Source organism: Homalodisca vitripennis, chromosome 5 (genome assembly GCF_021130785.1).
Source record: "Homalodisca vitripennis isolate AUS2020 chromosome 5, UT_GWSS_2.1, whole genome shotgun sequence".
Classification (NCBI taxonomy): Eukaryota; Metazoa; Arthropoda; class Insecta; order Hemiptera; family Cicadellidae; genus Homalodisca; species Homalodisca vitripennis.
Window position 1 is genome coordinate 13,759,507 of NC_060211.1, and position 72,089 is coordinate 13,831,595.

At 34.0% G+C, this 72,089-nt stretch overlaps 2 protein-coding genes across 2 annotated transcripts; both read left to right on the top strand.

Annotated features, from left to right (window-relative positions):
- The first annotated feature begins 871 nt into the window (after nucleotides 1–871).
- Nucleotides 872–22,650, top strand: LOC124363358 (follistatin-related protein 5-like). Its single transcript, XM_046818608.1, has 12 exons — nucleotides 872–970; nucleotides 3,441–3,820; nucleotides 4,575–4,774; nucleotides 5,463–5,603; nucleotides 6,658–6,790; nucleotides 8,600–8,884; nucleotides 10,702–10,799; nucleotides 11,519–11,714; nucleotides 12,809–12,930; nucleotides 14,014–14,151; nucleotides 19,510–19,725; nucleotides 22,588–22,650. The coding sequence occupies exons 2-12, from the start codon at nucleotides 3,673–3,675 to the stop codon at nucleotides 22,648–22,650; spliced, it is 1,740 nt and encodes a 579-aa protein (XP_046674564.1). The 5' UTR covers nucleotides 872–970; nucleotides 3,441–3,672.
- A 791-nt stretch (nucleotides 22,651–23,441) lies between these two features.
- Nucleotides 23,442–56,550, top strand: LOC124363359. Its single transcript, XM_046818609.1, has 4 exons — nucleotides 23,442–23,457; nucleotides 23,770–23,949; nucleotides 55,100–55,259; nucleotides 55,493–56,550. Exons 1-4 carry the CDS (start codon nucleotides 23,442–23,444, stop codon nucleotides 56,274–56,276), a joined length of 1,140 nt encoding a protein of 379 aa, XP_046674565.1. The 3' UTR covers nucleotides 56,277–56,550.
- Nucleotides 56,551–72,089: the final 15,539 nt, after the last annotated feature.

Sequence of the window (72,089 nt, forward strand, 5' to 3'; positions counted from 1 at the left end):
TATATATTTCAAGTACTTGGCTTGTAAGTACAATACACCATTAAATTTATAGTGCGAAATATATATTCTTCCACGTATTCTTGTATTTAATTTCTGCCTATTACTACAAAGTTTCATTTGAACGCTTACAGTTCAATATGTGTCTTTATATCATATAAAGACTAGTACCGGTTTTATCTGATGCCTTATTAACTCGTTTGTGTGGTAAAAAGTGCAATTACGATTAATGGATGCGAAAAATTTTTGACGTATTACACCCATGCATGTGACATGCGTAGTGTGCGTGCATGACCACAGGGCCGATTCAAAAACTCCGAATCCCAAGAGGTTGAAACATATTAGGCTCATTTTGGTAAAAGGAAGAATCTGTTGACGTTGGGGTCAAAAGGTCAAGGGCAGTAAAGTTACAGTCAGGGAAAGTTACTAATAGGGAGGAAAGTTTCAATCAGTTTTGTACAGTCTTTTTTCACTTTCTGTAGGGCCCTTCGATGCTGCGTTGAAATTTAATGACCTGTGTAAGTTTTTTTTAAATATATTGAGCTATCCATTGTTAATATTATTGGTTTTTATTTACTTCCACAATCTTCTTTATCAAATTTCTAGTATGAATTTTTATTATAAAATATTTTTGTATGCTTAGCTTGTATTTGCCATTGTAGCAATTCATCAATACGATGATCTACTTTATTATTAGTTATAATAATTTCCCTTACGATTATATTTTTACATACTTAAGCCAAAAATACTAATCGAGGCAGTCATATCAATCTTACAAAATATTCTAATATTTAAACCTAAAAGTATGTACATACTTTTTAAAAAGTAATACATATTAGAAAGAATATTGACTATTTTGGTATTTTTCAGAGGTCGAGACACAGGAAAGACCTGTCTTCGCCCCCACTTCCTCTAGTGACAACAGTAGCACCCGAGGATTACGTAGATAGCGTGGAATCCCTCACAGAGCAGAGTAAGTGTTTCTTGACTTTTCAAATTAATTTAATCAAGTCGTAGTAGATTTCTCCATACCTTACTTAATGGAAGTTTTAATGCTTATCAGGTTATATTAAAAGCGTTTCTATATGAATTGTAAATTTTAAATTAACAAAACTAACTATACAAATTTACTTCCTAGGAATAAAAAACACATCTTGTGAAATCTACATATGTGAAAACTATATGATGGAGGAGCACAAAAATAGACATAATGATGTTTTACTTCCAAACAAGTTGTTTTATTCATGCACCAATATTTATATCAATTCAATAGTTTCGAAATACATTTTGTGCATGAAATCAATGTTTTTTCGTTAGAAAGTTTGAGACGTACGACTAAAACAATTTTCTTCGTGTTCATTCAAATATGTCTGCTCAGCTTCATACAGCAATGTTCTCAAATTATTTGATATAATCAGAAATACTTTTAGTTTTACCTATGGATCATTTCTGTTATACGTACACCAGTATTTATAATACTCTCACCAATATGAAAATGTATATTTGTATTCTAAAGTAAATATATCGGCAATAGAAGCAGAAACTTCTGTACTTCAAATTTATTATTTGGGGTGATATAAGTGAGGTCACAACATATGTGCATAAAAACTATTTTTTCTGAAGAGTGTATGGATAATTAGCGAACCACACGTTCAATTGTGATCCTTTTAATGTACTATAAAATAAGTTGCATTTTATGTCTTGGTGATAGATGTATAACGCAAAAGATCCATTTTTAAAATAACTATGGATTGTTCAAAAATAGCATAGTAGTTTGTTTTTCTGCATTTATCCACCTAATGTGAATATATATTTGCCACATTATGTATGTTCTGTTACAAACCGTCTTCTTTCTTACATACTATTTTGAGAGTTGTAACCCTTTTCTTGTAATATACATAGTTTGCTTATTTAAACGCATATGTGACAGATACGGTCAAATACAAAATAATTGAATCGGAAACAGTAAGCGCTCTGTGGTGTAATGGTAGCAATTTACCCGTCAAGTGAGAGATCCGGGTTCGACTCCCGACGGAGCAAGTACTTTTTGTGGTTCAATGTTTAATGAAATTAAATAAGGCTATTGCCATTTATACAATTTCATGTAAATAAAAGTCGTCTGACAGGTATTTGGTCTTCCGATCATATGCAAGTTTCTAATTTATTAATCTATATTCCACTGATTTTATTTACATAACAATGTGTAATTTAGTTTTTTTATGTTTAATTCATGTATTAATTTTAATGCAAGTTTCTAATTTATTAATCTATATTCCACTGATTGATTGTATTTACATAACAATGTGTAATTTAGTTTTTTTATGTTTAATTCATGTATTAATTTTAATTTGAAAAACGTAATATATATATATATATATATGTTTTATATATATATATATATATACTGTGTACTGGTATACTATAACCAGTATTGTATGTTACAGACCCCTGTCTAGTACAGTACTGTGGGAAAGGGAGAGAATGCCACGTAGTGAATGGAGTCGCACAGTGCATGTGCCATAGACGCTGCGGGAAACACCAGAAGGCTGTCTGCAGCTCAGACGGCCGACTGTAAGATGAAAATTATAACCAGTATTGTATGTTACAGACCCGTGTCTAGTACAGTACTGTGGGAAAGGGAAAGGGAGAGAGTGCCACGTAGTGAATGGAGTCGCACAGTGCATGTGTCAGAGACGCTGCGAGAAACACCAGAAGGCGGTCTGCGGCTCAGACGGCGGACTGTACGATGTATATTATAACCAGTATTGTATGTTACAGACCCGTGTCTAGAACAGTACTGTAGGAACGGGAGAGAGTGCCACGTAGTGAATGGAGTCGCACAGCGCATGTGCCAGAGACGCTGCAGGAAACACCAGAAGGCGGTCTGCGGCTCAGACGGCCGACTGTGTACGATGGTATACTATAACCAGTATTGTATGTTATAGACCCGTGTCTAGTACAGTACTGTGGGAAAGGGAGAGAATGCTACGTGGTGAATGGAGTCGCACAGTGCATGTGCCATAGACGCTGCGGGAAACACCAGAAGGCTGTCTGCAGCTCAGACGGCGGACTGTTTACGATGGTATACTATAACCATTATTGTATGTTACAGACCCCTGTCTAGTACAGTACTGTGGGAAAGGGAGAGAATGCTACGTGGTTAATGGAGTCGCACAGTGCATATACCATAGACGCTGCGGGAAACACCAGAAGGCGGTCTGCAGCTCAGACGGCGGACTGTGTACGATGGTATACTATAACCAGTATTGTATGTTACAGACCCCTGTCTAGTACAGTACTGTGGGAAAGGGAGAGAATGCTACGTAGTGAATGGAGTCGCACAGTGCATGTGCCATAGACGCTGCAGGAAACACCAGAAGGCGGTCTGCGGCTCAGACGGCGGACTGTACGATGTATACTATAACCAGTATTGTATGTTACAGACCCCTGTCTAGTACAGTACTGTGGGAAAGGGAGAGAATGCCACGTAGTGAATGGAGTCGCACAGTGCATGTGCCAGAGACGCTGCAGGAAACACCAGAAGGCGGTCTGCGGCTCAGACGGCCGACTGTACGATGTATACTATAACCAGTATTGTATGTTACAGACCCCTGTCTAGTACAGTACTGTGGGAAAGGGAGAGAATGCCACGTAGTGAATGGAGTCGCACAGTGCATGTGCCAGAGACGCTGCAGGAAACACCAGAAGGCGGTCTGCGGCTCAGACGGCCGACTGTACGACAACCACTGTGAGCTGCACAGAACTGCGTGTCTAACTAACACGCAAATTGTTGTAGATCATTCCTTCTCTTGTATATCGCAAGGTGAGATTGATACTTTATCTAGACTAAATATTGGAACTAAAAATTTGATTATGTTCGCTAAAGCTATATTGAAAATAAATTGCCACGGATGTCTGTTGACAATCTCTCATTAAAGAGACTTAATTCTCCTTAAGAACAACCGCTAATTTTTGAGTTTGAATTGGATTTCGTGCATTTGATACTTAATTTTAAAATATTGTTTAACAATTTACGTTTGTTTTGATAAAAGAAATATACTGCTCTCTGAATCTTTTTAAAGTACATCTTGTAAAAAATAATGTAGTAATCCAAACATTGAAAAGTTTTGTTCATATCTCAGACATAAGTTAAATTTTGAAATTTTTGCTATTAAAGCATTTATTTACAACATTAAAATAATTATAATGGTAAATTCTTTGTTATAAATTGTATTAATACAGGATGTCGTTGTAATTTCATTGTCTATACATGGAATAGGTTTTGACAGCAATAAAAAGTGTCCTTTCTTCTGGGTTGATTCAGTTACTGTTATTCAGTTTGAGTGTTGCCAGTTCCAATGTAATGCCTCACGACCAAACCGATGTTTTCTCTTCTGATCGACTGCAGCATATGCTAACCTTTTTTAGATGTTAGAAGACAAAGCTAATTATCAGTGAAACATTTTTACACTCTGTTTTAGAAATACTCAATACAAGTTTATAATATAAATCAGAATATATAATTATGTAACATTCCGTGTACTAAGTTAATTTTAAATATTTTCGTTTTATTTCAGATGGAAGCCCTGTCAAGAAACCAGAAAACGTCTCACTGGCAGATGTGGAGGTTGTATCTACAAGTACTGCCTCTCCTACCAGTGGTACCAACAACACTTTCCCAGATATCCCAGAGGGAAACCCTGAGGAGAACGAGGCTGACGCAGACCTCTATTATGACAAGGAAGAATGCTCCTTACAAGAATACGAGATACTAAAAGTTAGTGTTCCAATTTTTGAAACCAAAATAATTCAAACTACCTACTACCTACATGTAGACTCAATCCATATATTACTTGAAGCTTCTTTCAGCAAAGTTAAGCATTTAGCTTCCTTTCATAAGTAGAAGTTTTTGAGGATTAACCATTGGGTTAATATATTACAATTCATTTCGTGACATTTCGCTTAGTACAAAATTAATAAATAAAATAAAACTTTATATCTTCAACTTTGTGTCTTTGTTTTCGTTTTTATTTTGTCCCAATAAAACGTGGTGGGAGATTTTATTGTACTTTTTCCCAAAATTACTTTGATAAATGGAATTCATATTACACACATTAAGGCAGTGAAAGTGTATGTCTTCTTTGATTAAAAACATTATATTATCTTGATCACAAAAACTGTTAATAAATATGTTATTATAAACGTGTCTTTTACCATTGTACGAGTCTCATTGTATGCATCAATCTGTACGGGTAAAAAACTAAAAAATATAATATAAAGTGAAAATTAGATTTGTTATTGTTTACTCTAATAAATAAGTCGTTAAGAGGGTCAAATACTGTATTGTCTTCCTGTATATAACAGTTAAATAATGGTAATTAATTAATAATTATTATTTTAACCACTTTTGAGATAATTAAATTGAGTTTGCTTATGTATATTAACATTAAGTGAACTGTTAACAGGACAATTTACTTCTATACAATCACGCTAGACTGATGGGACAGGACCCGAGAGCGTCGGGGAAAGAGTACCTGGTGGCCACAATGTACCGAATGTACGACCTTAATAACAACGGAATCGTGGACGGAGATGAGCTGGACCAGGTATGAGCTAGTTACGTGTTACAGCTCAACGTTGTAATGTTGTGTCTTGTTATTGAATTGGCTATTGAAATGATCACAGCTATACAACGCGCAGGTGATTATTATCTCAAACTAACAATATCAGGAAAACACGTGCTCCTAGCCAAAACATAATGGGGTGTCATAAAAACACAATTAACTATATTCTGAAACTAAAAATATATTTAAAAGCTGTAACCCAAGCTGAAATATAATGTTGTTACATTAAATCACAGTTTTATATTATCTCAAACAAAGATTTATTGGAAAAGATGTGCCCCAAGTCGAAATATAATGGGTGTGTCATAAAACCACAGTTGATTATAATCTCAAACTACAATAATGCCTGGAAAGGAAGTATGTTGAATGAAAGTTCTAAAGGGAATACGTCAAAACATTTAGTTCCTGAATAAATATGAAACTTGCCATGATTTGTGGTAATATTATCACAGTGTGAGTAATATATAATTAATTTGCAATCAATTTAAAATTTATGTTTCAGCTTTTGATATGCTTACCATATTGTTTGTAAGCTTGGTTGTTAGTTAGTATTAGTATAATTAGTATAGTATTATTGTATATTTCTTAAATATTTATAAGTATTACATAAATTAAACTATTTGTACTTACCAACTTTCACGCTCATTTAAGATTTAAATTAACACAAAATGAAAAGGACTTTATATATATATATATATGAAAAGGACTTTATATATATATATATATATATATATAAGTCCTTTTCATTTTGTTTAATTTAAATCTTAAATGATCATTTAGAACATAGTTTTCTTTTTTTAGATCATGATTTTTTTCATTACCGTTGTATTTTGCATAAAATATGTGGAATTTAACTTATTGTACTAAAAATACAGAGATATTTATTATTTTTACAGTTGTGTTAAATTAGGAAGACTTTTAAAAGAAGTCCAACTATTAAAAAGAACAGATTTTACTATTGTGAAATGTGACAATTTGTTCATAAATAATTTGTACAGTAAAATAATACCATATATTATATAACGAGTTTTTACAGGTGGCGGACCAAGAGCACCTCAGTCAGTTATCCCAAATCTGCAATCTGAGGGATATGATCACATATGATGACGCCGACAAGGACGGGCAGTTGGCCCGTAATGAATTTTACGCCGCCTTCAGCAAACTTTACAGTCAGTATAGCAAGTTCATTTGTGTAGTAACCTTTAACATCATACTCATTTTAACTTATTAACGCTCATTTAATGGTAACAGTTTAAAAGAGCCTTTAGTAACTCCTCTAATAAATTTAAAAGTAAAAGATTACAAATTCACTGGTCGAGACCAGTATAATTATGTAGATCATATTTAACGCAAAGAATGCTGTATATGTATTGCAAGTAATATTCCCTACATTACTTTAATAAAAAAAGTATTATTCCACAATATTATTGTATTAAATAAATTGATATGCATAAAAAATTCATTTTTATTCTTAAGTTCGTGTAACATACCACTACCAAATTGAAACCAGTTTCAACTAATATAATAGAACACATATCATTATTATTAAATAGGGAAAACCGATTAAAATACTAACTATTAAACGTATGGTTAGGCATAAATGTATATTACTTAACAAATAGAAAAAATCAGACGTAGTTTCTAATCTGCCAAATCTGGTGAGTTATTAGGAGGGCCCTATATGAAAACTTACTGCTAGTAATATTGTTATAAATAAATAAAAATACGACATAATTTTTTTTATTATGAAGTATAAATATATGAATTTTGTTAAAACATAAAAAATATTAAAATGTTACAAAATGTTGCCTCAACGGTTGGAAAGATTTGTGATATTTTTGTAGAATAGAATAGACTGTCTTTATTGATCTCAAGTACATATACTTACATCAAATCTGGTCAACGATACTAAAGATAAAAAACAACGGTACATTCATAACTTCACAAGCAAAAAAGACAAGAAAATAATATTTTACAACAATATAATATAACAATGTAATATAATACAAAATGTTTCTTGGAAAACAAGCCAATCTTAAAAATATATAAACATATATAAAGAATAAAATACTTACACAAAGTCTACATCAGCAATATTTGAGTCATAAAATTCACGCAGCCATAGAACGGATTTGCAATCTACCAGCCATGAATTATTTTCTTTAATATTATAATGCTAACATGCTGAGCACTCCGTGGCAAACAGTTTTATACTTAAAACCTCATTTAATACCCTTTTAGTAAACATTTATACCAGTTTAAATACAATCACGATTTAAAATGTATTATCATGAAATATGCTCAAGTTATTTTTATATTTAATTTCATTAATTTTAAAGTCATATTAAGTAGAAAATATTTAATAAGAAGTAAAAAATATGTTTTGGCAAAATCTAGATTTAGGTAGGAAGGTAAACGCTATATGGTACAATTTCAATAACTTAAAAAAGCAGATTATATAAATAAGGTTATTTTAATTCCCAAATATTTTTATTTTGTCTATAGTTTAAAAGGTTCAGAACACGATCCAATCTGTTGTTCAATGCATTTAACAACAAAAATCACTGTATTCGTTCCAATTTGTGATATTTGTTTAACTCATATTTATTTCCACAAGGAAAGTATTCAAGAAAAACAACAAAACCATTGTTTTACATTCCTTCTATTCATATTGATTTATTTATTATTGGAATTTCGTATGCATTAGGTAGCTCTATATAAGTTTTGCTTTTTTGTTCATTATTCAACAATAATGTTCTTGTTTAAAGTTTATAAAACTAGTAACCAAGAAATAATAAATTGCGAATTTTTCTTACAAATTATCACATGAATAAAAACGCATAATGTGAAAAGATAGAATCTCTACATCGAATACAGTGCTTTAGTAATATAAAAGACACTGTAATGACAGAACGTAGTTTTAGATTTCTATTGCAACCCCTACCCTACCAATACGTCAGTCTAACTGGAACTTGTAGGTTTATCAGTAGTGTCCCTGGATAAGGCGCTGGAAGTGAACCACCTGAGTGCACGGGTGGGGGACAACGTGGAGATAAAGTGCGATGTGAGCGGGACGCCCCCGCCCCCCATCGTCTGGAGGCGGAACACCGCTGACCTGTCTTCCTTGGGGGAGGACGAGGTGCGGGTGTTCACAGACGGCTCCCTCTACCTGACCAGGATACAGCTCGTACACGCCGGTAACTACACTTGCCATGCGCAGAGGAACCGTGACGTCACGCAGACACACGTCTTAACGGTGCACAGTAAGTATGCATGTTTTTGGATATGGATGGGCCAGGGGATCTGAGCGCGCGGGAAAGGCTCTACTAGCCATTCACGAAACATTGACCTTCACCTACGCGCTGTCTCTGTGTGCTACTGTAAGACGCACAAGACGACTGCATAAATCAGTAAATATTCCAGTATTTGCTTCCTGGGTCATGAGAATACCAAAGGAAGGACTCTAAGAGAAAGCTCAAGTTTCTTGGAAAAGACGATTTCCTCCACTGTTCGTCTATCAGGCCCGCGCACGCAGATCCCTTAGCCCATCTGCAGTAACATCATATATGGTTTTACAAAAGGTGACCAGTGTCTTAAGAAAGTGGAAGTTCTTGTCACTAAAATATGTAAGAAATGTTAACCAAACATATTACTCGGTATTTGAATAGTGGATAATGTATTTATCGGAATGTATATAGTTTATATACTGTACTTGCTTATAATTTGAGGACAATACTTTACAACCACTTTAGAACCATTAGTTATTACTTTATGCAAAGAAATATCTGCATATTGTACTGTTGTGAGCTTGTATACGTTAAAGTACCCTTTATTTTGTTATCAAACTAATGTGTACTCAAGCAATAACACCACTCAATTAATTTAAATATTATTCTATTATCACTTGCCGGGTTAGCGTGCTACCACTACATCACAGAGCACGCACTTTTTACGATTCTATTATTTACCCGTCTCTGTCACATACGTATTAAAATAAACAAACAAACATGTGATTGGAAGACAAAGTACCTTGAAACGACTTTTGACATTCATTGAATATGTATAAATGGAAATAGCCTGTTTTTTTATCAATATAGCTTAAATCACAAAAAGTATTTGCTCTGCCATGATTCGAATTCGTATCTTTCACTTACCGGGCGAGCTACAACTACACTAAAGAACCTAGAATCCTTCAATACATTAAGATAAAAATAAATTCGTATATCTAAAATTTTGGTTGAATGATAATAATTTAATTTTTACAATTTCGACTTGCATTGAATTTCATAACATGATTAGCACGCTCTATTATTATGCTCTTGATTACATGTTATTCATGAGAGGACAGGTTTGTTGCAACGTGAAATGAAAATATATCGCTCGGTGTAATTATTACCACCGGTTATTCAGAGGAATGATTAGGACAACAAAACAGCCAGTGGATGGTTGCTTTATAGCTTTGATTCAATGTTGATGGATTGGAAAACTATACAGAAAATTCACGCTTTATTACCACATGTATTTTAACCATATTGATTAATTTTAGGCTATTCAAAGTTAACTCAGTTTAGTTAATACGGTAAAAATATTGTATTAGAGCAGAAATAATAAATTATTAAATCTGAAAAATCTGAAAAGTGTGACCATAATTGAATTTATACAAATCTAGCTGTACCGTGTAACGTATGTGCCAAGTAATAAACAATTAAGTCATGGTATAACTAACCAATACTTTCCTGGGTTAATGATCTTAAGAGGTTATTTTTTTCAGCTAAATATAAACCATTGCCTAGGTACAGAAGCCACCATAAGTTGTGTCTGAATATATTAATATAAATTATGTTTTACATTATTTTCCGTTTTATTTACTGCCCTACAAAATGTATTAATCACTTTCAAAAAAAAAAAAATAATATGTAATATTTAATACGACTGTCACCCTTTCTAATTGGAAATTGCCGTCGCCCTATTTATGTTTTATAATCGTAAAATAGTAAACATGTAATAAGTAAAATTTTTATATTAACATTATATTTGTATTCAACATCACATAACTCTGTTTCATTTTGTTTTTCTCTAGCGATCCCAGAAGTAAAGGTTACTCCTAGAATACAATCGAGAAGACCCGGAGAAGAAGCTGCGATGTTTTGCCACGTCATTGGGGAACCATTCCCTAAGGTATGACTTCTATATTTATGTATTCTGTCTTTTCTAAGGGCGTTATGCTTTCTGGATTCCAAGTACTTCGAGAAAATAAACACACTAGTAATAAATACACATCGTCAGATATGTAAGATATCTTTATGGGATACAAGGAAAATATTTTTATGTTCAATTCACACCTCAATACATTGCCCTTTACAAAAACCTTTCCTTCATTTATGTATAACTTATTAAGTAAACTACCAGTGTTAAATATGTTTTTCCTTAACGAAGTTTATTATAACTTTTATGTCGTAAAAAGTGGCGAAAACATACAAGTATGTCTTAAGTACATTCTGTAATTTGTGTTTTTCTTGGGCTAATATTATTTTGGCCTAATTAAAAAATTTCTAAGTCTCTCACATAAATTAATGTAATTTCACGTAAATTGATAAACATTTTATACATTTTCTTATTTCTATTAGTTATATAAAGATCTATGAATTTAACATAAATAATTTTCCAAACCTTAAAAGCGATTTCACCACCTTGATGTAAAACTATGAATTCTCTGACAACATTTCTATAAAAATGTATTCAAACAGACAAATTAGCATGTCTTACATTATTATGTAATGGCAACGAAAAAAAATTAAAAATATGGGCTAGTTTAAATATAAATTTTCCTCAGATCTTAAATGTCCATATTATTATAGTATCGATTCTTATATAAAGTGATTATAAAATCTCAACAGGTGGAGTGGCTGAAAAACGATGAGCCGCTTAAGTTGGACTTCCCGCACAAGTACAGCATCATCGGGAACGGTACAGAACTACGACTTCACAACATCGGGTACGCGGATACAGGGGCGTACATGTGTCAAGCAACCAACGTAGGGGGCGTCACCAGGGACATATCTTCCCTCATTGTACAAGAGGAGCCCACTCCAAGTGAGTTACACTACAGCTCAGAACAATTGTCCTTTGATGTGCTAAATATATAGTATACTGTTCTAGAACTATTACCGACCTATACAATACACATATATAGAAATGTAAATATCAAAGACTATCTTATTTTACTAGGTGAAGTTAGAGCTAATAATCCCTAATGAACACAACCTGGTGACCAACGGTTTATAGGTGACTTCTGAACTACCTATGACCAGGAAGGTGGGCCGCTTACAAGGACAGGATCGCTCAGCGGTCACCCATCCAAGCAGCGGCCACGCTTGACGTTGCTTGATTCGATTACCTTAACCGGTGTACCGTAACACTGCGCTAATGGCAATTATATATAAATTTGTGTGTGGGTGTTGTGTGTTTTATAATATTCTAAAAAAATATATAAAAAAAAAAACCTAAAAACGTAAACCATAGAAATAATCAATAATAGACTTCATATAGTAAGGGCCCATATCATAGTAAGTTTATATGTCCGCAGCGCCTTATTCAACTAGGATATGTGATGGATATGATATATAATCCTAATAAAATAATCAATTTCAAAACATCATATATAGCTCTAAAAACGAGATATATGTTTTGTAGTATTTAATGTTCCGCTTTTATACGCTCAAACTTAGAATTTTCAGACATATTTTCACTAAGATCAACTTGCATCCAATCTGATTTCAGAGTCTATTCAAATTTTCATCTCAGGAATTTGTATGTATTTGTATTTACACCCTTTTCATAACTTGAAAGTACCTATTAATACAAAATCTGGCACAAATAGTCACAGTTATAAAATCTCATCTCAAAACTGCTTTTAAACTAATACGTTTCTTTATGGATTCTCCAGGCATTGACAGAACATTTTTTCAATAGTACCCATTATTTTGGTAACGAACTGGACAACTTGTAAAGGATTTTTACTTGGTTAAGAGACGAATAAACTAGTATCAGTCTTAGTAACGGGGACGTCAAGATTTTATGTCGTATTTTTAAGTTTTATTACCATGGCTTTATTAGTGAGAATATACTATAAAGGAAGATGCAATGTGCGAGAACAATAAACCTTTGGTTGACCTGTGTTTGCCCAGCTGCGCCCAATGAGGAGAGGCGATTCTTCTCCTTCCACGATTGGGGCGTGTCAGTTTACGAGCCTACGGCGTGCAGACTCTACCACCAGATACAGTCCACGGATATCATACCTGGAACACAGGTCAGCAATGAAATTTTACGGATACATAGATGTACATTGATATACATATTGTTTAACAGTTTTTTTTTCACACACAAAATAACACAATTATTGTGATTCCTAGGGCTTGCAAACAAAGTCCCAAGTGCATCTACCGAAACTTGTTCCATAACTCGGTACTAACTTTGTAACAGAGAATCATCCATCTGTTGTTTAATTTAAACACGCCCGCAGCTATGCACCACATGACGTCACTGGATTGTATTTTCTGGTTTTAAGTGAAACAAGAAACTGCTTGCTTGAAAAATTATCCGGCCTTGATTAAAATATGGTTCAAAATAATGTTTGCTGCTGTTAGACTAAAGTGTTAAGTTATTTACTTTAATTATATTAGTTATTATTATGAATCATTTCTTTATTGAAAGTGAATTGAGTAAGTTTGAAGTCTCATGTAAAACATTATGCAATCTACTACTTTATTCGTTTTCCGGTTCCCACAGTGTCTCAAACACTTAATTGAACAAATTAATTTGTTACATATTGTGAACCAGAAATCTTCGAGAGCGCTAAAACTCGTTGGTATGTACTGTGAGTTTAACAATACAACATCCAAATATGATCAGTATAGCTTCTTTATTACAGGCTGCCTGCTTTTCGGTAATAACTAGTTATCTTCTGTGTTGAAGTTGTTTCATTTCTTGATTAAGGTTTCTCTTATTATTGAATTAAGGTACTAAAATTGGATTACTTTCGATTATACTATTAAGTGATGATACATCATTGCACAATGATACATTCTCCTTTTTGTGTATTCTAAAAAAGTTATAATCAACATATTTTTAGTAAATATGTAAAATATTATGATGGTGTTTATATTAAATTATTCCTAAAAATAAATACGATGCATTGTGAGTGGCATATTGTTGAGAAAATTAAATTTAAAATATAAAATTAAAACATTATTATGGATGACAATACTATTTTTACATATGACTCATCCAGTCAATGTTTATTTTAATTATTAATCATCAGTTTTAGACTGTTAGCTGTAAGTGATATGTGCTCGTATAGCTAAAGATTAACATGAACTCTGATATGTGGCAGGAATATGTATGTGGAGACAAGGGAGTCAACTGCAGCTGGGGACAGGCCATCAATGTCGCTAACAGATACGTGTATGTATCACAGCCACTTAAGGATCGAGTTCTTGTCATCAGCAAGATCCAGATGGTCGTCGTTGATGTGAGTGATACACACAATACACTAAACATAAAGAGAGCGTACTTTGCATTGGCTTGACGTAGAGTTTGTAATGTTTATATGACTTCACTACATGTGTTAGAAAATAAAACTTATTATCCCTTTAAAACTAACAAAAATATTTTACAAAAAAAGTAATAACTTTGTATAAAAAAACCGTAAAATAACACAATTATCAAAATAAAAAGACATCATATTTACATATATACTACAATATGGTATAGAACGTGGGTTGTGAAATCGATAACTGCCCAAAAATTTTCCAATGGTATTTGAATTGATACATGAATTGACTTTTTATTGTTGGTTGAATTGACGTACATACATCTTAACAATAATGATTGCAGAATTTGAAAGTAATGATATCGAATTCGAGGTACTACTGCATCATTACTATTTTATATCTTATTTGAGGAACATTTTAACATGTGCTCTGTATAAATTTATGATACAACGCACATATGGATATGAAATTTTATATATATATATATATATATATAAAAGAATAAAAAAAGTACTAGGCACCCTCAATAACTGGAAAAGTTCAAATCTTATTTAAATATAAGAGTTAGGAAAATAAGTAATTTATTCAAGGTTTGCATTCTGTACGTCTTATTTGACGATTGGGGTAAATTGAGGTAGGATAAATCATCTTCAACTATATTATTATTGTTTTAGTGGTAGTATTAATAATTAAAGTTATAAAAATCTTAAGAAAAAAGTATCCCGTTATAAATAATATTTAATTGGCAACGCCTTTCTTTTCCAGCAAATCCACTGATAATACTTTGAAACATCTGAATGTTCAAAAAAAGTCGAAGTGTTCGAATAATCTGTACTCCACAGATTTATTCCCAAATTGATACGCATTTATTCTGGTACAAACTCAGGAACAGTAGACTATTTATTCACATATATTCCTAAGAGACTGTTTAATTTCCGATCATGAGAGCCAAATTGTGAGTATTTTACACCTAATTGTGAGTATTCCATTAAAATTGTGCCCGTGTAATTAAATTCTGCGTTATTTGCCTGCGGCCAGAGTGGTGGCGCTCGATATTTTAATTAGGTTTGGTTTTCATAATGTGTTCTGGACGTTAGTGGCTACAACAAACTCCAGGGGCCGGCTACCGGTTCGCTTACTAATTTGATGAGATCCAATGGAAAATAATTAAGTTTTGGTAATGTTTTCTATAAGGGAGTATTTTATTTTAGCTATAACACATGTTAACCATGAAAGACGATATAAAACGTACTATAACCTATGTAAACTTGTGTTGGTTATTTCAATTCCAATAATAAGAGTACCTGAATGTATTAAAATAGTAGTGATTACAATTCATAATTCGTATAATATTTATTATGATTACGTTATATAACATTCTATCTATTTAAAAAATATATTTGAAATCATCATTTCGTAGATTGTGTTTCGACCTGGGATACATCAAAAAGAAAGTACCGCTACGGAATTAATGCCTTTACTAAGTATAAGAATTTGAATTAGGATAACATTACTAAATGTTAATAAAAACAATACTTTTCCAAATTGTTTATTTTTTGGTTGAAGCCTTTAGAAAACCAAAGGTTTCATCATAATCATTGAAAGGCTTCGTTTAAAAAATAAACAATTTGGAAAGTACTGTTTTTATTAATATTTAGCAATATTTAAGAATTTTCTATTTGCTCCAATAGTCTTCAATATAAATTACTGGTTGGCACAATCAAAGTGGGTCGTTGATATTTTATATATATATAGAGTAAGCGTTTATATTACAATACAAAAGTTTTTTTATCTACTTGTTTTCTTGTGTATTTTTATCCCATAAAGTTCATTTTAATCAAAGAATATTGTCTTACTGATAAACTTTATTCATAACACAAGGTTTAAAATTTAAAAACGTTTACACGGATATTACATTCGGATATTTTATTTCAATACATTAATTTTACCCAAAAAGCTGCTATTCAGTCTCTTATTATTCTTGAACAACAATGCTTAATGATAGGCAATCTCATTTTTAAGCGTATAAGTGGGTTTAAATCATTAATCATTAACTTATTGTGAGTGTTAATAAGTTAAAACTCAAAAACGTTACATAGAAAAAATATTGAAAATGCCTGTTACGTTTAACAATAACAGCGGATGAGTGATCGAACAAATACACACTCACTTAGAATGTTGAGTTCAGCTCCATTTCAACATCCGCTTTGTGCAACGTCTGAACTCTGATGTTGTTACCTACATCACTTCAGGTGTCTGGAGTCAATTTCCGTCTGAAGGGATTCAATGGTGTCGGGAAAACACAAAACAATCTCTTTTCTTCTTTTCCTCATTTTATTTACCTAGAATATAACACATGTAACCTAGTTTAAGAGGTGCACTCATTGCAGATGTTTTTGAATCTCTTCGGACGAACGTTGACTTCAGATTCCAGGAATCAAAACTCAATTTCCAGGACTGTGAAATGGATCTGAACTCAACATCCATAGTGAATCACTCTTTCCACCATAGCTACGTGATTTGTGAACCCACTCAGTCACACTATGTACATTATAAACAGATTATTACAAAACATTTTCTTTCTTCAGAATATTGTAAAGTATATATTTTACTTATTATTCCCTCCATGCTGTATGAAAAAGCTAACAATATTTAAATATACAGGCTGTTAACGAACTCTCGGGTAAGATTTTAGGGATTTCTGCTTCGGCTCGTAGAAAAGCTGTAATATGAAAATAGGCTAAAATATTTTGAGACTTCCGGCAGTCTTTTTTTGTATTATGATTTTATGTTTTATATCAGGAATAAATAACAGTAAAAATTTAGACTTTTCACAAAATTATATTTATTTTTTTATTCGGTAATCAAGACGAAAACACTTTCATATTATTATTTAAGCTTGAAACTGGCGGATACTTGAAATTTAAAGCTTAATACCGTAAAAGATTTGATTATGAAAATAGTTAATGTTAATTTAATATACACATATAACTTATACACCTAAACACTAAAAATCAGTAAAGAAATTGTGTTTATTTGTACCTTTATTAATTTTAATGGGTACTAAAAGAGTATATTACTAAAATACACTTCATTGGATCATTGTGGACTAGGGTGGAGCTCTAATGTCGTAAAAATCCCAACAATAATGTTTGTGCTGTGTGTTTAACAAATTTAAAACAAATAATCAGTTACGAGTGTGTAATACAGATAACATAAACTTTATTTACAGTTTACTACTGCCATTTATCTTGAAAATGACTTATACAAGTTACATTAAAAGCGCTGCACAAATAGCAGTATGTGGGTTACCCAATACACGCTGTAATATTATGGCTGGGAGGTGGTTGCCAATTATCTTTTCGACAAGAACACAAACTATTTAGCGATGATTAAAATGAGCAGTAAGAAAAAAATAATGTTAGGAAAAGATAAATTTGTAGAAGTGATATTATTTTAACATACTCGAATTCAACCACCATACATAGTTAGGAATACATTTTTGTTACAACGGCTTTAGTCAACGAAATTTCATTATTGAACACACAGACTTTCATTCATTTTATCCCATCATTGTCAAACAGAAATTACTATACCATTATCCTAATGCTATAATCCGATTTTTTCGTTGTTTACTGTATTAATGTTGGATTTAAGAAGTCAGTCAGTTAAGCTAAGAATTTACGAACCTTAAGAACCTTTTACATTAGCTACATTGTACTATTTTCAAACCTTCCCCTTTCGATCCCCAACAAGAGTATCGCTGCTGACGATCACATTCTTGACTAGGGAAGATTCCTCCACTGATAAAATGAAAACCAATAAAATTATATTATAATTAGTGCGAATATTGTTTTCCCAACTCACGGGATAGCACCACTTTAAATAAAGCACTAGCAGGTTTACACGTAACAAGCAGTGCTTTGTCATGAGCCTGCCATTCAGTTATACATAAAATCGCGTGTTATGTTTTCCTGTTTGATTTAAATTGAAAAGAGGTCTAGCACTGTTATTTAGACTGTCTGTACTTAGTCCTTTCGCCTCCTTGACGTGTTTTTCTAAAGCGATTCGTAAACGTGGCCTGGCATGGAGCTTCGCCCGTGCTTAACTGGTTTTGACATATACAACTTTAGTGTTATATTTCCTCCACTTGTTGTTTTGTTTCTTAATATTAGTCAGATTATGAAGAAATTAAATTATCAGAATACTCTTCATTAAGTACAAGAATACTGTAAAAGCTTTGCAGAGTCGTCTTGAAGTGTTCTAATTAACCCTCCACTTCTACAGTGTTTTGCACACAAGTGGTTCAGTGTCCAAATTTACCTTTATACGACCAAACAAAAGTCGAATAAAAACATCTCAATGTTGATAAACTGAATCCATTTTGAATAATATTTGTTTACTTAGTGGTTGAAACAATAACGGTAGGAAAATACATTTTAACTTTTCCTACACTCAACGCTTGCTACATGTACGTTATTATTGTATTTCTCTCATCTTATTTTACTTTATCAGGTGGTCCCTGAAAAACAAAAAAAAAATATCTGACCAAATGTTTCTTCATAAAGAATAACTTTTTTTCTTTGAACGAGGTATTTTGTTGATTTTACAAAATTTCTCAAAAATGTACTTTAAATATAATCTATTTAAAATATTAACTTTCGATAATACTCGACTCGTTTTTATAGAATGTACCAAACTAAAATAATTATGCGTCTAGTACAGAGGAATCTTCGAGAACCTCAAAAACGTATTATCTTTTTACTTAAGAGCTGTAAATATTATCTAAGTACGAATGAGTTTGTTAATTCTACTCCTTTAACAGAATACCTTAAAAGTAAAGAATTATTACCTTCTCGAAAACAAAAGAAAAATAATTATATTACGCTCATGAAAGCCCAAATCCTTTTTACCATTAAGTATTAATTATGGTAAGATTACCTTCCTCTTATTTTCTTTTTAAAACACCACGTGAATCTGCTAGGATTCTTTCTATTACCCTCTACAATACTCTCAACCAGAGAGTATAATAGGCGGTTTTTATACTAAGCACCGAATAATTTTGTTTTGACTATATTTACAATGGAGCAATACGACGGCGGAGCGAGCGCTATCAGCGCCATCTCCGTTATTATTTAATCATCCGGTACACAGCAGGCACATAAAACTCGGCTGAAACATTAAATGAGTAATTCGCCTTAAATATTCATTAAATTGTTCTGTGAAGTAACAGTTCCAGGCAGAATATGGAACTTCAAAGATATCTTCTCGTCTAGCCCAGACATAAAATTAATTTTCTTTCTATAAATAAGATAACAGGATCGTCTGTTTAACAGGTGGTCGTGACAGACAAGAACCCTGTGGCACTACACTACGTACCGCACCTAGACCAAGTGTGGGTACTCAACTGGCGCAGTGACCGCGATCAAGGAGTCAAGACCATCCAAGTTATAAGAGATGCCGCTCAGAAGCGGAAACACCACACGGTACATCCGGAGCCCATCGATGGTCAGTTTGACCTCGTCCGTGACCTCTTCATGCCTCCCATACAGGTTAGTATTTTTGTAAAAAATGTCTAGGAACAATTTTTTATAAATCCCTCAAAATAAATGTGGCGAGCACACTGAAAATGTTGAAGAATGTTCAGGTCAACATGCGATACAGGAAAACGTGACCAATCCATCCAGACCTCATGAAAATAAATCATAAAAGGTATAATAGGTGAATAGCACCGTCAGCACTTAGGGTGGTTGGTCAGTTTCTTTGATCCGGCCGACCACCTCTCACTGTCTAAGCGTTGAATGGGCGCTGTGACCCTGATCCACTCGTCTAGTGGGTTTTGGACTTTTCCACTTGAATGTTCTGGGTGCGCTAGTAGCCTTATAAGGAGCTGTAGCTACGCAGCGATTAGAGTTGAGCTCCACAAATGACCTTGTAGACTAGCAAAAGTAATGATAATACTTGTAACAGCTGAATTTATGTTAATCCCCCCCCACCCCCCCCCCCCCCCACCCCCCCCCCCCCCCACCCCCCCCCCCCCCCACCCCCCCCCCCCCCCACCCCCCCCCCCCCCCACCCCCCCCCCCAACTTTCCTTATACTTCAGTTTACTTCACTCAAGGCAATAAAAAGTATTATACTAAAAAATTACTTAAAAATAATATTTGTTATAAAAAGCAGCAAAATGTATGTATCATATTTATAATTAGGTGCTATGTTAATTGGCTCCAAACAGAAAGTTTTAAATTAATTTATATCAATACTAGTATTAGAAAATGTGTAAGTGGGGGTTGAATTTTACAATTTAAAAACGTGGTAAACTATTCCCTAGTTTAATTTATTTATAATAAAAAAAACTACCAAAGTAGAAAACCTATCAATAATCTACCCATCCAATGTTTCAAGAAGCTTTTAGAAAGAGCGAATAGGAATCTGATGATCATCATTATTATTATTATTAGAATTATGGAGTTATCAGTAAAAACACTTACAACACACATAAATTTAAAACATCGTGTAATTACGAGGAAAACAGTCATAAGCTATCAGTAACTTCTTTGTATATTTTCTTGACAAACACTGAATAATCTGTAACACAATTCAGAGATTAAGAAAAGTAAAATAAGATTTTGAGAAGTTACGTTACATAGCAGGTGTAGATAAGGTTTTCTCCTAAGAAAGGAAGCTCTTAAAACCCCAACTAATTGACTGATGTTTAATGGCTGAGATTTAGCTAAGCTTTTCACTTGATAGGCTTAACATAAAAGTTACAATTATTTTTGCCTGTTTGTCTATGAGTCTATTTGTTGACACTTTTATTAAAAATTAAATGGACTAAGGAGTTAAAATTTTTCATTAAGCTTTATTTCTATTATGAACAATACTGAGTTTGATAATGGTTCATCTCGTTTTCATGGGATTTGGCCTGGCGTTAACAAATATTTTCACGTTATTCTTGTGGGTTACTATGAAGACGAAGAGAATCTTGCAAATTTAAAGACTACACCAGCAGGATTAAGTAATTTCGTCACGGCTACTATTTTTCCTTTCGTTATCATATGATAACAGATCTTTAGTGTCTTCCTATCTAAATTGTCACCTATTTATGGCTAGTTCAGTGTTGGAGCGACGTAAAATATAACATCCTCTCTGAGGGAGGCTTTTCTAAATTCGTGAAAAAAATCCCATCTAATGAATCCAAAATTATCATCCTTTAACTGTACCTGAACTTAAATAGATTACATTACATCGTAATTCTTTTAAGTAAACACTTAAAATTGAGTTTTGATTGTTGAACAATTGAAACATTTCAAAAACTGAAATACAGGTTATAAAATTATATACTTAAAAAAAATATGGTAAATGATAGTGTTTCATAAAAATAATTAAAATTTCTTTTAACCAATACAATATTGTCTGAATATAAAAATGGTTCCTGAAATGTCTTTGAAATGTATGACGTAAAATAGCTAAACAAACTTGAAATAGTTAATTTTAAAATCAATATGTTAAAGAGATTTTACATTGAAATAGTAGATTAATCCTATGTAACAAGGCAAGGATGTGGCAGCCATGAAGTGCTTTGTTAGAATGTGGTTGGAAACTTTGAATGTGGCTCGGCTAAAGAAACTTTGACCAAAGCCCAACACTCAGTGAAGTTCGATAATTAAATTTAAACATGGTGGAAGTTAAGAACCACTCCAAGTGGGCGCATTGTGTTGTGTCTGCGTTTGGAACAGAAACTTACATTGCTAAAGTACTGGCTACATAAAACGTGTGTGGGTGGGTAGGTCTAGCCCCATCGTACAAAACTCGTTGTGTATTCGCTCCGTAGATGAATGTAATTTTTAATAGTTGTAACATCATTATTAATTATTATGTACTTACCGGAAGAAGCCCGTTGTTACTAAAGCGCACACGATATCAAGTAAACTGGACGATACTTGTTTTCTGTGAGTATTTTGACGAACCTATCCATAAACCTACAAGGTTACACTGGTGTACCATACATTTTTTGACGTAATTACGGAGCAAAGCGCCTTATCAGTCACCAAAGCTCAGTGCCACTGATAAGGCTCCAGAACTGATTTCGGTAAGGTAGTAAGTATGATGTCTACAAGGTCGCAAGTTAAATACCGTTTGGGGAGTAATTACTTTTTTACTATACGTGAACACTATTGTACAACATTGTCGTTACGTTCATTCTCATCTTTTAATTTTTTTATATTTGATGACTAGTTTTTAATGTCATTACAGTTTTTTTATTGCTGTTCCCGTTATAATTGGTATTTTAATTAATTTATCTATTACGAGTTTAGTAATTGCTATTTATTATTACTATGTTATTTATTTATTACTATTTGTATCACACAAACTGGGAAACCATGTGTTATTTTCAATAATACTAAAATACAGGCCAGAGAGAATACTGAAATCTGGAGAGATTTCATGGCGCTGCCTAGGAAAAGTCTATGGTGAATCCATCAAAATGGATTCAAATATGACGACGGTGATAGTATGTAACCGGAAACACATTCGCTCGCTCTTGCCGCCACGTCCCTCGAACCACCCTCGCGAACCGCCTGCACCGCCTCGCCGCCTCGCCGCCTGCACCCGCCTCGCCGCCTGTACCAGCCTCATCGCCTGCACCCGCCTCATCGCCTGCACCCGCCTCGTTGCGTGCACTCGCCTCGCCGCCTGTGCCCGCCTCATCGCCTGCACCCGCCTCATCGCCTGCACCCGCCTCGCCGCCTGTACCAGCCTCATCGTCTGCACCCTCCTCATCGTCTGCACCCTCCTCATCGCCTGCATCCGCCTCGCCGCCTGTACCAGCCTCATCGTCTGCACCCGCCTGCACCCGCCTCGCCGCCTGTACCAGCCTCATCGCCTGCACCCGTCTCGCCGCCTGCACCCGCCTCATCGCCTGCACTCGCCTCGCCGCCTGTGCCTGCCTCATCGCCTGCACCCGCCTCATCGCCTGCACCCGCCTCGTTGCGTGCACTCGCCTCATCGTCTGCACCCGCCTCATCGCCTGCACCCTCCTTATCGCCTGTACCTGCGTCATCGCCTGCACCCTCCTCACCTTCTGCCTGCTCCACACCCGAGTTGCTTCCATTACTGACAGTCACTCCATTATCAATAACCCCTTCATTAATCCCTAAAAACGTTGTTGCAGAGATCCCTAAATTGAAGACGAAATTAGAGTGTCTAAAAACTGAATATCCGAATTTCAGAGACAATCCACGATCCAGCAGAGCCGTTGAAACGTTATGAGGCAGCTAGGAGGTTGTGAATGTAGAGGCTCAAGCCAGAGACAGTCGTGGACAGAGGTCAAGAGCTTGAAAAATAGACAACCAGTAACAGCAGTAAATACATATTTGGTACTATCGACGAAAAATTCAAGCAGTCACATAACAATCTCGAACAGCAGAAATCAGGTCTAAACCAACCCGTTCAAATTCATGTTCTCCACTTCAATCGCTGTTACTGGCGACAGCTACACCCGCCACATCGCAAGACGTGTGGGGGTGAAGGCTAGCTCCGCACTCTCAGTTGGCGGCATGAACTCCAGAACAAAAACCACATGAGTGTGACCAGAGCTGCGAGGTGCTGATCGCCAGCATCAACGATGGCAGTCGGCGAGTACCAGAATATCTCCCGTCACCTTGGACTCTTGCAGCACAGCCCAGCCAGCCGGCGCCGAGCTTGTGCTAACCACCCTGCCGTACTGTTATGACCTGGACGCTGACCACCCTATCGACGAGGAGGACCGTTCTCGTGAACGCCTTCACATGTATAAACACGTAACGCATAACGATAGCAAATGTCCGAAACGTGGAACCTGGTAGCCTATCAAACCTTCCATCGTCATTACGAACTTTAAATAAAGAATAGATTCCCTACACGAAATTTAGGGGGTTTGCATTGTTTCTTTGTAACCTTAGTTTACAAATTCTGTTACTTTATACAGTAATCGGTATATTCAACTTTATGTCACATGAACTTCTTTTGACAAACGTATATTATACTTCTTATAACTATTGAATTCCTTTTAGAGGTTTTAATTATGTTTATACATGATATTTATATATTTTTGATCTCATCTGAAATTATTTGAGATAGCAATGCTCTGAACTTGAATACACTCATACAGGACACGTAGTAAATAACGTAATACTATCTACTGTTTATAAGAAAATATATAATAACGGCGGAACTTTGAAAGTTTCTAAACTGAAACCTCGTTAGCGATGTAAAGAACAAAGGACAAGCATGAATAGTTATTCAAACTAAGCCTCTTACCGCAGTTTATTTACCATGTCTAGGTTTCATATCTGTGTTTTCAGTCTGTTTAAAGCACACCGTGTTTTGAACATTTACGACTATTTTCTCCGTTTCAACGAAAGATAGTAGGGTTTTATTTCTGCAAATGTGAATAACTTGCGTTTTTTTATTTAGATTAACACTAATAAATGACACACAAAAAAAACACGCAATACGGTTAATAGGTGCCTATAATTAAATGTACTCATCGTGTAGGCATTATAACAAAAAATATCACTTCTAGAATGCATAGTTTGTATTCCAATTCAACAATCAATTGTATTAGAAGTAATACTAATGTTTTTTCCCGAGTTGCGAACAGCAATGAATAACACTTTAATAAAAAATATCACTTAATACAGTTATTAGGTTTATGTAGTATTGAAAAGAGTCAATCGCAAAAATTAATGTTAAATAAATTTTTTTATTTGAAATAATTTAAACTGAGTATCGCAGCTGTATTTAGTTAGATCCAATCGTGTGTAAACGTATCATCTGATTAGATACTCAACTGAGAATTTCCAGGAGAAGTTTATGTTGACATATCAGCCTTATTTGAGTCACGTATTTGACTCATTTAGTGCCATACAGGAAATTACATGGACTGTTTTAATATCGAAGCAGAATCAATATTATCGGAGAGTAACATACATAGAACAAACTACTTGTATACAAGAGATACTTGGATGATAGCGTAGTTTTATTTATTGGTAATAACAGTCAATTGAATTTATTCCTCAGCTAATTAACGAAATTGAAGCAAAACTTGAATTCAAATTATGAACAGAAGAGTTAACCAGTATAAAACTTCATGATTTAACAATATAAAAGTGAACAATAGCCTTAAACTTAGTATATATAAAAAAAAAAACTACAACTTGTGTCCACCATCACGCTACATCCTATCATTATACAGTACAACCGGAAGGTTTTCTACTTACAACTCAACGATACACAATTTGTTAACAGTCCCGTTAATTAAAGAAGACTTCTAATAAGGACTAGACATAATAATACACATAGTACTTTTAAATGGTTATACTAAAAATATGGTAGATAAAACACCAGAATAGAAATGATAAAATATAGTACGTGGAATATGGTCTCTCCATACAACAGGCCCTTAAGAAATAACCAAAGACAAAGCCTTCAATTGACTTTTAAAAAGTCCAAATAAACTCGTCATCTCCTCCCACATAAACACAAAAAACTATAGGAAAAGCTTGAAAAAATAAGAATGTATAAAATTAAATATACCAATTGTCGTAACGTTTACATCAATCATACAGGGGGCGCAGTTTCAAAACACGTTATAGCGAAAACCAAACAAAGGTCCACTTTCGCATATCACCTCGTGGACTTTGATCACCCAATGGACAATTTTAATGATGGACTCGAGGTTCTACATGCATGTTGGAAAGTAAAAAATGAGAGAAGTGAGTAAATAAAAAAATAAATAAAAAAAACACGTGATGAGTGACAATTTCACCTGTATACTCCGTTGCCGAAGTTTTAATACGAGGCAGGTATAACCGCAGATTATATCTACACATTTTATGTAACGGAATATTTAATTATAACGATTCAATTGTATACTAAAATTAAATGGCCACCATGTTGAAAGCTAAAAGCGGTAAAAGATAAGTTGGTATTAATGTAGATTGGCATTACTTTCAAATTTTATGAAAAGTGTAAACTAATCCACACTATATACAAGAGCTTTGTATGTACCTTTTTAAGCCTGTATATATTATATATATATATATATATATATATACAAATATTGTGGTTAATTTACTGTTACTAACAAAATGAACGAAGCTATGTGCAAGTAATGCATGTTTTCTAACTTTTGGCTGGATATATTTTTAAATACAGCAGTTATCGCATTCACTTGCCCTCTTTTTATTGCATAAATCCCGTAACAAAACTTACATATTACTCTTAGAATTACATAAAACTAAAGAATACAATCTACTATTAATACAACATATTTTGTACATAAATCCAGTTAAGTCAAAAAACCATGCAAATAAATTTGTGTTTTGTTAATAAATTTTAACTTTACTATCATTTAGTTTTGTATTACCAAACGGTACTAATATTAAAATGTATATACAAATAAATATAATGCATATATTTCTATAATATGTAAATATATATTTTTCGGATTTCAGGTTTCTTTGAAATATGGCTAAAATGTAGTTGTAAAAGTGACGAGTTAAACATTTTGATAGGTTCGAAATTAAAATTTGTACAGCCTGCTCTGAGCACGATATAAAGTATAATCTTATACATACGAATATTTATCTACTTAATAAAAAAAATCAAGTCTGCAATGTGTACGTTTACGTTTCAATTTAATAATGTAATTTTTTCAAGCAGCCAACTATTTGCCCTTCAAACTATCATGAAAACGTTATGAAAACTATAAAATGCTGGTACCTGATGTCAAATAGACACTTAAGCAATAATTAAGACATTTTAATCCCCAGGAAATATATTTGATAAGATTTTGTTCCATGTAAAATAAAATAGAGGTATGTAACAGAATATATTACAGTTTCTTCTACTTTACTTTGTGTAACAAAATAATAAACATCCATTAGTGTATTCACAACCAATATTCTCCTTAATTTTATACTAGAAAACAAATATGAATAAATGTTTTTTTAGTATAGATTATAATTTGTAACAAATTTTAATAAAAGATCGTGTTTTGTTCTTTGTTTAAAATACATGAATTCCAATTAAAACTTGTGTATACAATAGGCACTACCTTTGTTACACGTCATTAAGCTGAAATGAGTTTTCCTGGTTAAACCACAGTCAAACAGGATGTCCAATTTTAGTTGTGTTTTTTTATCCGTATGTATACCTTTATATTACCGAATCGTTTCATAGCATTTGATTGTTAATTTTACTAACTCTTCTGCGTGGAAAATAAAACAGAAAAATTAAATGTTAGTAAAACAAGTTTAAGATAAATTATTGAAAAATATATTTACCTATTTTACCATCAATCTTTATTTATACTACATTTTTTCTTGTATCTCAAAATTTACGTATTGTTTTTATAAACTACGGTAATCCATGTTAAGGAAAAAAAAGAAAGAAAGCGTAAAAAATTGTAACTATTACAATTTAAAGTATAATCTAATAATATCGTGTGTGCGTTTAAATTTTTAAATTCTGGCCATTCTTAAAATAATTCTGATTCAAGCAAAATAAACATATCTTGGTTTAAACAACTATTTGCGTTTAAATTGTTTCAAATATAATATTGTGAACATAATAAAGAAGATGACTGAAAAACTATACAATAATGAATCTTTAAATTTTTTGTGATAGGCTATATCCGGGTAATCTGATAACTTTGAAGTCTGTGAATATTTAGAGTATGTTTAACTTGTAAAATTACATAATATTCTCAAATTACATATGAAATTTTGATAAATTTTTTTGTTATTTAGTAAAAATTCTAAGTTAGCAAAAAAGTAAAGATAAATGCATAGTATTAAAAAGAAATGCTGTAAGGGGAAGTTGTACGTACAGGTTCAGTATAATAAATAAAACTAGTCACATAATTTTTATTTGGTAGGTAATTATTTTAAGGTTACCATCAAATAAACAAAAAATAACATAAAAATTATACTCGTATATAAATATTTACAATATATAATACAATACGTAATACTTAATTGAAGAAAAAGTTGGCGGTTGAAACAAATATTACAATTAATTATGTATTTATTTTAAAAAACAAACCATTAAAGTAAATATCTTAGGGATTGAATTTCAATTATTACATTAGAGTAGAAGTACTTGTAAAAGTTCTGGCATTTTCACTCAGACAAAGCGTCTGTGAAAGACTCTTACCTTCAGGAATGGAAGAGCGGAAGACGCGACATGAATATAAATGTGCTCATTAGCAGCTCGGCATAAAACATTAGTTTTACTTCTACAATAATTGAGTTTTGGATTTAAATATAAATCATACAGTCTAATAAAGGGGACAGTCAATGATAAGTGTTGGTACATTTATGTTTTACATTTGTATTGTATTACGGCAATGGTTTAATTCATAACATATCTAAGTTTGTAACGTAGATAACAGTAAAAAACAATATCGAAAATCTGGCAGCACAACCGTTTCCAATTGCAACTATTGCGCGGTAATGCAAGTTTCATGGAGATCGAAGTAAGTTATGGTGCTTTTGGTATTTTCTAGTTTTTAGTAACATAAGTAATTTTTATAAATAACAAATGCATATTCTTCAAATCTATAATTCTGGACAAGTAAAAAAAACACATTTAAGGTACTCAGTTACTTGAGAGAATTCATGTTAACCTCGCTTATAAAGACAAGGTAGAAGTATGCCACATAAAGTTTCGTAACAGGCTTCAAAGTTGCAAGCAAATTCAAAATCTATAGTTCATGTAATTTTCGAGATGTCCTGCTTTACAGACACAATCATGTAAAAATGAATTTTTGAAAAACATGTAATAGAATTTATTCTTGTAGAATTTAAGTTTCAAGCAAAATTCATAATCTACAGTTCATGTAATTTAGGAGATGTCCTGCTTTACAGACACAATCATGTAAAAATGAATTTTTGAAAACATGTAATAGAATTAATTCTTGTAGAATTTAAGTTTCAAGCAAAATTTAAAATCTTTCTCTACAATAGTTGCTAAGTAAGTTGGTTACCCAAAATGATGTTTATGTGTTTGGGTAGTTAGGTTACATACGTTAATATGTTTTAAAATCTTATAGGTGTAATTAATCTGTTCACAAATTATTTATTCTGATATATTATGATTACCATAATGGTTACTCATAGGAAAAATGTAAAAATATTCACAGTGCTTACGTAAATTCCATAGATTGATATCCACCATTATTGAATACTGTGTTACAAAATTTCGAAATGAAGCTTAGTGCTCATTTTCAAGTGTATAGCTCAATTTATTTTGGAGCTATAGTGCAGACATGCAGGTCAGAAAGGTTTTCCAGCTCCACGAGCTATAGGCTTCGCTAAATCTCAGACTTCAAAGAAAATTTGTTCTTAGTGTTAATATCAAAGTGTAAGTTCCGTTTCGTGTATATTGTTAGGTAATGTGCTTACAGTGTCAATAGATAATCTAAAATAAACGTTTTAGTAAATTAATTGTGGAAAACCTATGGAGTAGTAACAGCAAATAAGGAAATTATTGTTACATAATAGTTATAAGTGTACTACTTTATTTATATATTTCAACAGAATAGGAATTTAAAATTTACAAATAATGAGTTGAAGACAAACTCGTCTCAAATCTGAAGAAAAATAAAGTGTTTTAGTAATTGACAACGCATTTTCCATAATAACTGTTTTAAAAAAACAGTTAAATCCGGCACCACACAGTCAACTTTAAAAAACAATATTATCAAATGTTTAGCCGAGAAATGTATTAGTCACAATTCAATCGTGTTAAAACTTAAACTGTATAACTAATAACAATGCACAAGCCATTGTTTAAAAACTGTAAAATAGATATATCTTGTGTGGTTACCCCCATATCATCCCGACCTCAACCCATTGTTAGGGCCACGATAAAGAAGTACATGTAAAAGACAAATATTAAATTTTCAACAAACAGTGTTATGGAAATAGCGAAGGAAATATTTGATTCCATTACTCAAGATGAATAGAAAAAACCCCTGCGAACCGGAGAGATTTGTTAATAGCTTGGGAGAAGATATTGAAAGCGAGCTTAGTGCCAGTGACAGCGAAAGAAGTGATGCCGATTTCCCCAGCAATTTTGAACAACGAAATACCGTCTGGATGACTGGGATTCCTCCTTTAGTGGATAATTAAGATGTCTGAAATATACAACTCAGAAATTAATTTATTCTTAGTAATATTTACTTTTCTTAACGGAAAATATCTCGGAGTCGTGCAGTGTTAACGGAGTACAATGAAAGTCTAGCGTGAACCCAACGTCTGCAATAGTGCTAGTAGCCTACCAGCTGCACCTGCCTTCCCGCTCCTTTTACCCCTCAACTCCCTCACCCCTACATGCGCGAACCCACTTACGTCTAAATAATCTATCTTATATCAGTGCCTACCTGCCGCAGTCAATCTGTTAAACTGTGATACATCTCTAGCTACAGATAATCTTCGGTAAGGAAGATTGCATATCGTGTCCACGAGTAAAATGATCTATATAATACCGATCCTGATCAAGAGAAATATATTGCAACACCAAATTAGTATGGAATAATAGTACTTTTACCCGTTACAATATATTTCAGTCACATGTATTTTTAATGTTTCTTCAAGTAAATGTTCTACTAAAATGTAGATAGTTAATTGTTTATAAGTACTACATTTTTTAACGATTGATAATATAGAAATATTCTCTTGTTACTAAAATTATAATTTGGTAAATTACTGGTGACTGTATTACTTGTACAATTCCAACTGACATTATTTACGTAGCCTGCCATTATTGAAGTTTGCTTAAATGTTGCGAAATTAAATAGAGTTAACAGATTCATAACATACCTTAAAATGCATGAACGCTAATAGAAGTGAGACTTATTCAATGTTCACCACATCAGTAACGTTCTCTTCTGTAAGAAACTGTTCCCGCGAGAGCAGTTCTTCTAATAAACTTTTTTAAATAAGAATCTATCGACGGTATTAGCAAACTACATTATTATATTATTGTTTCATATTAGCCAATAGTGTCCATACATTTGAAACTTATATGTGTATTAATATAGATAGTACAGTTGTTTGTAATATGAAACTCTATCCTTGTACCAGTATTGAACAAACTGAACATTGCCCTTCCATTAGTTACAAATTAACGATCCCTGTGACGTGCCCTAACCTCCACTTGTTCATCCCTCTAAAGGGTCTCTAAACAAAAGCCTTGAAGCGGTTTACGAGAGTATTTTACAATTAATCCATTCATATATTTGTTCCAAATAATAAATCAAGCTTTATTTTATTGCAAACGCTTAATTGATGTGATATAAAATATTAGATAACGTCATAACGATATACTTTTTTTAATCTCTAAATTAATCTAAATTATTATAAAGTTAGCCTGGTGCATGGATAGAAATCACTTTTATATTGATAGACTATATCTTGCACATCATTGTTTATAAGGGGCAGACTAATAAATTTATATGAAGAGTACTTAATATTTCCACATATGTATCAGTGCTTTAGCTTGAGTATTGTATTTTGAAGTAAAAAGTATAGTTCCAAACTCAAGCCGTCTTCTTAGAAGACGGTTCTATGTACAGAATAACTGTAGAATAATTCAGATTTTCACGTGGGAATATTATTGCTCTACATGAAAATTTTATTTCAAATGTACGAATAACACTATACAGTTCTCGTCATTTTACCATTAATGAGCATATGTAGAGTAGTACTTAACAAGTTTAAAAGATTTAAAGATTAATTATAAACAATCAATTGGTTAATGATTACACTAAAGAAACCAAATTGTGTTTGCTATGCTGCAAGGTTAGTACAAGCAGTTGGGATCAATGCAATCAGTATTCAACTTGTCTCCAGATCAGTTTAGTTTACATAGTCCGTATTCCGTGAGTAGCATTGGAATCACGCAGGTCTTATTTACCTAGTTTGCAAGAACAGAAAGATACATTAGGGTTCATTCTTTATTAGAGTATCTCTGTCCTTTTTATCAGAGTCTTAGATACTGCGTAAACGTTCCTCACACATAAAGATTACCTGGTAGATATTATATCAAGAAAATACATAAAATATTATTCACGATACATATATCTCTTATTAGCACATAATTTTTTAAAAATTCTCTACGGAGAAACAATACTTTGTCATGTTCTTTATTATTGGCCTTCTTTATAACTAGTTGTTTCCTTGTATTTGATGAAAGCTTCGTTGTTATTTTTCTATACATTACGTATTCATTGTTACTTTACCAAACCAATATAAAATTCATTACTTGGGCAAGCATACCATATTTTATTGCGTCAAATTAAAAGGCATGCAGTCTACTAGCAGTTGCACGTGATTTTTGTACATGTTTGGTAAAAATTCGCCTTCGATTTTAAACGTACTTTAAAATTTAAAAATGTGTTAGATGCAGAGTTATATCAGTTTCTGGAACAAATTCTAAGTAATTTAATAATTTTATCTACTAGTAGGCTGTATTAGTGGTTAGCATAAGTGGTAAAATGCATGTTTATATAAACAAACTGTGTCATTTATTCAGGCTCTTCATTTTTTGCGAGTTCTAGTAGTCGCAAAAGGAAAAATTTTAAATGCATTTTGTGTGAATCGCTAATATTTTCATATTTTTACATGATTGTGGAGGACTTTTGTTTCTTAGTTTCGTGAATACATGATGAGCAAAGTTTTTTTCAAACTACACCTCTGTATCTCACTTATTTAACACTGCTAGGATACAATCTATAGGAAAAAACTAAAAACTTTGATGAGGTAACATTATATTTGACACTAAAAAAGTACGTCCTAAACCTATTCCTCTTCGGTAACTATGCTGAATAGACAATTATATTAAGCGTGATGATTCAGGAAGCGTTTTAAGTAAGCGTTCTAAATGGGTAATAAAATTAGTCGATACATTTCAATGAGCGTAATTCAACAGTACACAGGTTAAAGTGTCGTAGGCTAACCAGTTGTTGTTACTATATTGTTTATATTATTAAAAGCTGTGGTAATACTTAGTGATTCTCTGTCACTGATGTAGTTTAATCGGAGAGTTAAAGCCATTCTAGTCAGCATACGGCATCTTTCTATTCTAGAATGGGCCCTCAGACAGCTCGGCATCAAGTAAGTAGGCGCGCGCCGTCAGGGTAGGGGCTCTTTTATAATGGTGGTAAGTGCGTTGTCTTGTTTCTCTTCCCAGCCGGCAGTGTTAGAATACCAAGGGGTAGTCACAGTTTACTCTTCTATGTAAATGTTTATTCCCTAATGCCCGGTTCAGGGGGAAAGGGCATCTTACCTATTTCATTTCTCCTGTATACCAATCAAATGAAAAATAATATAATAAAAATATATAATTATATAAGCGCATCAGAATAACTTAAATGCATGGATTGTTACTTAGTAAGTGTGTTTAGTTAATAAAAAACTCGTGTTTGATCTCAAAGTGTGAAGGTTTGAGTCTCACACGGAGGGTGAAACTATTACTAATGAACACCTTATTGAGATCGTGTGAGCCTACTATGCATGTACTCAGGAATATCAGTCTTGCTCATTATTGAGTGAAGGTTCTGGTCTGCTCCTAGTTGAATAAGTACTAATAAAATCCACTTTTGACTTTTATCGAAGTCGAAATGGCTAAGATAAAGTCTGCACATTGAGGTAGAAACATTTCAAATTGGATTGTTTTTTAGAATTTGTTGACATTGTGTGCTCTAAAACTCTTACAATACGTATTGATAATGTAACACATTATTAAATAAATTTATCAGTTATTTAATAATGTGTTACACTAAATTTTAAATGTTTTTAACACCGATCTGGTATTTCTAAGACTTACTATTCTGCAGCTAAAACAAAATTTTCTTTTTCATTAGTCAATATAGGCTATGTTTTAATACACTCTACAATAAGGAGTTTTTTTTATATTTTAGATAAAGATACTAATAAAATATTGATTTTCGTATGTTATTTTATGCAATTAATAATCCTCCAAACTGTTGATTTACGCTATATTACACTTTTAGGTCACTTATATATTCGTATCGTATAGATAGTTCATAATATATCATCTAAAGTCAGATTTTTTTCTACCTTATAATTAAATTTAGTACGCCTATTAAATTAGTAGTATTTTTTAGATTAAATTATTCATATGGTGCCATATTATTACGCCAAAAATTTATATAATAGTGATACCTTAGGAATAACTTGTATTGAAACATTTTCACATCATATCGTATGGTTACTTACACTAACAATAGTTACTATTTATGATTTTACCACCGATTTGTAGAAACAGGTAAAAGAGCAGTCCAAAAAAAAAACCATTTCGAATATGCTGAATATACTGGAGGCCAAGATAGTTCAATTAAAAGAGAACAAGTATTCGTGCCTCTGAAATTTTAGTTTTAAACTACCCCTATGAGTATAAATTAATAATACTTTAGTTGTTACACAATTTAACTACTTCTTCTGACTGAGACTGATGTAATTAATGCAAATGTTGATGTAATAAATGCGTTTTTTAATGAAATGCAGTTTTATCTCAGATACTGCAGGATAAATAACTTCTTGCATTTCATTTTGCTATTGTGAGTGTTGGGGCTCTCATTTGATAGATGGATAACCTCTGGTAGGTTTTCTACAATTGCGTTTCCGTTATTTATTACGTGACAGACTGACAATAAGAGCTTTGGTTACCAACCTGGCAAACCGCCACCTAGGCTAAGTGGCTACTCTTGCATAAATGGCAATTCTTCCTTCTGTAGAACTTTCTCGTTGCATATGTTAATTAATTTGGGCAAGGCGTTCTTCATACATATAAAGATGGAGAATTAGACAAGAGTACAAAATAGTCCATTTGTCTGAATACTATCATTTATGTAAGTATATAGCTATTAAATTATGTATATTAATGAAATTGTCCATTATTCTTTTCACCTTCACGGAATAAATTTTTTTCAATGTCACTGCCAGTATAAGTAACTTTATATGTAATATCTTTGAATTCTACTTTATATTTATGAATTTGGCTTTTAGTATGTAATCATTACCTAAATATGTTTATTTATGTTTTTGGTTCAATTTGGATTTTTCTGTCCAAACTTTTAAACCTTATGCTATTAAAAAAATAATCTTAGATATTTTTTTCTTAATAAAGGAAATACATAAGGTTTAAGCTTAAAATCTGTATTATATACATGTATGGATGCATATTATTAATGTATTTTACTTAAGGGCTTTATATAATATATGTTAAAGATATGTTTTTATATACATTATCAACTTATAAAATAAAAGTAAAAAACTGGTTAAAAAGTGTGGGTCGTGATTATATGGAAAGGATTATAACATCTGATTACAGAATGTAATGTCCAAAATTGGATTACAGGATGGGAGCGTGTTTTTATATTTGTGATCGCATGGTGATAGTTGTGGAGCATGTGGTGTTGGTTGGCAGCGTGGTAGGTAGAGGTGCGGGGTAAGATTAGTTTGGGGTAGGCTAATTGAAAGGAGGGGCAGAGGCCTCAAGCATTGTCCTGACTGAGGAGTCCGTTTGTCTGTTGGTTTTTTATTTCTTATCATCTAAACAGTTCGTCGTTTATCCTTATTTTAATTACCTACATTCACTGATAAGTACTGTATGTTTGCTATTGCGTCTCTTCTGTAACCTCATATTTGCTTTTTCTTCTTTACCACTATGAGCGTTATCAGTATTTATAATTATTAAATCAATTATTTTTCTATATATATATATATATATATATATATATATATATTTTACTAAACAACATTATTTTAAACATCTTATTTCCCTAAGAAAATTATTTTTTGAATTAATGGGACTCATTCTCTCACGCACAGGTGCTATGCACCTATGTGAGGAAACATTTCCACAATCATTAGAGCAGTCTATACATATAAGTATTTAATTTGTTTGCAGTTTTATGTTTTGGTGTTAATTACTAAAGTAATTTTTATATTATAAATGTAAAATTGTGCTCCTATGATTTCTAAATTTTTTGTACCATAATGGAAAAAAAAGATGTTTTTTGATTTGATTTGATTTGATACTTGCACAGGTGATATTAATTAATACAATATTGCATGATGTTTATTAAGGCCTCACTGATCTGCAGTTCAGAAGCTCCTACGTTACTGGATGTAATAGGGAGTATTCAGTCATGAGTAAAACTGTTCACAAGTAGTCTGACAGTAAATTATATACATTAATGTATTTGAGATTAAAAATATGTATACGGTACAGTAACTTTATTATGACGAAATAATTATAAGAAACTATTTTATGCCTTTATAATTAAAACTATTAAGACCTTTTGGATAAGTTTTTAATAAAATGTACTTCAACAACACCTGAATATATAATTTTTTGGCCATGAGTGTTATACATTTTTGTATCACTTAAAGCAATATTTACTAATTCATTTTTTAAAGTTTGTTACTGTTAATAAAAGGTTTGAAATGAAAAAAGAGGCCATCGTTATATGTTACAAAATGTATAACGTAACGTTTCGAGGATTTTATATATCCACTTCGTTCAAGTGGGTGCAAGTGGGTGAGGTGTAAATACAAACAAAAATAAAGAACAGAAAGAAGAATAGAACGGAAATAAAATGGTTCAAACATACCTAAAGTTCCGAGCGCAAGTTATATGACGAAAATCACTTGTAATAAGTCAGTTGTAATTTACTGGAATGCAGTTTTAATTTCAGGAAATAACTCTTTTTAATGTCAAATCTCTAAATAACACTGCAGAGAACTGAAATATTACCAGTTATAAATGGTTTTGTCTCAATCGGTGCATACGCGAATAAATATGCTTAAAAATAGTTTATTTTATTCTATGTTCGCTGTATTCTTACTTATGAGATGTTAATTATGGGCTTGACGAATATTAAGTATTGCCTTACTATATTCAGTACAGATAGTTCTTGTACATGTTCAGAAGGCTATTTAACTCGATAATACAAGTGTTACTTTTATGTGCAATGTAGACTTTAACAATGTTTTATAAGAAATAATAAAAACAATAATTGTATTTAGTTTCGAAAATTGAAATATGAACTTAAATACATTAGGACGTGAGCAGCAGCTTAAGTTCATTCTGTAAGTGTTCCACCCCTACCTCCCAAACGGGTGGTCATATATAACAGACCCTAATTTGTATGTTAATTGTAAAATGAGATGGCTGCAATGATCGTGACACTCAAGTGGAAGTAGCCCTTTTTAATTTCCTGGGAAATGTTTCCTTACCTTATAATGTTACCAAATGATAAATTGTCTTGCAAGGACATAATTTAAATTTTTTTATAGGAAATTTAAAGATTACGTTTAATAGATTAGAAGAAAAGAGGAAGCTCTGTAAATTAAAATAAAGTGCAATAAGTAAATTTAGCCCTTAAACTGCCATTTAGTTTGAAAATGTTTGCGTTAATGAGATCAATTATTATTTTTCTGAAGGCTTAATAGAAAAAAACATGAACATTAATAAATGCTACATGGATCGATCATTCAACATTCGAACAAAATTCATTGCAAATGTTAAAAATGAGCTCTATTTCACCTTCCACTTAGTGCAGCGTCATAAGTCGAGTGCTGTGACAGACTTGACACCTAGACTCCACAACCATCTGAAGAGATCCAAAACAGTCGGCGAAGAAGCTATAAACGAACTTTCAACATCGTGTCGACATCCACAAAAAGTTGTAATATAGATGAAGTGGTGTCCTCATTAGCTCAACAGGTTCACAATTGAGTGCATTAAGATTTTTCTGAGGCGATCCCAAATCACGATGGAGCAACTAAAACCCGAGTTACGCACCTGGTGAGACGATGAGAACACCATTTTATCTAGATTAAATTTTTTGTAGTATGTAGTTGTCTCTGATGGTGAAAATATGTAAAGTTCAATGTAAGCTTCTTAGTCGCCGTCTGTGCGCATGGATCTTGATTTCTGATTCCAGGAGTCAAGTCTGTCACAGCATTTCGACTTATGACGCTGCGTTAAGTGGAAGGTGAATTGGAGCTGTACTTAGCATTCTTATTGAATCTACCTTTCCCAACCATTGTTCTACGTTACGTGTATAAACTCCTGTTAGATGCATGATGATTAATTGTGTGTTATTTGTAGGCGTCATGCCACTGCAAACGCTTACTGTGATGAGGTATCTCTGATCTGCATGATTTGGAGAGTGTAATAGATAAGAACTATTGAAATGATAATAGTGTTGTATTCAAATATGTGTACTTTTGTTAGTTTATCTGTCCTATAATCTAAACAAAACCAACTTCTCAGTCGTATTGATTATAATGCACAATGTTTTCAAGGCACTTTACGAATTGGTGTGAAATTTCTCATCCATGGACATTGCGTATTCTTTGTGTTTTACATGATCACTTCGAGTAAAACTTGCCTTAGGGGGACTTTGTTCTAAAACATGTAATATACAACTTTAACATATTCTTCTTTTTGTGGTATACTACGACTTTTTTACAAAGACATTATAGGACATGTATTTAATGAATTTGAGTCGAAGATGTTTTGTTGTTGTTCTGAGACATCTAGGCACATAAGAACGAGCGGAAATGTACCTAACAAAGACAAAATTTCAATAAATAATATGGGTGAACAACACAGAACGTATTATGTTTCTAAAAGTGTTAAAAGCTTTCTTATCTTTAGATGGATGAAAGATGCCACGAATTTGTTCATAGGCCCTATAAAAACAAGAAAGAAATCTATAAGGTAAATTTTAATTGAGGAGTGATATATTTGATGGTGGAATGCTTTTTCACATTTGATTTTCCCTTATTTTTCACGGTACAGACTTATAAAAAGAGCTTTGGGTATCGGCCTGGCAAACTGCCACCCCTCTTAAGAGGCAGGCTGCGACCTTTCCCTATCCATTAAAGCACTTTATGGTTCCACAGTCTTGTTTCCGCAAAGCAGCTGATTAGGCAGATAGGTTTTTCTATTTAAAAGTAAGACATTTATGGAAGTATAATAACACCATTGTAGACGGGTTTATTAGATGAGTGCCTCCACACTCTAAGAATTAAATAAATCTTTGTTCTTCTTCGTCTGCAGGGTTTACGATAGAGCCTGTTTCGTCTCAAATTTTAGGTTTTACTCCATCTATTGCCGGGTCTACCTACATTTCTTCAGCCTTCTGGTTTGTAATGTAAAATTGCTTTGGTAATTCTTAAAAGTTATTTTAAAACTGGCCTGGCTGTATATCTAAGGTTTTGTTTTCTTTCTAACTTTATTTTGTGTGACTCCTCTGTATAATTTCGTATATTCTTTGAAATTAACAAATATTTTTTGGTCTAGGTTTTATCATATCCATAGGCTATATAGCTGCCTAAATAGTAAAACTTGCTGAAATTTTCTTGTTAATTTACAATCTCGTTTCCTTTAAAGGCCATACTTTTGTTTTATTTTCACTTATAAAAGAAATATGACAAATACGGTAATTATAAAAATTTAGTATTCAAAATTATAAAATTTTGAATACTAAAACAAGAAAAACAGAGTGTTTCAAAATACTTAAACATGGTAATGCATACGTCTAACTGTAATTTTAACGCCAAAGCAGAATCAGTGAGCTGATCTATGCAACGTATACGTCCTTCCTGAGACCGCATACTGTCAGCTAGTAGGATTGAGGATTCTCAATGTTAGACTGTGAATTTTGCGTGAACGAATGAATCCAACGAAGAGTTTGTAGCAACCGCTTATTAATAAAAATTTAGGGTATTAAAAATAGTGTAACGACTGGCACTCACCCGCGACTTCGCATGTGATTTGGTTCTAAAGGGACATATACTTTATAATGGCATACAAAAAGTACCCAGAGACATATTTGGAGACTTAATTAATAGCAACTAAAAAATCGCAATCTCAACATCCATATGAAAATAGTTCGAAATAAGTTTAGTGACGAGTGTTTTGTAATTCTAAATTAAGAGAGTGAAACAAGTTTTATAAATCCTAAATATAATCTCTCTACATTATTTGTATTTAATTAAGTAGCTCAAACAATTTCAGTAATAGTTAAAATATTTTAAACCATTTTAGATGAACTCTACATTCGAAGTCTTTCATTTTCTTTTCCCTCTGAAAGATACGTAGGACCCAAACCAGAGGTCTCTAATGTTACTCTATGAAATGTGGTGGCTAATGAAAGATTGAATTGTTTAATAAAACCTCCACAATTTTAGGTACATTTAAAATGATTTTAACACCCTCATTAGTTATTAATGAACACTTTTTCCTGGTTCTATCTACATGTTGTCTTCATTTGGCCGAGTCATTTTATTACATACGAAATAACAATGTAATTAACACAGTAACTGGACTGGATGTGTCTCACATACTAACTGGTAACCAATAAGAGATAAATGGAAAAGCAAGGTATTGGTATTCCTAGGACTTACTACTGTGTTTTGGTCACACAAAAATAATAAATAACATCTCATGGTAGTTGATTATTGCAATAACTTGTTTTAGATTTAGTGTGGTAAGTTCACAAAATAACTAGCGAGTTTATGTTTTTATCTACCTTATAATAACTTTAAATGTAACTTAAATTGCTGAGGTTTAATAAAACAATTTAAACTTTAATTATTCACTAATTTTGGTAGAGTAACATTAAGGACCTCTAGACTGAACCATTATTCTTCTTTTTGCAATAAGTTTAAAATGAGGTGTCACGTGATAGGAGGTCCTATTTAAAAATTTTGCCCTTACCCCAAACTAACTCATTTTTTAGGGGCGGCTCAAAATATTTTAAACATAAAAAACTCTAGTTGGTAATATAAACATGTTCCAAAGTAAATCATTTCATCTCTATTCAAATAGAAAGTTGGGGCATGGGACTATTAAGGCACAGTGTATGTAATTGCAATACTAGACTATTTTTTGTATACAGTTTTATTAAAGATATCATTAAATATAAAACATATGCTAAATTTTGTTATAGAAAAATACCGGTTATAAGGGGTTATCACAGAAGTAACCAGTATTGTGAGAAATGCTTTGAATAAAAGCGGGCAGCAGCTGGTGATTCTAGACCATCAATTTTCTGATCTCTGCCATCACCAAATTCAGCTGGGTCTTTCTTTGTCATTTTGCGTTGATGGACAGAGCAACGCAAAATATCGCAGAACTCCCCTTTGTGTTTGTGATTTGTTTATTCATACAACTCTCGTTAAGGGAGCGAAAACATAAGTCCAAATAAGGAATTATTACGAAGCCCATATGATTTGTCAGGAACCTTAGTGATTGTTTGATTATTAGTTTACTTAAATTCTAAAAAAATCAACATCTATAAAATATTAATTCCTAAAAACGAGCTATAAATAAAATAGTTTTGATTAATCTACATATAATTTTTCTCTTACCCTATCTGAGATTTTTCAAAATTATACGGTTTGTTGTTGGTTTCAGTTCAGAGTACGTGATTTTCGCTAAACTTCTTTACCAACACTACCTTTTATCTTTTTCGCTACCTAAACAAAACCGACAGTTTGAGTCAAAATGTTAAAAATGTTTAGTAATTTGTTTTAAAACCTCAAAAGCCTTCTCAATGATTTTCTGATATAAGTACACCATCTTGTATAATATACATCCTAGTGCTCCATATTATGCAGTGATGTGATTGAAAGTATTATAATCCTCTATGTAAATGTACAGCTAAAATAAATTCTCACAGATTCTATAGTCTACATTATAAATATGTAGTAAATAATTTATTTTCATCAATACTTTCTAAATTTTTATAAATATAATGAACTTGAAAAGATTGAATAATTAGTTTATACTTTGAAGTTATTAGTGGTGTATAACTAGTTTTATCTTATTGATATGACCGTAGCATATGGTCAGTCTGCGGCTCTCCAATCAATAAGTGAAGAGTTCGATTCCCGGAATATCAATAAATATTTGAGAATGAATTTTCTTGTGTTTTTGTAAAAATTTACAGTTTTATTTTAAAATTAGCGTGTGTGTAAAAACCTTTAGTGTATAATAGATATTTTTCATTGTTATTTATTACGGGAAAAAATTGACGTTTTGAAACTGGGAAAATATTGGCAAATTTTTTCAGTCGAGAAGAATCTACAGCTATTTGCTGATTATTTTTGTGATAGACCTCACAATAGAAATCAAAATATCCTGAATAAAATATATGTGTGTGTGTTACCATAAAATCTTAGTTTCAGTTAGTGTATTAAACCTTCAATCCTTGACTATATTGAATCACGCGGCCTGTTCCGTTGTTGCATAGAATCGTATAAATTGCTGAATTGCTCTATGTATTATATAAAATCTAAATTACTTCAAAATTTTCAAAAAAATAAACATATTTTCTGGTTCTAATTATAATTGAAACAAACAATTTTAAAACTTACAAATATAAAGTTTTAAACATACGTCAGGTTATTTCCCGTAATGTAAAACAGAAAACAGATTAATAGTAATTAGGCCTGAATAAAATTAAAACATGAACGAAATTTATTAAATTTTACATGTTTTGTTTAAGACTAGACAAATGCATGCTCTACGATAAATTTAAAACAAATAAATACTCAATATCTCTGATTAAATTTTTTACGAGTATATAACACACATTTTTTATAAAATAATAACTATTATAGTAATAGTAAAATTATTGGAAAATTGTGTTCACGTATAGCTTGCGATGTAATTTCTTTCACCATTTGTCCGTCAATAATGCAACTATTAAAATAATGGATATGTCCGTTCCAATTCACACTTACAATATTATAATACAAGCATTATTAACGGAATGTAAAATAGTTTTTGGAAATAAAAAAAGTCATGATTACATAATTTTCCATAACACTATATATATTAGGAAAGTATTGTTGGTAGTTTTCATTGGAAAATAAAATACTGTAATTTCTTTTTTATTTTATAAAGAGTGTTAAAATAGTTTGACAGCAACATAAAATTCTACCCTGTGAAATATTTAAAAGGTTTTATAAGTCCAATAAATTGGAAAAGTAATATCTATCTTAAGTAAATACCTGAATTTATTTTTCTAACATTTTTACTAAATATTGTGCATTATGAAAGTTTACTCAAGTTTTGTGATTAATTTAAAAACAGTTATTGAGGAATCTGAAGGATTATTTTCAACATTCATTAATCATAAAAAACCCGTTAAATAGACTAATGTGTTATATAAATGTTTCATATAAATACACTCTTATGTACGCACCAAAGTGCACTACAATACATTTTATGTCATTGTGTGCTTCTTATAAAAGACTAGATTTATTGTAGGGCTGCTGTTATTTTATGAACAAAGGGATCGACAATAAAGAGTTGTCAGGTACAAATCGCTACCCTACCATTGTCAAACGCAGCTAACCTCATCAAATACAGGTCTCTCTCCCTTTCACTTTTTAACCAATTTTAGTCATATTTAGAAAATTCAAAACTCGTTACTTATTTGCCTGAACAAACTTTGAAACGAAGTATATTTTTAAAAATTTTGCGAATGTAACACTAGGTATATTAATGTCACTCGAATGTACTAATAATATGTACTAATATTTTTCTTTCATACAGTTAACCCACCTGATTATGAATCATTCCTTTTCTAATATTCAAATACATTTGTTTTATAAATGTTGAATACTTTGATAGAATAAGTCTGATCTGAACTGTGTCTTTGAATATGTATTCTACAAGACTGAGCTACTCTTAAGGAGTTTTCATTTACGGTCTTATAACGCTATACGCTAGTTACCAGACTGCAACGAGCAGTACGGCCTCTTCCAATGAACGAGGTCTCGTTGAAAATCAAATGCTGTCGGCGGACATCGCTTTATAAATTGTAGTGAAGAAAAAACCAATCTACTCAAGCAATGGTCTTGGCTACATAAGGTAATCAGAGGGTTGCGTGTTCATATCACATTGTGCACGTCGATCACATCCGGGTGGCCAATGTAGTGAGGTGTAGTGAAAGTAAACACTATATATTACAATACATTTCTACACAGCGTGCAATGACGATGTCTTTATTTACACTCACAAATCAACCATAACATTGACCGGTATTTTGGTATTATTCAGAACACACTATTTTCGGAAGAGGTTTATTACAGAGGATCCAAAAATTACAATATTAGGGAGTACAGAACTTATTTGAACTAATGTAAAAATTACGCGGCATTATACCAATAGGTTCATCATAAAATGAAGCAATCTCCCATCGTCTAATTTTTTGTGTCAGATAATGTTGGACAATCTGGCACGTGATCTAATGCCAGGGAAAGTACCGACCCCTGACTGTCAGTGCGGGCTTCGGTGGGGCCGTTGGCGCCACCCCGCAATTATTTGGCGGGAAATAAGAACATCTTTCGACATAGTAGATAAATTCATGCTCATATCACGTGGGCGCTCGTTAATTTATTGTATTTATAATAAGCACATATGTAAATACCTACTTATATAGCGTAATAATGAGTAATAGATAGGGACATAGTGGTCTCCTTCTCGCTGACATTGCTTCCTTTTGGGAGGCAGAAAACAAGAATCGATCGTTATAATAACGTGTCTTTTCACAATAAGGCCTATATAGTTAAAAGCTTTTCTATAGTGCCTCTATACTATTGTCAAAAACAAAATACTTAATTGACCATATGCTTTATTTAAAACAAAATCTCATATTAATTCTTTACATTTAAACATATATTGCAGTATTCGTTATTCCACGGTTTACAGCGGAGAGAATCCGTAAGAAAAATACTCTAACATGAAATACTCTTATTGGAAAATGATAAACCACAATTAAACTGTAGGTATAATAACCTGAATATAATAAAAACAAAAAATAAACAAATAAATGTTAAATCTAATTTGAAAAATTCTTATTTCCTACTCAATTGATATAAGAGTTCATATTAAATTAAAATAAGGAGATTATTATTTCTGTTTCTTAAAATCAATATATTTTTGTCACAGTTTTCATAATTTCTTTCAATTATTTAATAATCATGCGTAAACGATATTTGGATAATAATTCTTTTCACTAAATTCTTCTCAAAATTTCCATACTATTGAAAACTATTTATTTACAAGTTTACACTTTACCTACACATCTTATTGTTAAACTTATTTATACGAGTATTTACCGTCTATAACCGACCATACGATAATACTTCTTACATGTGACCAATCCAATATAGTTTTTACTAGCAATTAAAACTTATTTTCAACCTGTTGGCAGACTACCTGGAAAAATCTTCGGGTGCAAGAGAAAACTTCTTGGAGACAACCGACAGAAAACTTTTTGAGAAAAGTCTGCAAGTGAGAACGACAAACATACCGTTTTAAACGAATTTTTAAAATTATTGGTGTTAATTACCGTTTATTTCTCTTTGGTATTTTAAATTGTAATTAATACCCTGTAGTAATTTTATACTGAGTTAATCTATTTACTAACAAACGTTACTTTTATTTTAAGCATTCTATAATGTTATTGCAAAGAATATGGTATAGACAATTTCATCATTTCAATCTCATCACTATTCTGTCCGTTATAAGGGAGCTTAAAAACATCCCTAATAAGTATATTAAAAGTATATCCAGGCATTCTTTCATAGACACACATTGAGTAAAATTAATCCATATATTAATTGGTTTTCATTGTTGAACTAGATCATCAGTTATAGTAATTAATATTCAGTCCCACGCTCTCAGCGAATAATGGTATGATAATGTCAACCAACTCAGTAATTAATTAAGTTACCAAATATTATTTACATATTGAAACTAATTTCTTCCTTATGTTAAATAACAAAAGTTTATAAATAAAACAAAATTCATTGATAATCAAAACACACACGCTTTTTATCTAACATGTATTATTAAATGTATATTGAATGATTTTAATCTAACCTCTAGTCTTGCTAGAGCGGCCGTACCAAAATAGCCCGATGACATTTGAGGCGGTGTTGCCATATCGCGACTAACCGCCAGATGTTCTCTCTTTGACTTCTTAGTCATATTATGTGCTTTATCAAAATATTAACTATAACGATTTAGTGAAATAGAACGTTCATTATACACGCATTTGTTTAACATATACGCGGGTAACATTTCAATCATACGTAAGTAGATATATATATAATTGAAATTAAATTAGGCTATTGCCTAATTAATAAGTCATTAAATGTTATACAAATTAATGAATGTAAACAAAAGTCGTTTGACAGGTATTTGGTATTCCGATCAAATGTTAGTTTGGTTATTTAAACACATATGTGAAAGAAACGGCCAAATAAAAAATAATTGAATCGTAGAAAGTGAGGGCTCTGTGGTGTAATGTTAGCACATTTCACCCGGCAAGTGAGAGATCCGGGTTCGAGTCCCGGCGGAGCAAGTACTTTTTGTGATTCAATATTTATTGAAATTACATACATATATGTACAAAGGCAAACTCTAACAATGGCTTTTGAAATATCTTAGGACACAAAGAAATTGAAAGAGGCGAGAATTAAGTTTGAATTTGGCCCGAATGAAGTTTCAGAACACTTTATACGAGGTGTAACTCAAAATAACTGGATTAATAACCTATTGGCAGAGCCATAGAACGAATACAAGAAAGCTGAATATCTCAAGGCTGATTACGTTCACTCTGTCTGACTAATGATCGGTATGTAGTTCAACAAGGTTACTGATCTTTTTTTTACGTTAGCCTCAGATTTTTATGACGATAGTCTGCCAATGGGTGTGTCGTCACTCGTGTCTTCGCGGCTTTTAAATGTTTTTTAATCAGTAATTTAAAAATATTACACGTTAAGTTTTTATTTTGCAGATTTTGAAGTCAGATGTAGGATGGACTCAACTCAATTAAGGTATTAATGTAGTGTCTATAATATTTGAGCTAATTTCACTTAATTACCATATTTTGTACTATATTACAATCTTGAATATTCGATAAACCAATACAACGTAGTATCGAAAGACCTGAAATAACACAGTTACAAACATAATTGGACAGGTATAGGTATGGACCTTTAGGTGATCTGTGTAGCTCTACTATTACCAACATACTGATTTTGTACTATATTACAATCTTGAATATTCAATAAACCAATACAACGTAGTATCGAAAGACCTGAAATAACACAGTTACAAACATAATTGGACAGGTATAAGTATGGACCTTTAGGTGATCTGTGTAGCTCTACTATTACAACATACTGATTTTGTACTATATTACAATCTTGAATATTCAATAAACCAATACAACGTAGTATCGAAAGACCTGAAATAACACAGTTAGAAACATAATTGGACAGGTATAAGTATGGACCTTTAGGTGATCTGTGTAGCTCTACTATTACCAACATACTGATTTTGTACTATATTACAATCTTGAATATTCAATAAACCAATACAACGTAGTATCGAAAGACCTGAAATAACACAGTTAGAAACATAATTGGACAGGTATAAGTATGGACCTTTAGGTGATCAGTGTAGCTCTACTATTAACAACATACTGATTTTGTACTATATTACAATCTTGAATATTCAATAAACCAATACAACGTAGTATCGAAAGACCTGAAAATAACACAGTTAGAAACATAATTGGACAGGTATAAGTATGGACCTTTAGGTGATCTGTGCAGCTCTACTATTACCAACATACTGATTTTTGACCAACTGTAATAATACAGTTGATAATAATAGCGTCAAAATCAATAATTGATCTATTTTTTCAATAATGATTCCGAACTGAAAGCTGGGAAATGAAGAGCTCCATTATGAAGAGAAAATGACTCAAATGGAAAGAAAAGGTATGTCAATAATGTTCCTGAAGACTAGGTTACAGAATCACCTTGCATGGACATAAATTCACTTTGCGTTTGGTTTAAACATGCGTGCTTCCCTTATTGGCAACTTAGTAGAGGCTAAGTTCCGACATAGGCGCCAAGTTTTTAAAATTTTCTTGAGTAAGTATTTCAAGAGTAGGTAAAAGCACCGTCCCTAATTAAAATCAAAGAATCACTTTTTAATCGAAGATAACTTTTACACGTGATTAAAGAGCTAACGTCTAGTTTATAAGTTGCAGAAAAAATTTGCAGAAGATTTTGAAGCTAGCGGTGGGTTTATGGACTGTAAATAATGTTTTTGAGTTAATGTTGCAAGATACGGAAGAGGCAATGAGGGTGAGCGGAAATGTACTATCAAACCAAAAACCAGATGAGCTCATGTGTTGGCCAACTTATGGAGCCAGTACTGCGTTTCTTCCTACATCATGAAGGATTTCTACGTATGTGACGGTTAGGACGGACGGATGGAGGAAGCGAGAGGGGAGGGAGGGAGTGAGAGGTAGAGGGGGTGAGCGAGGGGGAGAGAGCGAGAGGGGGTAAGAGAGGGGGGGAGACGATACATTTGTATATAATAACATAGATCTAGTATTTCTTAATTGATATTCGTATTTTTTTATATTATTAACATAACATTGTTTAAGGCTAAACATGTTTCAACCCTACAGAATCAGCACTAAAATCTCTGAATATATCTTGAAGAAGAAAGCTAATACATCACGTCGGTTTTCTCTAGTTTCGTATTATATCAGAGGGGAATATAAGCTTAGAAGGGCTTGATACTTCGATTAGGGCAGTGATATCAAAAGTTCCCCTTTCAAGAGGATTACATTTTATCCGGTGACTTCACTCGGGAAGCCAGATCCAGCTAGCCCTTCAATTATCAATTAGAGAATTCCAGAACTCTGTAGCAATTATATTCAGTTATTATCAGTGTTCAAAATACCAACCAAAATATCATATTACAAATTGTGCAAACTCTAAATGTTTAGTTATTACCTGAATAGACACCATTTTTGTATTTTCACTAAGTATTTTTAATGTGAGAAGGGATTGCTGCTATGAGTTTTTAATGAGAAATATTTAGTATATAAATTTATAACCTAAAAGCCTAATTACAGACTAAATTGAAGTTTTTTCCAATGGAGGCTCTCAATATATTTTATGCATGAACATATAAATTCTATATAACAACATATCATTGTTAATTTGATACTTTTATTTGTACTTGGTCCAGGAATAATACCTGGACATATTAGTAGAGAGTTCTAGAACACACTGTACATAATGGTATAGAGATTTAATATCCAAAAATATAAGATAGAAATGATTAAATTTATCCACCAAGTGTACATTACAAACGGATAATAATTTCACCTACTTGGCAATTCTGAAACGATAACAAATACATAAATGAAAAGTAGAGTATTTCTCGTCGACTGAGTCTACTTTTGTATGTCGTAATAGAGTTTTTGCAGTATCTGCGTTGTAATATTTCATGCCGTTACATTGAATTCTCCGACAAATAATTTGAAAACCCACTTTTTATTTCTAATATCAATAAAAAATATTACGCTGAAGTATTTTACTTTCATTCTTCCAAGTGAACTTGATTATACTCTCTATGATTTTTTTTAAAAACTTGCACTAAATTCAGTTTAATTAAATAATAAATCGTTTCTGCAAATTGCAATTTGCAACAGACTGAGAAAAGTGCGTATTGTTATTATCTGCAGTATTATTCATAAGAGTATATTTTGTAACATCTAATATTAAAGGTAAATATAATATGATCTAACCAGTGCCTCGTAATATCTAACAATAAAATTCGTTCCTACTTTCAATTTGGTGTTAAGAACCGTGTGTTTAACTCAAGTATAATTAATTATGTTGGTAAATGGTCTGAACCCCCAATATCGGCTATAACACCACTCCTCTGTGACAGTAACTCTTTAGGTTGTTCTCTTGGGAACTGTTCCTTGCTTTAGGTATCTTTACTGATCACTAGTGAATTTCAGCAGTTATATGTTCACGAAAAACTAAATTGTTAATACATGAAGCTGATAATTCATTTATATAGCTAATCCGTATCATTTTTGACATTCTAACTGAAATAGTTATTAAAGAATAAAGCATGTTCAAATTATAATTTTAAAGGTAGAGCTAGTATTACTGAGTTGACTTTAGCAGATGTATTAGATTATAGGAATAACTCCATTCTTCCTGCTTAATATTCAATATAGGCTCTGTAATACCATGTGGTACATTGATAAAATTATCTTAAAAAGAGCAATAATTTTTGAATTGTGATATAAATGTGAGTGTCACCTACTATCATTGTAGTCTGTCACGTTGTTGTGATAACGTACAAATATAGATGAACCACAAAAGGTGAGATTCTGTGGTGTAGCAAGCCGTAGCAAGTGTCAAGATCCAGGTTGAAATTCTGGTGGAGCAAACATTTTTGAGAATCTAATATACAGTCTGATAAATATATTAAGGGACAACGATTAGAGCTATAAAAAAGAAGCAATGCACCTTCCTAAACCATACGCAAGGAATTTCATTTGAAACTGATATGATCCTATAATTTCAAATGTAAATCTGTAACACCTTGTATGGAGTTTTAGGGGTCTGGTATTCTTACCATGACACTAACGCGGTTTTAAAGGTCCTGTCTAACTCAGCGTAACGAAATGTGCAAATGGCTAACTAGACATACATGAGTACTAACGTCGTAGTTATTACATCTCATCCAGTATACGCTTAGCAGAGTGAGCTAAAACGTGTCCAAACCCAGTTTTTTAGATGATTAATGCTTTTGGGAGACAATGTTTTGAAAACTATAAACTATAGGTCTCGAGGCATTCTCACTACGGAAATATCGCTCGATATCTGAGCAAAGTGACATCTCACAATAGGTCATTAAATATTTTTTGTAATATGTTCCTGGCACACATTCCCTTTTATGACTTGCTTGCCATATATAGATTATTATTGATCCTCTTATTACCTATGTCTTTTCTGGTATTACTTCAATTGTACCATATGCAATTTTCACTACATATCACGTGCGATGCATCAATGTTCTTTCGGTTCAGCTCACACAACAAAACAGATCGATAAGTCTACTTTAGGAGTGCTCATAGTTTTGTTAAATTTAGTTCAATATTAACATTCACAGACTAAATATTTGTCCATTTTATTTGTATAAAAAAGTGGCTTTTTATTCACCATAATTCTAGCATTCACCCAATATACATTTTACATTAAAAAATTGTATAAATTATTAAAATAAAAATACAATTTTAGATGATAATTTTTTATATACAGGGTGATTCAAAACTAAACGGCAATCTCTCGAGAGCTTATTGTATAGTTAAAAACAAGTAAAAAAGTTCATATAACCATATGCCCGGAAACGCTTCGTTAGCGAGTTACGCCTAGCGAAAGATTTCGCCCCGGATTTCAGAAACCCTTGGTGAAGTCAGGCCGTATAAAAAATGGTAAAGGTAGTTACAAATATACAAATACGATTGTTTTTTTATGTTTTTTATATCTGAAAAATTTATTAAAATTCGTCCCAGAGCTGTAAATGCAATACTTTCAGAGATATCTTACGTAAAACACAAGAATTGGTGCAAAGAAAATAACACATTTTTGTGTTTAACGTAAGATTACTTCCATAAATGTTAAATAAAGGTCATTTTTTTCTTAAACAGATTTGTAGAAAATTTAATTCTGAAAAGATTCATGTGAATTCTTAGGAAAAAAATTAATAATAGGTATTGAAATTTAGCTTTATTTAAAAATAAAACAGACGCACAAAAATGCATATTCTTATCTGCATAAAATATTAACTAATGTTTAGGTTGTGAGTAACAGCTGATCATTTATTCAACACTTTTTATCGTCATATTTTCTTTGCAAAGGTTGGCAATATCAGCTGATCAACAATTAAGTTCATGGAGTAATATTTGAATAACCTCTATGGAGGTTTTTGTATTGTGGCGTGTGAAGATTGTATTTTGTGAGATCCTGTGATTATTTGGAAATATTTTATACAAGTGTATAAAATATTTTATTAAATATTTATTTTTAAAATATTTTATTAAATATTTTTATAAAAGTGTATGTAATTATCTTAGTAATATAATGGCAGATAATATAAATGGTATGTATTCGTTTGAAGAGTATACGGACATGATACTGATTTACGGCAAAGTTAACAAGAATGGTTTTTTAGCTGCAGTTCAGGAATATCGTGATTACTTTTCCACATCGAAGAACACCTGATCGCAAAACATTTGAAGCTGTGGAGAGACGACTGAGAGAAACTGGTAGCTTTAAAACCGAAGCGAATAGATACTGGTCGTCAACGTAGCGCAAGGAACTATAATAATGAACAACAATAATAAATGCTGTAGAATTATCACTAACCACAAGCACCAGACGATTATCACGTCAGTTAAATATTTGCCAGTCAAGCGTATGGCGGACACTTCATGAAGCACAGTTGTACCCATTCCATTATAACACGTGTTCAAGACTTATTACCGCAAGATCTTAATAAACGGAAGATGTTCCGCCGCTGGTTAAGAAGAAATTGTTTACGACATCAGTATTTTCTTCGGCGTATTCTCGTTACTGATGAATCCTGTTTTTACTAGAAATGGGAATTGTAAATTTTTCGTAATATACCCATACATGGGGCGTACGACAACCCACATGGAAACTGCGACGAGGCATTTTCAACATACATTTTCAGTCAATGTATGGCTTGGTGTTCTGGGTGATTAATTTGATTGGTCCATTTTTCCTCCCTAATCGACTTAATGGAGTAGCGTACTTAAATTTTTTAAGAACAAACCTGCCTACCCTCTTGGAAGTTATTCCTGTTCAAAACAGAATAAATGCATGGTTTATGCACGAACGGAGCACCTCCACATTTTTCTAATGATGTGAAAAACTATTTAAATGATACATACGGTAGACAATGGATTGGTCGAAATGGAACCAGTAAAATGGCCACCACGTTCTCCTGATCTCACGCCAAGCAGACTTTTTCTTATGGGGTTGGATGAAGTCAATTGTTTATTCAAAACGGATTAACACCATAGAGGAGTTACGTAATCGCAATTACAGAGGCGGCAGAAACTATCAAGAATGCTCCAAACGTTATGAAACGCGCTAGAAAAGAGTGGATTCATCGTGCGAAAACGTGCATTGCTAAAAACGGAGGACACTTTGAGCAACTAATATACGTGATTATTACAGTTTTATAAAGGTTAAATACATTTTATGTTAATGTTCAGTCTAGAATAAATGATCAGCTGTTACTCACAACCTAAACATTAGGTAATATTTTATGCAGATAAGAATATGCATTTTGTGCGTCTGTTTTATTTTTAAATGAAGCTAAATTTCAATACCTATTATTAATTTTTTTCTTAAAAAATTCACATTGAATCTTTTCAGAATTAAATTTTCTACAAATCTGTTTAAGAAAAAAATGACCTTTATTTAACATTTATGGAAGTAATCTTACGTTAAACACAAAAAATGTGTTATTTCTTTGCACCAATTCTTGTGTTTTACGTAAGATATCTCTGAAAGTATTGCATTTACAGCTCTGGGACGAATTTTAATAAATCTTTCAGATATAAAAACATAAAAAAACAATCGTATTTGTATCTTTGTAACTACCTTTACCATTTTTATACGGCCTGACCTTCACCAAGGGTTCTGAAATCCGGGCGAAATCTTTCGCTAGGCGTAACTCGCTAACGAAGCGTTTCCGGGCATATGGTTATATGAACTTTTTTACTTGTTTTTTAGCTATAAAATAAGCTCCCGAGAGATTGCCGTTTAGTTTTGAATCACCCTGTATAGTTGGAATTGTTTAATTCCTGTATAGCGCAGAAAAAAGAATTTCGCAAACGAGAGTTTGTGTACTGTAATTGCATTTCGTCAATGGTAAAATACAAACCGGTGTTTATTCAATACAATGATAATGATACAAGAGCTAAAGAAAGGTACACTCTTGGTTAATTTTAAGTTAGAGGATACAACCTGTTTATCTGGGATGGTTTGAACTGTATGCATTTTTTGTATTTAGATAATTTCTGCTATTGTTGTATACATTTGTTTCAGGATTATCAAATTATACTATATTTACTTCATTTAGAAATCATCTAGGTCTTCTTATATAACAATAGGAAATATCAAGAGATAGCTCGTGGGTTTAGAATAAAAGGGTTCTAACTGACATTTTTTCATAAAATGAGGTTTTGGTGTAATAAGGTTCTAACTGACAAACTGAATGTATTCTAAACATCTGTTTTTGGTTTATGTCAGCTGATAATTTAATAATAAGCAAAATAAGATAGTTCTATCTGCTAAAGTCACTCTTTTACAATTGAAGAAGGTTCTAACTGCAACTTACAACCATATTGGTCCCAAAAACAAATAGTTTTAGTTCAATAAGGTTCCATTTGCAGATGGAACCATGTTATTTAAATGAATTATCTTTTTCAATGCAGTAAGGTTCTATCAGCTGATGTAAAAGCCTGATTCAATGTATTAAGGTTATTTTTGCTTGCGGTTTTCCTAGAAACTGTAATATTATTTATTGGGATGTTTTATAACTAATATGAGTTCCATAAACGATAGTGAAATATTAGAGGCACTAGATGATAGTGAAGATCAGTGTGCTCCAAGAAATCAGAGTTTCACTTCTGACAGGTAAGAAATCTAACCTAAAATAACCCATACTGATGTTTTGCTCTAAACCATTAACATAGATAAAACAACATTAAAACTGGTAAATGGCTATATACCAGAATCCAAATTGAATGCTAAATTTGTGTATTTTATTCAAATAGCTATGATTTTATCAATCAAAATTTCTATTAAAGTCTATAGTGTTTTCATTTGGTTATAATTCCATTAGTTTTATTCATGTATGTTCTGAATTTTTTCTTTGATTTTAGCAATGCTGGTTTCAGAGAGCAATCTTGATCAATGTGTAAACAACAACTATGTTCCTACAAAGGGTGATCCCAATGAACAAGGAGATGACATCCAAGATGAACAAGTAGAAGAATATCCCACTGAATGTGTAAACATACTAGATCCAAGTAACTCAGAAATGTAAGTCGTGTTAATATAGGATTTCAATAATTTTCATGAAATTACACAAACAGTCCAAATTCAGTACAAATTAATTATTAACTCCTATTGAGATAACCAATAAACTACCTAAATATAGATAGGCTATTTGTAAAGAATAAGTACGTATTTGCATTTTCATGTTCTACGCAATAACCTACCTACCTAGGTTGTATTTATAATCTACCTAATCTAATCTGTGTTCTTTATTCCAGTAATTATGGTGCACACAATAACCTTGAGCAATATATGGAGGACATCCATGAAGAAACCGCAGAGGATAACCATGACATCATAGAGGACAATCATGATGAAATCACAGACAACAACCATGATGAAACCACAAAGGATAATTACTATGACCAACTGGCTGAGGACAACCATGATCAACTCGCTGAGGACAGTCATGACCAACTCGCTGAGGACAACCATGATAGGCAACTTTTTAGTGATGAAGGGAACATTTTTATAGTCATAACAGCAAATCAAAACTGTGACGAAGTGCAAGAAGACTTTTTAAATGTACTAGATGGAACTGTAGTTACAATTATTGAAGAAGATACACAAAGCATTAATGAAGGTGATTTTGTCACAGAACTTTCTTCTAATGAATCAGTACAAACTTTGGTATTTACTCCGGACAAGTCTCCTCACCCTACTCCTGAGGACGAACAAATTCAACAGACAATCACTGAAGGCACTCCAGATGATATTGACAGCTTGCCTGTCCAGAAGAAGCCTAGGAAAAGATTACAAACTCCAGATAACTGGAAAATAAACCAAAGGAAAAGAAAACACCAGGCAGGGGAAGAATATATCAATCAAAAAGGTAAACTAATTCATAAGAAAGAAATTAAAACAAAAAAAGACTGCCTAAACAATTGCAAATTCTTTTGCAATAAGAAGATTACTTGCGATGAAAGACAGGCAGTATTTAAGGCTTTTTATACTTTAAAGACGCAAAATGAGAAGTACATGTTCTTAAAAAAATCTTACTGAAAGATCGCTAACAGCCAGAAAACAAAATAAAGGTGTTGAAAACTCTGTATCAAGACGTCAGTTTTCTTTTCGATACTATTTTAATATTAACAATGAAAGAATCCAGGTTTGTAAAACCTTCTTTTTAAGCACTTTAAGCATTTCTCAGAAACCAATTTATAATGTCCATCTTAAGAAAGACCCTGAGACTGACCTACCAAAAAATGACCAAAGAGGACATAACAAAAGTACTGTGATTCCTGCTTACGCTAAAAATGATGTCAGGATACATATAAAATCCCTTCCCAGTTGTGGAATCACATTACTGCAGAAAGAATTCCTCTAAACAGTATTTAGACAGTTCATTAAATATTTCTAAGATGTATTCTCTTTTTGTTGAAAAACATCCTGATACTATTATTAAAGAGAGTATGTATAGGAGAATATTCTTAACAGAATTTAACATGGATTTCCATTTTCCAAAAAGTGATCGCTGTGACACGTGTGAAGAGCACAAGGTGAGTCTTAAAGAGAAGTTGCCTGCAGATTCAGAAAAATACCAACTTCATGTAGCAGAGAAAAATGCTATGCGAGAAGCAAGACATAAAGATCGTGAAAACTCTGATGCTACTGTATTAAGTTTTGACTTACAAAATGTAATTACTTGCCCAAGAGCTGAGATTAGCAGTTTTTTTTTACTTTAGTAAATTAAATGTTTACAACTTAACTGCCCATTTGAAAAACAAAAAATGGTAAGAAAGTTTACTGTGCTCTGTGGACAGAGGTAACAGGTGGTCGTACAGGCAATGATATTGCCAGCGCTGTATATAAAATTGTGAAGAAAGTTTTGCTAGATTTTCCAGAAACCGACAACTTGATAACTTGGAGTGACTCATGTGTTCCTCAAAACAGAAATCAAATGATGACGGGGGCTATGATGCTGATTCTTAAAAACAATCCTCAACTCACATCGATTACAATGAATTATTCAACACCTGGTCATGGAGCTGTCCAAGAAGTAGACAACATTCACAGCCACATTGAAAAAAGCGTTTAGTGGTACTGAGTTTTTCTCGCCTGTAAGTCTGATGAGAATTTTGAAAATTGTTAACCGGAAAAATCCTTATGTTGTTTTTGCAGATGACAGAAAATGACTTTTTGGACTTATCAGCATCCAGTAAAGAGCTCAATATGAAACTGATACCCTTTACACTTATAAGTTCACTAAAACTATCCCAAGTCTTTGGATTGGTTGAGTATAATGAATTACATGGGCAAGAAATGAAGCATGTCAACATTAAACCAACTATGAGAACATCAAAAAGAAGAAAGACTTCAGAAATATTAACAGAATATATAAGCTATGAAGAACCTGGAACAGTACAAGGCATTATAAAGCTGAAGCCAGAAAAGAAGAGGGATTTAAAAAGAATGGAAAGATTTATGCCTATAGTAGATAGGGAGTATTATCAAGTAATTCTTAATGCTCACTAAACATTGTGTTGAAAACTCTCTTAGAAATATCATATTTTTATTTACTGTTTTCACAATCCAGGTGTGATAGACATAGCACTTAAGTTAATTAGTGCAGTTTTGTAAATTTTTTTATACCGACATTGTTAATAATAAAATTAACTATACTAATTGTAGTTTTTGTTTATTTTGTTTACCTATTCAAATATGATGCTCTGGTGTTATAAGATTAGAAATTAATCTTATGACTGAAAGGTGGAAAAAATAATATTGTGATTTCATTTAATTTAATAGAGTTCTAAGTGGTACATTGAACTGTCTTACATTAAATGATTGCTTATATTTTAGATTAATATAGTTCTAACTAGTAAATAGAACTTTTTTAAATAAGCACATAAAAAAAAGTTAAATAAAATAGTTCTAACTACCTCTTGGAACCTTTTTTATGTTATATTATTAAAAATATTAAAAATAATAAGGTTCTAACTGAAAACAAAAGTTTAATTTTTTAAAAGAACTTTAATCATTTACCACTAACTAATTGAATAATTCAAACTTTTAGATGATATAGCATTTAAAAAATCTACAAGCAAGTTATTTGAGCCTGAAACAATTTCAAACCGATATGTCAAATCTTTGATGCTCCCTCCTGAAAATTTTAGGATTGTGCACTTAGTACCCTTTTATTCTAAACCCACGAGCTTAGCAGGCAAACTCATCTGTCGGAAATATAATGCAATTTAATCAAAAGGTAATCCACCCACTTCGAGAAAAACCTACAATATACGAGTGCTATAATAAAAAATTTTTTACAAACTATCGATATTGGAACATTATAATAACTTATACGATATTTGCAGTTTGCAGGTATGGATATTGTGGAAAAAGGCTTACTGGGAATAATACAATAATGAATGTGAGAACGGCAGTGGGGACGGAATATTAAACCAATATCAAAATCAGGATTACCTTCACGTATTACGAGATATATAACCCTACAATTGATTACCCTGTATATCACAACTTGGAGAACCAAGTCTATTTCATGTCATTGATGCTGCAAGAGATATCAAACAGATTAACATTACATTGAATATGGTGCAAAACCGTGTGGTGATAATAATTACATTCATAACGCGCGAGCGCGCGCTCGTGTGTGTGTGTGTGTGTGTGTGTGTGTGTGTGTGTTAATCTATATTAATGATCTAGCTAGTACCCATGGCTTCACACTCAATTTTCAACACCGAACTTCTTATACTACTTATTAATTATATTATATAACATTATATTCGTGGATCTTATTACTTCCTAATAAAATAAAACGAAACTTCAACTGATTTAAAAGTAAAGGACTTTATTAAAGTGAAATGAAACTAAAAAAAGTGAACACTTCTCAAAGGGAACTTTTTATGAAATTAATAAATAGACATTAACAGTCGCATGTAATAAATTTATTCAAAAGAAATAATGAAAATAAAAATACATTTCACAAAGTTTTTGTTAGCTTCTACTTAAACGTGTGCTGTCCCTAACTTCTGGTTCTCAATATATTTGTTGCAATAATATATTAATAAATTATCACTTTACTGAGTGAGTATATATTTTTCAAAAAAGTTCCTTTGAAACACCTATGGAAAAAACAACAAATTAGAAAAGGCTTCGACAATGATACGTGATTTGAGCAGTTTTTAAAATGGGCAAATTATAACCCTGCTTTAGCTAATTCACATTAAATAGTGGGGCAGCTACAATAATCAAAAGGTGAGAATCAATATACAAAATAGCAATCATAACCAGTAGTTCACTTACTCCGTACTATCCAGTCGCGGTCACGGTCTCCTCAGCTCAGTCGCATCCCTCGTATGTCCTATCACTCGGTACGTTCAAGTCAGACTGGCACTAGAAGTGTAGTATCGCTGAGCAAGTTCCAACTCGTGTTACAGATAAGTAAGTTGCTCAGCTCAGTTGCCGCGCTCGTATGTCCTATCACTCGGTACGTTCAAGTCAGACTGGCACTAGAAGCGTAGTATCGCTGAGCAAGTTCCAACTCGTGTTACAGATAAGTAAGTCGCTCAGCTCAGTTGCCGCGCTCGTATGTCCTATCACTCGGTACGTTCAAGTCAGACTGGCACTAGAAGCGTAGTATCGCTGAGCAAGTTCAAACTCGTGTTACAGATAAGTAAGTCGCTCAGCTCAGTTGCCGCGCTCGTATGTCCTATCACTCGGTACGTTCAAGTCAGACTGGCACTAGAAGCGTAGTATCGCCGAGCAAGTTCAAACTCGTGTTACAGATAAGTAAGTCGCTCAGGTCAGTTTGCAGCGCCCGTATGTCCTATCACTCGGTACGTTCAAGTCAGACTGGCACTAGAAGTGTAGTATCGCCGAGCAAGTTCCAACTCGTGTTACAGATAAGCAAGTCGCTCAGGTCAGTTGCAGCGCTCGTATGTCCTATCACTCGGTACGTTCAAGTCAGACTGGCACTAGCAGCGTAGTATCGCCGAGCAAGTTCCAACTCGTGTTACAGATAAGCAAGTCGCTCAGGTCAGTTGCAGCGCCCGTATGTCCTATCACTCGGTACGTTCAAGTCAGACTGGCACTAGAAGCGTAGTATCGCCGAGCAAGTTCCAACTCGTGTTACAGATAAGTAAGTTGCTCAGCTCAGTTGCCGCGCTCGTATGTCCTATCACTCGGTACGTTCAAGTCAGACTGGCACTAGAAGTGTAGTATCGCCGAGCAAGTTCCAACTCGTGTTACAGATAAGTAAGTTGCTCAGCTCAGTTGCCGCGCTCGTATGTCCTATCACTCGGTACGTTCAAGTCAGACTGGCACTAGAAGCGTAGTATCGCCGAGCAAGTTCCAACTCGTGTTACAGATAAGTAAGTCGCTCAGCTCAGTTGCAGCGCTCGTATGTCCTATCACTCGGTACGTTCAAGTCAGACTGGCACTAGAAGCGTAGTATCGCCGAGCAAGTTCCAACTCGTGTTACAGATAAGTAAGTCGCTCAGCTCAGTTGCCGCGCTCGTATGTCCTATCACTCGGTACGTTCAAGTCAGACTGGCACTAGAAGCGTAGTATCGCCGAGCAAGTTCCAACTCGTGTTACAGATAAGCAAGTCGCTCAGGTCAGTTGCAGCGCTCGTATGTCCTATCACTCGGTACGTTCAAGTCAGACTGGCACTAGAAGCGTAGTATCGCCGAGCAAGTTCCAACTCGTGTTACAGATAAGTAAGTCGCTCAGCTCAGTTGCAGCGCTCGTATGTCCTATCACTCGGTACGTTCAAGTCAGACTGGCACTAGAAGCGTAGTATCGCCGAGCAAGTTCCAACTCGTGTTACAGATAAGTAAGTCGCTCAGCTCAGTTGCAGCGCTCGTATGTCCTATCACTCGGTACGTTCAAGTCAGACTGGCACTAGAAGCGTAGTATCGCCGAGCAAGTTCCAACTCGTGTTACAGATAAGCAAGTCGCTCAGGTCAGTTGCAGCGCCCGTATGTCCTATCACTCGGTACGTTCAAGTCAGACTGGCACTAGAAGCGTAGTATCGCCGAGCAAGTTCCAACTCGTGTTACAGATAAGTAAGTCGCTCAGCTCAGTTGCAGCGCTCGTATGTCCTATCACTCGGTACGTTCAAGTCAGACTGGCACTAGAAGCGTAGTATCGCCGAGCAAGTTCCAACTCGTGTTACAGATAAGTAAGTCGCTCAGCTCAGTTGCCGCGCTCGTATGTCCTATCACTCGGTACGTTCAAGTCAGACTGGCACTAGAAGCGTAGTATCGCCGAGCAAGTTCAAACTCGTGTTACAGATAAGTAAGTCGCTCAGGTCAGTTGCAGCCCTCGTATGTCCTATCACTCGGTACGTTCAAGTCAGACTGGCACTAGCAGCGTAGTATCGCCGAGCAAGTTCCAACTCGTGTTACAGATAAGCAAGTCGCTCAGGTCAGTTGCAGCGCTCGTATGTCCTATCACTCGGTACGTTCAAGTCAGACTGGCACTAGAAGCGTAGTATCGCCGAGCAAGTTCCAACTCGTGTTACAGATAAGCAAGTCGCTCAGGTCAGTTGCAGCGCTCGTATGTCCTATCACTCGGTACGTTCAAGTCAGACTGGCACTAGAAGCGTAGTATCGCCGAGCAAGTTCCAACTCGTGTTACAGATAAGTAAGTCGCTCAGCTCAGTTGCAGCGCTCGTATGTCCTATCACTCGGTACGTTCAAGTCAGACTGGCACTAGAAGCGTAGTATCGCCGAGCAAGTTCCAACTCGTGTTACAGATAAGTAAGTCGCTCAGCTCAGTTGCAGCGCTCGTATGTCCTATCACTCGGTACGTTCAAGTCAGACTGGCACTAGCAGCGTAGTATCGCCGAGCAAGTTCCAACTCGTGTTACAGATAAGTAAGTCGCTCAGCTCAGTTGCGCGCCCGTATGTCCTATCACTCGGTACGTTCAAGTTCAGACTGGCACTAGAAGTGTAGTATCGCCGAGCAAGTTCCAACTCGTGTTACAGATAAGTAATAAAGAAAGTCGCTCAGCTCAGTATCGCCGAGCGCCTCGTGTTACAGATAAGTTAGTCGTCAGTCAGTTGCTCGTATGTCTATCACTCGGTACGTTCGTCAGACTGGCACTAGAAGCGTAGTATCGCCGAGCAAGTTCCAACTCGTGTTACAGATAAGTAAGTCGCTCAGGTCAGTTGCAGCCCTCGTATGTCCTATCACTCGGTACGTTCAAGTCAGACTGGCACTAGCAGCGTAGTATCGCCGAGCAAGTTCCAACTCGTGTTACAGATAAGTAAGTCGCTCAGGTCAGTTGCAGCGCTCGTATGTCCTATCACTCGGTACGTTCAAGTCAGACTGGCACTAGAAGCGTAGTATCGCCGAGCAAGTTCCAACTCGTGTTACAGATAAGTAAGTCGCTCAGGTCAGTTGCAGCGCTCGTATGTCCTATCACTCGGTACGTTCAAGTCAGACTGGCACTAGCAGCGTAGTATCGCCGAGCAAGTTCCAACTCGTGTTACAGATAAGTAAGTCGCTCAGCTCAGTTGCAGCGCTCGTATGTCCTATCACTCGGTACGTTCAAGTCAGACTGGCACTAGAAGCGTAGTATCGCCGAGCAAGTTCCAACTCGTGTTACAGATAAGTAAGTCGCTCAGGTCAGTTGCAGCGCTCGTATGTCCTATCACTCGGTACGTTCAAGTCAGACTGGCACTAGAAGCGTAGTATCGCCGAGCAAGTTCCAACTCGTGTTACAGATAAGTAAGTCGCTCAGGTCAGTTGCAGCGCTCGTATGTCCTATCACTCGGTACGTTCAAGTCAGACTGGCACTAGAAGCGTAGTATCGCCGAGCAAGTTCCAACTCGTGTTACAGATAAGTAAGTCGCTCAGCTCAGTTGCAGCGCTCGTATGTCCTATCACTCGGTACGTTCAAGTCAGACTGGCACTAGAAGCGTAGTATCGCCGAGCAAGTTCCAACTCGTGTTACAGATAAGTAAGTCGCTCAGCTCAGTTGCCGCGCTCGTATGTCCTATCACTCGGTACGTTCAAGTCAGACTGGCACTAGAAGCGTAGTATCGCCGAGCAAGTTCCAAACTCGTGTTACAGATAAGTAAGTCGCTCAGGTCAGTTGCAGCGCTCGTATGTCCTATCACTCGGTACGTTCAAGTCAGACTGGCACTAGAAGCGTAGTATCGCCGAGCAAGTTCCAACTCGTGTTACAGATAAGTAAGTCGCTCAGGTCAGTTGCAGCGCTCGTATGTCCTATCACTCGGTACGTTCAAGTCAGACTGGCACTAGAAGCGTAGTATCGCCGAGCAAGTTCCAACTCGTGTTACAGATAAGTAAGTCGCTCAGGTCAGTTGCAGCGCTCGTATGTCCTATCACTCGGTACGTTCAAGTCAGACTGGCACTAGAAGCGTAGTATCGCCGAGCAAGTTCCAACTCGTGTTACAGATAAGTAAGTCGCTCAGCTCAGTTGCCGCGCTCGTATGTCCTATCACTCGGTACGTTCAAGTCTGGGCACTAGAAGCGTAGTATCGCCGAGCAAGTTCACTCTACAGATAAGTAAGCGCTCAAGTCACTCGGTACGTTCAAGTCAGACTGGCACTAGAAGCGTAGTATCGCCGAGCAAGTTCCAACTCGTGTTACAGATAAGTAAGTCGCTCAGCTCAGTTGCAGCGCTCGTATGTCCTATCACTCGGTACGTTCAAGTCAGACTGGCACTAGAAGCGTAGTATCGCCGAGCAAGTTCCAACTCGTGTTACAGATAAGTAAGTCGCTCAGGTCAGTTGCAGCGCTCGTATGTCCTATCACTCGGTACGTTCAAGTCAGACTGGCACTAGAAGCGTAGTATCGCCGAGCAAGTTCCAACTCGTGTTACAGATAAGTAAGTCGCTCAGGTCAGTTGCAGCGCTCGTATGTCCTATCACTCGGTACGTTCAAGTCAGGACTGGCACTAGAAGCGTAGTATCGCCGAGCAAGTTCCAACTCGTGTTACAGATAAGTAAGTCGCTCAGCTCAGTTGCAGCGCTCGTATGTCCTATCACTCGGTACGTTCAAGTCAGACTGGCACTAGAAGCGTAGTATCGCCGAGCAAGTTCCAACTCGTGTTACAGATAAGTAAGTCGCTCAGCTCAGTTGCCGCGCTCGTATGTCCTATCACTCGGTACGTTCAAGTCAGACTGGCACTAGAAGCGTAGTATCGCCGAGCAAGTTCAAACTCGTGTTACAGATAAGTAAGTCGCTCAGGTCAGTTGCAGCGCTCGTATGTCCTATCACTCGGTACGTTCAAGTCAGACTGGCACTAGCAGCGTAGTATCGCCGAGCAAGTTCCAACTCGTGTTACAGATAAGTAAGTCGCTCAGCTCAGTTGCAGCGCTCGTATGTCCTATCACTCGGTACGTTCAAGTCAGACTGGCACTAGAAGCGTAGTATCGCCGAGCAAGTTCCAACTCGTGTTACAGATAAGTAAGTCGCTCAGCTCAGTTGCAGCGCTCGTATGTCCTATCACTCGGTACGTTCAAGTCAGACTGGCACTAGAAGCGTAGTATCGCCGAGCAAGTTCCAACTCGTGTTACAGATAAGTAAGTCGCTCAGCTCAGTTGCCGCGCTCGTATGTCCTATCACTCGGTACGTTCAAGTCAGACTGGCACTAGAAGCGTAGTATCGCCGAGCAAGTTCCAACTCGTGTTACAGATAAGTAAGTCGCTCAGGTCAGTTGCAGCGCTCGTATGTCCTATCACTCGGTACGTTCAAGTCAGACTGGCACTAGCAGCGTAGTATCGCCGAGCAAGTTCCAACTCGTGTTACAGATAAGTAAGTCGCTCAGGTCAGTTGCAGCGCTCGTATGTCCTATCACTCGGTACGTTCAAGTCAGACTGGCACTAGAAGCGTAGTATCGCCGAGCAAGTTCCAACTCGTGTTACAGATAAGCAAGTCGCTCAGGTCAGTTGCAGCGCTCGTATGTCCTATCACTCGGTACGTTCAAGTCAGACTGGCACTAGAAGCGTAGTATCGCCGAGCAAGTTCCAACTCGTGTTACAGATAAGTAAGTCGCTCAGGTCAGTTGCAGCGCTCGTATGTCCTATCACTCGGTACGTTCAAGTCAGACTGGCACTAGAAGCGTAGTATCGCCGAGCAAGTTCCAACTCGTGTTACAGATAAGCAAGTCGCTCAGGTCAGTTGCAGCGCTCGTATGTCCTATCACTCGGTACGTTCAAGTCAGACTGGCACTAGAAGCGTAGTATCGCCGAGCAAGTTCCAACTCGTGTTACAGATAAGTAAGTCGCTCAGGTCAGTTGCAGCGCTCGTATGTCCTATCACTCGGTACGTTCAAGTCAGACTGGCACTAGAAGCGTAGTATCGCCGAGCAAGTTCCAACTCGTGTTACAGATAAGTAAGTCGCTCAGGTCAGTTGCAGCGCTCGTATGTCCTATCACTCGGTACGTTCAAGTCAGACTGGCACTAGAAGCGTAGTATCGCCGAGCAAGTTCAAACTCGTGTTACAGATAAGTAAGTCGCTCAGCTCAGTTGCCGCGCTCGTATGTCCTATCACTCGGTACGTTCAAGTCAGACTGGCACTAGAAGCGTAGTATCGCCGAGCAAGTTCAAACTCGTGTTACAGATAAGTAAGTCGCTCAGCTCAGTTGCAGCGCTCGTATGTCCTATCACTCGGTACGTTTCAAGTCAGACTGGCACTAGAAGCGTAGTATCGCCGAGCAAGTTCAAACTCGTGTTACAGATAAGTAAGTCGCTCAGGTCAGTTGCAGCCCTCGTATGTCCTATCACTCGGTACGTTCAAGTCAGACTGGCACTAGCAGCGTAGTATCGCCGAGCAAGTTCCAACTCGTGTTACAGATAAGCAAGTCGCTCAGGTCAGTTGCAGCGCTCGTATGTCCTATCACTCGGTACGTTCAAGTCAGACTGGCACTAGCAGCGTAGTATCGCCGAGCAAGTTCCAACTCGTGTTACAGATAAGCAAGTCGCTCAGGTCAGTTGCAGCGCCCGTATGTCCTATCACTCGGTACGTTCAAGTCAGACTGGCACTAGAAGCGTAGTATCGCCGAGCAAGTTCAAACTCGTGTTACAGATAAGTAAGTCGCTCAGCTCAGTTGCAGCGCTCGTATGTCCTATCACTCGGTACGTTCAAGTCAGACTGGCACTAGAAGCGTAGTATCGCTGAGCAAGTTCAAACTCTTGTTACAGATAAGTAAGTCGCTCAGCTCAGTTGCCGCGCTCGTATGTCCTATCACTCGGTACGTTCGTCAGACTGGCACTAGAAGCGTAGTATCGCCGAGCAAGTTCAAACTCGTGTTACAGATAAGTAAGTCGCTCAGGTCAGTTGCAGCCCTCGTATGTCCTATCACTCGGTACGTTCAAGTCAGACTGGCACTAGCAGCGTAGTATCGCCGAGCAAGTTCCAACTCGTGTAACAGATAAGTAAGTCGCTCAGCTCAGTTGCAGCTCTCGTATGTCCTATCACTTGGTACGTTCAAGTCAGACTGGCACTAGCAGCGTAGTATCGCCGAGCAAGTTCCAACTCGTGTTACAGATAAGCAAGTCGCTCAGGTCAGTTGCAGCGCCCGTATGTCCTATCACTCGGTACGTTCAAGTCAGACTGGCACTAGAAGTGTAGTATCGCCGAGCAAGTTCAAACTCGTGTTACAGATAAGCAAGTCTCTCAGCTCGCTCACCCCGACCCCCGGACAGCCGCGGTCCCGCGAACACCGAAAGCGCAATCGAGAAAAAATCACTCAATTCGCACAATGTCTTTGGGAACCTATTTTACAAGAGTAATTGCAGTAAATCAGAACAAAATCATGCCCCATAGTTTACTTTACCATTTACAAACGGTAAAATTTGATTGTGTAAAATGTAATTTTTCAAATGTATCTATGCTTATACATTTATGCTTATACAAACGGTAAAATTTGATTGAGTAAAATGTAATTTTTCAAATGTATCTATGCTTATACATTTATCTGTTAATTGCATGGTTAGGAAAACCAGAATTTAACTTGATACATGTCTCATATTATGCAAGTGTAAAAGCATTTGTGGTTTGAATTAATTTTATTTCAGCTGTCACAGTTGAGTCTGTCTTATTTCATCGATAAAGAAAATACAAAATACATAAGTCTCAAAAATCTAATTTGGAAACAATTCACAGCTTTTTTCATTATGGTTGGTTTTTATAACAGTGTCTAAATATTTTTTTCCAATTTATTAAATATTTTAATGTATCCATGAAAAAGTTATATATTTAATTTGTGTTTGCAATGTACATAACACTACTTATCAAGCACTTTTTATTTGATATTTTTACAAATTTAAACCTAAATACTCGAAGGTGTTTAAGCCACTTTATCAAAATTCAGTTTAAAGTGACAAGAGATGATTAGTCTCAATTAAATTTGTATGACGAAACATAAATAGTGAGCATTCAGTAAAATAGCCTGATTGATTAATAATATAACGTTAAATATGATAATAACTGATCCAATCTCTAACCAGTAGTGTCTAATTAGATTGAGTGCTTAAATAATAGAAACAGTTGCAGCAACAAAGTTATGTGTAACAAGGAAAAGATAATTTACTGAATATAATTAAATGTTAATCGTAAAATGTATTTGATTCATTGTGGATATATTTGTAATAATTGTACTCTTCGCTGTAGAATACATATCAGATATTGCACAAAAATATCTAGTTCAAACTGTGATTACACACGTGTTTATTACATAAAATTATACAAGTATTCATTTATTTGACCTAATTATCAATTAAATTTGAATCGCAAAAATACTTGATCCAACGGGACTTAACTTATATATGCAAATATGACAGTGATTATGTGACTTTTTAATTATTTATGTATTCTCCATACAGACACAAAAATGATAAAATCAAAATATAAAAAACTAATAACAGTTAATAGTTATATTCAATAAATTTCCTTTAAAGCAAGCATGGGAAATTTAAAACACGATAGTTTTAGGCAACAAAATGGGATAAATTGCGCATAACCTAGATCAAACAATTAAGAAAAAAATAGTTACCATGTACCATTTAATCTAAAAGTCGTGGTTTAACACCAAGAACCAAGATTACGAAGGATATATGTCCTTCATATTGTAGGAGCTATGAATGAAAAAGCTAGTAAAACTCACTTTCAACTCAGTAATCTTTATAATGATGGTCTCTTATGTATGTTTACTAAGCGATGATTTCAGATTATTTCTTATAATCCTCCAGTAATAATAAAATATTTGTTACAGTATTTGCAGCATTTGCGGTCACCGAGGAGGAAACAATCTAAATGCCAATGGACTTGGACTATGATCGGACATTGGAGAGGACCTTTTGTAACGTAATCGAGCGTGAAGCTGGGATCTCGCCATGTTGATACACTAATACTGGCTACAAACTGATTGGCTTTTTCTCGTCAAATATGATCACTGAAGCGTCACAAATGATCTATTGGTGCTGGAGCTATGTTCGATTTTGTACTTATATCAGTTCTAAAATACGATTCTGTAATCTCAAGTACCAGTATTTTAGTTGTAGCAAACAAGCACGCTTATGTTAATAAAACTTTAATTTCAAGCACTTATCGAAAGCAACACCAACTTTCTTTACAACTTCAATACGTCTTCGTTTTCAATTTCAGGAATCCCTTGAATCTCGAGCGTGTTTCTGCGCATGTATTGCTCGCTGTTCTGATTCATTAACTCTAAATCAGTCTCTATCCTTTGAAGCTGGATATTTTTTATCCATAAATCATCAATAAGTTGAAGGATCTCGGTTAAATTAGCACTTTTATTTTACATAACGTTCTTTTGTCCATTCATGTTTTTAGAAACAAATTCAAACAACTTGCTAACTTTAATTTCAATTCGCTTGCGGTTATCGGGAAGTTTCATAGCAAGTCAGATAAAGCTCTTCTAATGTCAGACTCCGAGCCACAAGGTGACTCACAAGACATCTCTTCCTTCTACTGGACAAGATAGACAGCATCAAATTTGTTTCTCATTAGATACAGACAACATCTTCTTTGGATAAGTTGAGACAAGACGTATGGCATAGTTTCTTTGTATGAGCAAAAACTTTTATGCCTAAGTTGACCGGTAGCTTTTCTCCAAACAGAGCAATCTGGCGGTTACTAAACTGAAGAATAAACTGTTGGAGACAATATAAGAGTAGTAATAAGGTGCTAAAGCATTTTGATACACAGAGTGTAGGCTATTACTCACTGCACAAAAGAGATCTGGATCGCCAGGCAAACCAGTCTGCACTGCTCAACGTCTGACTTATAACTGTTACCACTAGTGCTAAAGTGTTTTATTCATACTGTCCTAAATGTGCAATACAAATTTAATAACAATGAAATGTTTATTTAACTCGTAGTAAGCCACGTTTTATGATAGGTAATTGTTCTTTTAACACTGTATATAATGTTAGTAAATTAAAATATTGTACTGGTCATTTGTTCCGAAATATTTTCATAAAACCATTGGCAGAATTTATAAGTACTTACACCAACAAAACTATATTTATGTATCTGAAATTGTCAGCATATATTGGATGACGGAAAACAGAGGGCTAACTTTAGGTTATCACAACGAAGGAGCGTGTAATAAATAATCAAATTTATGAACGGAATTTCAATATGGATATTCCTATCTATATTTTTATCTTGTTTTATATGCCATAGGGCTCTTCCCAATGGACTTCCACAGTTTTAATGTCATCTTATGAAAACATAAGATTAAATCAGCTCACTGACAAAACACACGTGTTATGCAGTTGCATGTTGCAACATTACCAATCCAGGAGTCGGCAGCCATTTTACATTGCATGATCGTAGATATTGGTTTGTTTTGAAATCTTTTATCTCTAATCTAGATGATATATTAGTTTAAGTTAATTGGTCATAAAAACATCCACGATCCAATTTAATATCAGCTTATATTTTATGATTTAAACTCGTAGAGATAATAGACCAATTCTGGTGAGTACTAAAATTTTTACTGTTTTTTATATATATATATATATATATATATATATATATATATATATATATACATATAAATGTTTTAATTCAGTGTGGTTCTGATGAAGGGTTCAGTGAACTCGAAAATTAAACATGAGCACTGAATTTTTGTCTCTGTTTTTGTGTACACTTTAAAGTACTTAGAAGAGTATATATATATAAATTTTATCTCTCCTCTAAATGATACCCGTTTGTTTCAGATGATTTATAAAACATACTTGTAATCCTGATAACTTATGTACCAATCAAGGAGTCGGGAGCCATTTAACAATGAATAAACATACATCCTGGTTCATCTCAAGAGGTATCATCATTTGTCTCTACTCTAGACGATAACATTTTTTCAGCCGCTTGGTTATATCATCTTATTTATTTATTGTTTTCACTCGTAGAGATAATAGTACAATTCTAGTGCGTACTATACTTTATATTGCATAATGCATACGGTATATAAATTTGCAACATCCTCTTTGATATATTCTTAAGTCAATAAAACAATGTGTAATGGGAGCGTGTATTACCATCATGTTATACAGCATACATTACACGATTAAGGGTTATGCCATAATTCACGTCCGTCTCGTGTGCAATGGTTGTTACATCATAACGTTGCGTAAATTAAAATAAACACGAACTAGTTTTCCTAGCATTTGTTAGGTTTTACTTGTTATTGCGTAAAGTAATGGATGATTATTGAATTAGGTATACAATACTTTCATATCGTACTATAATGATAACTGGCGATATTGATAACATCAACATTACATGCAAACAAATACCGCTTTATTGTACAATTTTGGTGGTGAAAGGTTTGGTTCACCGTTAACAAATGTAAAAGGCTTTTTTAATACATTTGTAGATATTTAAAGTCATATTCATTGACACTTTCAATCGATCGAACTTAAAATCAATAATATTATTCTCATAATTAAATGAACTTTGAATTGTTTTTCATTTTATGGCATACTTTACAATAAGATCATCTTGCTAATGAACCAGCCTAAACTATTTGATTTTTATCAAATCCTTTTTAAGGCGTACGTTTATTTTTAACATAATTATAAATGAGTTTCAAATACATCAGCTATTGCATATTTAGCAGTTAACATGTAGCATTATTGTCCTTTAGAATATAAACATACAGTGCTCATATTGAAGTTTTATATTAAATAAAGTAAATTTTGTTAAATATGGTTATTATTATACTTGAGCGTAGGTTTATATCACTGCGATGACAGCCAATATTTGTAGATTAAATGACTGCGGTAACTAGCCACGCAAGCCAAACCTCTCCCAAGTTGGCTGTTCAGTGTTGGGATAATCAGTATGCGTCCAGAACTGGGCTAATTTGGTTAGTGAGCCCATCTCGTGCTACGGGTCTTGTGGTGTGTTTTACAGCAAAAGATAATCTGTATTTACGGTCAATCTGGAAACCCTCACTTGCCACATACAATTAGGTTTATAAAACTAGAATTTCTCTCATCTATTTCCAGTGGTTCTGGATAGTTTTACATATTCAATAGTTTTAATTATTCATCTATTAATGCCAATCCAGTAAATAAAACATTGTTTTCCATGTAATACAAGTAATACTTACAAACCAATAATTAAGTTAACTTAATGGAGGTACATCGTGAATCTAGTAATCTTAAAACAATATCTTTAGGAAATATTTTATTTACATACGACTGAGGCAAGTAAACTGAGACTTAACCGGATCAAAAATATACAGTCCAATGTTTATTATTTTCTCTAATTTTACTATAAATGTTTCCAAACACCTACTTCACTAAGTAAACATAAACAACAATTTTCTATTTACGCCCTTG

Coding starts and splice junctions, on each gene's coding strand:
- LOC124363358 (XM_046818608.1), top strand. CDS start 3,673: ATGTGCCAGAGACGCTGCAGGAAACACCAGAAGGCGGTCTGCGGCTCA. Junction 3,821..4,574: donor CTTCTCTTGTATATCGCAAG/GTGAGATTGATA, acceptor GTTTTATTTCAG/ATGGAAGCCCTGTCAAGAAA. Junction 6,791..8,599: donor CGCCTTCAGCAAACTTTACA/GTCAGTATAGCA, acceptor TGGAACTTGTAG/GTTTATCAGTAGTGTCCCTG.
- LOC124363359 (XM_046818609.1), top strand. Junction 23,950..55,099: donor CGACGAGGAGGACCGTTCTC/GTGAACGCCTTC, acceptor CTTTGATTTTAG/CAATGCTGGTTTCAGAGAGC. Junction 55,260..55,492: donor GATCCAAGTAACTCAGAAAT/GTAAGTCGTGTT, acceptor TCTTTATTCCAG/TAATTATGGTGCACACAATA.